The sequence below is a fragment of the Spinacia oleracea genome, chromosome 4, assembly GCF_020520425.1.
Source record: "Spinacia oleracea cultivar Varoflay chromosome 4, BTI_SOV_V1, whole genome shotgun sequence".
Classification (NCBI taxonomy): domain Eukaryota; kingdom Viridiplantae; phylum Streptophyta; class Magnoliopsida; order Caryophyllales; family Amaranthaceae; genus Spinacia; species Spinacia oleracea.
Genome location: NC_079490.1, coordinates 117,561,220 through 117,633,308, shown reverse-complemented (window position 1 = coordinate 117,633,308; position 72,089 = coordinate 117,561,220). Strand labels below are relative to the sequence as shown.

General features: G+C 38.6%; 5 protein-coding genes and 1 pseudogene across 9 annotated transcripts in view; 1 reads left to right on the top strand and 5 right to left on the bottom strand.

Annotated features, from left to right (window-relative positions):
* The window catches only part of LOC130459475 (cysteine-rich and transmembrane domain-containing protein YDL012C-like), an 11,768-nt gene extending 3,315 nt beyond the window's left edge, over window positions 1-8,453 (bottom strand). Inside the window, exons 1-2 of one of the 5 annotated variants that reach the window (XM_056826858.1) lie at window positions 8,035-8,453; window positions 7,526-7,647 (exon numbers count right to left, since the gene is read on the bottom strand). In XM_056826858.1, coding sequence (XP_056682836.1) covers window positions 7,526-7,599 — 74 coding nt within the window. In that variant the 5' untranslated portion in view covers window positions 7,600-7,647; window positions 8,035-8,453. Of the gene's footprint in view, window positions 1-7,525 lie in introns of all 5 variants that reach the window. The other 4 variants (XM_056826859.1, XM_056826857.1, XM_056826861.1 and 1 more) reach the window with 4 other exon arrangements.
* A 10,811-nt stretch (window positions 8,454-19,264) lies between these two features.
* Window positions 19,265-25,542, top strand: LOC110779131 (probable aminotransferase TAT2). Its single transcript, XM_021983658.2, has 7 exons — window positions 19,265-22,927; window positions 23,627-23,966; window positions 24,125-24,343; window positions 24,526-24,585; window positions 24,675-24,830; window positions 25,011-25,104; window positions 25,319-25,542. The coding sequence occupies exons 1-7, from the start codon at window positions 22,629-22,631 to the stop codon at window positions 25,444-25,446; spliced, it is 1,296 nt and encodes a 431-aa protein (XP_021839350.1). The 5' UTR covers window positions 19,265-22,628; the 3' UTR covers window positions 25,447-25,542.
* An 890-nt stretch (window positions 25,543-26,432) lies between these two features.
* Window positions 26,433-27,307, bottom strand: LOC110779130 (signaling peptide TAXIMIN 2). The gene is made up of 2 exons (XM_021983657.2): window positions 26,845-27,307; window positions 26,433-26,740 (listed from the first exon to the last, which is right to left on the bottom strand). Exons 1-2 carry the CDS (start codon window positions 27,027-27,029, stop codon window positions 26,617-26,619), a joined length of 309 nt encoding a protein of 102 aa, XP_021839349.1. The 5' UTR covers window positions 27,030-27,307; the 3' UTR covers window positions 26,433-26,616.
* Window positions 27,308-28,527: 1,220 nt separating this feature from the next.
* On the bottom strand, window positions 28,528-31,933 carry LOC110779132 (uncharacterized protein At4g28440). Its single transcript, XM_022004123.2, has 2 exons — window positions 31,494-31,933; window positions 28,528-29,016 (listed from the first exon to the last, which is right to left on the bottom strand). The coding sequence occupies exons 1-2, from the start codon at window positions 31,768-31,770 to the stop codon at window positions 28,820-28,822; spliced, it is 474 nt and encodes a 157-aa protein (XP_021859815.1). The 5' UTR covers window positions 31,771-31,933; the 3' UTR covers window positions 28,528-28,819.
* A 202-nt stretch (window positions 31,934-32,135) lies between these two features.
* LOC130459474 (protein ALP1-like) lies at window positions 32,136-33,085 on the bottom strand. The gene is made up of 2 exons (XM_056826856.1): window positions 32,823-33,085; window positions 32,136-32,737 (listed from the first exon to the last, which is right to left on the bottom strand). The coding sequence occupies exons 1-2, from the start codon at window positions 32,950-32,952 to the stop codon at window positions 32,283-32,285; spliced, it is 585 nt and encodes a 194-aa protein (XP_056682834.1). The 5' UTR covers window positions 32,953-33,085; the 3' UTR covers window positions 32,136-32,282.
* Window positions 33,086-37,958: 4,873 nt separating this feature from the next.
* On the bottom strand, window positions 37,959-38,058 carry LOC130460296 (uncharacterized; annotated as a pseudogene).
* Between the last annotated feature and the right edge of the window lie 34,031 nt (window positions 38,059-72,089).

Here is a 72,089-nt window from a genome sequence, read left to right as displayed (position 1 = left end):
ATTTTAATTTTGAATATTATAATTATAATAAATGTTATTTATTCTAATTATTTTACTAAAATTAAAATCATGAATTAATTTAAATACGACTGAAATTAAATTAAATTTTTGGATTCAATTATATGAGCTTTAAATTTTAATTAAATTTGTATGTTTCCGGTTGGACTAGAAATACATTTTTATGTTTAAAATTGGTAAAGCATATGAATTTATTGGTTTAAGTGGGAGCGCTTTTTAGTCATAAACTCTTGATTAGGTCTACAAATCCTTAAGGTTAAAACAACTTGATTAGAATTAATAAGGACTGAATAATTGGTAGATTATTGGTGCCCTTGATTAATTGCTGCAAATGTTTACGTGATGCATAATGTGTTTTACTAACCAGCTATGTGGGCCATTCATGATAATGAATGGGTGAATGGTATATATTGTATATGTACTGTTTTGCAGGTTATGAAGTGACTAGTATGGCCCAAATAGGATAGAAAATATGGTCTGCGTACCATTAATTTGAATGTAATTGGTCTAAAGTACCAAAGTTATTTTTCAATTCAAATATGGTCTGCGAACCATCAAATAGTTGTAATTAGTTATAGCTTATCCTATTTGAAGAAAATGGTGCCTCCCACGGAGATTTTCAAGACGGACTTTGAAGTCAAAGCTTCAAGATGAAGTCGGGCCATACTAGATCACAAATATCTTATGCATGTTTTAAGTTATTTATTGTTTTAAATATGTCTTAAAATGCATGAGATCAAAAGCTTGATTATGTTGCATGATTAAGGATTTTAGTTCACTTAAAATCTAACCAACATAGTAAGAGCCTTAAGTTCCAAACTTAAAAAAAAAAAATTGAGTTAAAAGGTGCCATGCCAAAATATACACTTGCTTGGATATCCTTTACATCAATCTAGTAATAGTTTTCGCTCAGCGAGGTGTTACTTATTGGTCCTAAAGGGGCAAGGTACACAAATAATTGTGAGTACATGTTAGTTTTGGTGAAACTCAACGATATAAGTAAGGAGTCCTTTTATGTCGTGGCAAATTCGATAGGTTTACCTAATAAGTTCTTAGACGTACCTATCAACCAAGAATAGTTTCTAGACTATTAGCAAAAGGCTTTTGCTTACCTAAGATGTTCTAGGATTAAGTCGACAAACTGTGCTTAGTTCTTCAATGATTTTAGGATCTTGGAATCATTTTATTCACACCTGCCGGAACACATAACTTGAATAAAATGCTTAATAAACATTGAATTATGCATGTATGCTAGAATTTAAGTTTATTAAGAGAAACTGTGAATGGTTATTTATTTGTTTATTCTTTTCAATTGTAGTTTTTAATATGGCAAACAACAATTCATTCAACATTCGATCAATTCTCGAAAAGGAGAAGTTGAACGGGAAAAACTTTCTTGACTGGCAAAGGAACTTGCAAATAGTTCTTATGCAGGAAGAAAAGGAGTATGTCCTAGATGAGGCGATGCCCGAAGCTGCAGGCGACGGGGTCACTCAGGCAGCCCTCAATCGTTGGATTGATGCCAACAAGGATGTGAAATGTCTAATGCTCGCCACCATGAGTGCGGATCTGCAGAAAACGTTCATCAACTCAGATGCTTTCACAATCATCAGTGAGTTGAAGAACATGTTCCAAGATCTGGCTCGAGTCGAAAGATTCGAGACTCATAGGCAAATTCTTGAGACCAAGCTTAAGAAAGGCGAGCCCGTAAGTCCACATGTTCTCAAAATGATTGGACTCATTGAGAATATGAGTCGGCTGGATCAGCAATTTTCTCAGGAAATGGCTATAGACACCATCCTCCATTCTCTTCATAGCGGGTATGATCAGTTCAAACTGAACTACAGTATGAATAGTCTGGACAAAACGCTCACTGAGCTTCACGGTATGCTGAAGACCGCTGAAAAGACGCTCAAAAGTGATAAGCAGAATGTGCTTATGGTGCGTGGGGGCAAGTTCAAGAAATCTGGAAAGAAGAGGAATGCTAAGAAAGGTGGCAACAAGGCCAGCCCAACTAAGCAAACTGGCGCCAAATCTGCAAAGAGGAAGGTCAGTCAACCCAGTTCTGAATCCGAATGCTTCTACTGCAAGAAGAAGGGGCATTGGAAGAGAGATTGCTTGAAGCTAAAGGAAGATCAGAAGAACGGAACAGTCGTTCCATCTTCAGGTATTTTCGTTATAGACTGTATACTTGCTAATTCAACTTCTTGGGTATTAGATACAGGTTGTGGCTCACACTTATGTTCCAATCCACAGGGACTAAGAAGAAGTAGAAAGTTAAGCAAGGGTGAAGTCGACCTACGAGTGGGAAATGGAGCACGGATTGCTGCATTAGCTGTAGGAACTTACTATTTGTCGTTGCCCTCCGGGCTAGTTTTGGAACTGGAAGAATGTTTCCATGTTCCAAGTCTTACTAAAAACATCATTTCAGTTTCTTGCTTAGATGCTAAGGGATTTTCCTTTATAATAAAAGACAATAGTTGTTCGTTTTATTTTAAAGAGATGTTTTATGGATCTGCTAGATTAGTCAATGGACTTTATTTATTAGATCACGACAAACAAGTATATAACATAAATACCAAAAAGGCCAAAAAGGATGATTCAGATCTCACCTATCTGTGGCATTGTCGATTAGGCCATATAAACTTGAAACGCTTAGAAAGACTTCAAAGGGAAGGAATTCTAGAACCATTTAACTTGGAGGATTATGGAAATGCGAATCATGTTTACTTGGCAAAATGACAAAGCAACCTTTCTCTAAAGTTGGAGAAAGAGCAAATGAACTATTGGGTTTAATCCATACAGATGTATGTGGACCAATGAGTACAAATGCTAGAGGTGGTTTCAGCTACTTTATCACTTTCACTGATGACTTCAGTAGGTATGGTTATGTCTACCTAATGAAGCATAAGTCTGAATCCTTTGACAAATTCAAGGAATTTCAGAGTGAAGTAGAGAATCAATTAGGCAAGAAGATTAAGGCACTGCGGTCTGATAGAGGCGGTGAATATCTGAGCTATGAATTTGATGACCATCTGAAAGAATGTGGAATTCTATCAGAATTGACTCCTCCTGGAACACCACAATGGAACGGTGTGTCAGAACGGAGGAACAGAACCTTGCTAGACATGGTCAGGTCAATGATGGGTCAAGCCGAACTTCCATTAGAATTTTGGGGACATGCACTAAATACAGCTGCACTCACTATAAATAGAGCTCCGTCTAAAGCTGTCGAAAAGACTCCATACGAATTATGGTTTGGAAAGCCTCCAAATGTGTCTTTTCTTAAGATTTGGGGATGTGAAGTATACGTCAAACGATTAATTTCAGACAAACTTCATCCAAAATCTGACAAATGTATCCTTGTGGGCTATCCAAAGGAAACAAAGGGGTATTACTTCTACAATACATCTGAGAACAAAGTGTTTGTTGCTCGAGATGGTGTCTTTTTGGAGAAGGATCACATTTCCAAAATGACAAGTGGGAGAAAAGTAGACCTCGAAGAAATTCGAGTCGAACAACAAACTCTAGAGAATGCTCAAGATGACATTCAGGATGAAACTCAGAGATCTTTAGAAGAATCTGGTGAGAATCATGGTCAATCTAGAAATGTTACCCCGCGTAGATCGCAAAGATATAGATCTCAACCGGAAAGGTACTTAGGTATTTTGACGAACGAGAGCTATGACGTTCTATTACTTGAAAGTGATGAACCTGCGACTTACAAGCAAGCTATGACGAGCCCTAGCTCCAAGCAATGGCAAGAAGCCATGCAATCTGAATTAGACTCCATGTCTGAAAACCAAGTATGGGATTTGGTCGATTTGCCAGATGGCTACCAAGCCATTGGAAGCAAATGGGTTTTCAAACTGAAAAAGGACAAGGATGGGAAACTTGAAGTTTTCAAAGCTAGATTGGTTGCAAAAGGTTACAGGCAAGTCCACGGTGTGGATTACGATGAAACCTTTTCACCAGTTGCAATGCTAAAGTCTATTCGAATAATGTTAGCAATCGCTGCATATTACGATTACGAAATATGGCAGATGGATGTCAAAACTGCTTTCTTAAACGGCGTTTTAACAGAAACTGTGTTTATGACACAACCTGAAGGTTTTGAGGATCCAAAGAATGCTAAAAAGGTATGCAAGCTAAAGAAGTCAATCTACGGATTAAAGCAGGCATCCAGGAGCTGGAATATACGTTTTGATGAAGCAGTCAGTGACTTTGGTTTCATCAAAAACGCGGACGAATCTTGTGTATACAAGAAGGTCAGTGGGAGAAAAATTGCTTTCCTAGTATTATATGTCGACGACATATTACTTATCGGAAATGACATTCCTATGTTGAACTCTGTCAAGATTTGGCTTGGGAAATGTTTTTCGATGAAGGATCTAGGAGAAGCACAGTACATATTGGGCATCAAGATTTACAGAGATAGATCTAAAAAGATGATTGGACTTAGTCAAAGCACTTATATCAATAAGGTGCTTGATAGGTTCAAGATGGCGGACTCCAAGCGAGGCTACCTACCCATGTCTCATGGAATGACTCTAAGCAAGACTCAGTGCCCAAAAACACTTGATGAGCGTAGACGAATGAATGGGATTCCATATGCATCATTGATTGGTTCAATAATGTATGCTATGATATGTACACGCCCGGATGTTGCGTACGCACTCAGTGCTACGAGCAGATACCAGTCAGACCCAGGAGAGGCGCATTGGACTGCTGCCAAGAATATTCTGAAGTACCTGAAAAGGCACAAAGATGACTTCCTGGTCTATGGTGGAGATGATGAATTAATTGTTAAAGGCTATACGGACGCAAGTTTCCAAACCGACAAAGATGATTTCAGATCACAGTCTGGGTTTGTCTTCTGCCTCAACGGAGGAGCAGTAAGCTGGAAAAGTGCTAAGCAAAGCACCATTGCGGATTCTACAACTGAAGCGGAGTACATTGCTGCACATGAAGCAGCAAAGGAAGCTATATGGCTAAGGAAGTTCATAGGAGAACTTGGTGTAGTCCCCTCCATTAAAGGACCAATAGCCCTATATTGTGATAATAACGGAGCTATTGCACAGGCAAAAGAGCCTAGACACCACCAGAGAGTCAAGCATGTACTTCGTAGATTTCACCTTCTACGAGAGTTCGTTGAAAGAAAAGAAGTCGAGATAAGCAAAATTGGAACTGATGACAACATATCAGATCCATTAACTAAACCTCTGCCGCAAGCGAAGCACAACTCGCACACTGCAGCTATGGGAATCAAGCATATTGGAGAATGGCTTTGATGTCTCTGTTTAATGTTTTAAAGTTTTAGAGTTTAAATCTTTGTAAAACATTATTGGTTAATCATTCACAATAAATGAAAGGAATTCATTTTTCCATTTAATTTGTGGTTTATTAAATGATGAGTCCCTTCAACTTGACGATATATTCAAGATAGACTGTCAGGACCAGTCCTGTGACTAAGAAATGTCTATCAAGTGAACTTGAATGTCAAAGGTTGAAAATGGTCCCTAATCGGAGTTTTCTATAAAATTGGACGCATAGAAAACGTTAGACGATTAGAATGCAAGATGACTAGTAGTTCTGTTTCTTGAACTATGTGGACATGGCAATGTCATAATCATTTGCATAGATACTTACTTTGGGAAGACTAGTATCGGACAAGACCTATGAAACTTTACTGTAAGAGATGAAAGTCTGTCATAAGTAAATTTCATTAAATTATTAGACACTAAATCCTCAATACCTGAGTGATTTGAGATTACTTGTTTGAGAACTGGTTGCTTTGACGTTGACCAACCGTCGCACCGTAAAAGGAGGCTATAAAGGCAACGCTCAGGTAATCACCTATCAAACGAAGTCTAATCTCAAGATCGCAAGATTGGGATTGTCCTCCCATAAATCGGGATGAGATGCTTAAAAGTTGTACAAGGCCACTCGGAGAGCTAGAAACTGTGAAATGCATGGCCGTGCTCGGATGAATCATAGGCTATGATTATCTGTTTATTTGATCAGTTGAACTCTGAAACCGAGGAACACCTCTGGACATAATAAGGATGACAACTCTTACCTTATGTTCAAGAGCAAGCATCGAGCGACAAAGGAATTAGGAAATGCACACTTGTCCCTAAGGACAAGTGGGAGACTGAAGGAAATAATGCCCTTGGTCCAAGTATGCATTCTATGTTAAGTCTAATAAATGCGGTTCAGTATTAATTGACAAGTTAATAATTCAGTGAGATCAAGTGAGCTGAATGCCTAGCTAGAGGCCGCTTCAGTTCAAGTGGAATTAATGATATTAATCCACAGCTTACTCTTGACTGAACCCGTAGGGTCACACAAATAGTACGTAAACGGATCAAGTATCTAATGGCATTAGATACTCTATCTATGAATATTCGGAACCGACGGATCTTGGTTTCAGTGGGAGCTAAGATCGTCACAGGCAAGAAATGAATACTCCGGAAACGATGATATTGCCGGAAACGGAAATATGGATCGTATCGGAAATATAAATATTATCCAAGTCGTAGATGTTGCCGGAAACGGAAACATGGTACGTATCGGAAAATATTATCGGAAATGGAAATATTGCCAGAATCGAAAATATTGCCGGAAACGGAAATATTGTCAGAATCGGAAATATTACCGGAATCGGAAAATAATTCCGGAAACGGAAATATTAAATATTTGTTCGAAACGGAAATTAATTCCGGAATCGGAAATATTAAATATTGTTCGTATCGGAAATGAATTCCGGAATCGGAAAATTTAATCGGAAGCGCATCGTACGAATAAGCATCGGACGAGGCCTGCCGGACGAGGCCCAGCACGAAGCCAGGCCATCGCCCAGCAAGCCAAGGCCAGGCCCAGCAGGCTGCGCGCAGCGCGCAGCGCGCGCGGGCGCTGAGTGGGCTGCTGCTCGCGCGCACGCATGAGGCCCATCGTGGCTGTCGTGCGTGTGTGTGCAAGTGTTTGTGTTCGTGCACGTTTCCTAAAACATGCAGAGTTCGGTTAATGATTAAATTCCTAATTCTAATTGATAAATTAATTAAATTAGAGTTCTTGTAGGATTCTAGGTTTGATTAATTTGTATCTGAATAGGATTTCGATTCCCTTTCCATACCGCTATAAATATGAGGCTAGGGCTCACAATTTATAACACAAGTTTCAAAGTATTCAAAGTGAGTTTTTGAGAGAAAATTCAAACACACATCTTGCTCAAATTGCCGAAATTTTCTAGTACCTTAAGGGCGATTCTAGTTGGTCAATCTTAAGGCGGATCCGGACGTGCTGTGGACTATCTACGGAGGGACGACACTTGGAGTCCTAAAGACTTGTTCTTGTTCGGTTCGGGCGCAGCTAGGGAAGGCACGCAACAAAGAGTATGCATCTATTCTATGCTAAATGATTATGTGTAAATAATATGTATTCCTGGGTTTATGGTTTTTTCCGCATGATTTATGAATTGTCATATGTATCATAACCTAACACATGTACAAAAGAGGCATCTCTCTGATCAGCATCCGAATGCCTCTGTTGGTGACAAAGTCTTACATGAGAACACAACATTTGACAAGAAGCATCACGCTACTGCCACCCCCTATAACCACCCTATGCCTGCAACGGTGGAAAAACTCCATCCTCAGCACAATAATATTGACTTATGTTTATTGTTCATTTGAATGCATTAATTATGTAGTTGTAATAGTAATTGAATTAAGGCTATAAATAGCCTTAATTGTAATCGGCAGAACACAAGCCTTTGTATGAGAAATATATCAAACACTTTGAGTGTTCTTTAGGTTGAGTATAATCTCCCTTCCCCTTGGTGGTGTTACTATATCCAAGGTTCCCTTCTCTACTACTTCCTAGTGGTGTTTCTATATCTAGAAATTAGAGAGTTGTATCGCCGGAGTAGCCGATTGGCGTGGTGATTTGGCTAATTCTATCCGACCCCTACCCAGTACGGTGTCAAATTGGTACCAGAGCCAAGGTCCCGCTTACCTTTCGAGGCACCCTCCACCCTCCATTGAAGCTGTCGCCTTGTAGAACCGACAACGCTTCAAATTCCCGTTACTGCAATATTCACTCTAGCGATCTAGCCCTCCACAAAAGAAACCACCATACACTAACCTTGCATATCCTTCACTGTATTCCTCCACAAATCTAGTCCCAATTAAACAAAAAAAAAATAAACAAAATACTTACCTCCACCGTGAACACTGACCTACCTCCACCACCTCACCGATCGCCACCATCAACTCAATCCAAAGTCAATCAGATTACTTTCGAGGTGCGCCATATCTATCTCGTGAGTAGCTCTCTAAATTCAGGTACTCTTTCTTGCTTTCTCTCTCATGGTTAATTGAGTTTGGTACTCTATTCTTGCTCTCTGTTTACACGGCACTTATGACTCCTTAGCTTCCAATTCTTTGACTTTTAGTTTAATAGGAGTATTTAACTATTGAGTTATTTATTTAAAAAGAATTATATTAAAAAAAATAGAAAAAGGAGAAATATTTTACTTGTGGGCAGATTGTACTTACACGTTTCTTCAAGTAACCCACTTGTAAACATTAAACATTAAGAATTAGTTAGTTGTCATTTTGTCATATTCTACTGTATATTTATGTTCTTTTTGGTCTAATTGTTAAGTATTTGTGGAAAAGGAAAAAAAATAAAAAAAAAATAAAAACAAATAAAAAAGAGAAAAACAAATGAAAAAGTGAAAAAAAAAAGAATTAAAATTAAATTTTTTTTTTAAAAAAAAGGGTTTTATTATTTGATTCACAAAATGCCGCCAAGAACACGCCGTGGTGGAAATCATCAACCACGACCTGTGTATGACACAATCATAGCTGACATGCAACGACAAATCAAAAGACTCCAACAACGTCTTACACGTTACGAAGCTGCTGCTGACCCATCCCGTCAGTCAGATGACGAACAGTCAGATGGTGAAGATGAAGAAGTCAATCCATTTCACCAACTAGATGGGGAATCATCAAGTGGAGAAACATCCAATACCAGGCGAACCCGTCATCCCCAACACCGAGAAAAAGATTTGGGAATAAAAGTTGATATTCCTGATTTTGAAGGAGGTGTTCATCCCGACGAGTTTATTGAATGGCTCCACACTGTTGACCGTGTCTTTGATTTCAAGGATATTCCAGATGATCGAAAGGTCAAGATAGTTGCAATCAAGTTCAAGAAGCATGCATCCATTTGGTGGGAGTATCTTAAGAGACAACGAGAACGAGAGGTTCGTAGTAAAATTCGCACATGGGACAAAATGAAGCGTGAACTCAAGCGCAAATTTTTGCCAAGTCATTATCGTCAAGATATATTTCTTAAGTTCCATCACCTGGAACAAGGAAGTAAATCTGTGGCAGAATACATGCTGAATTTGAAGATTTGTCAATGAAGTGCGACAATGCCGAGCCGTAGGAGCAGACCATTGCAAGATTCTTGAGAGGCCTGGACCCGAAGATCTCTAAAGTTGTACAACTCCAGCAATATTGGTCGTTCAACGATGTCACCAAGCTAGCCTTAAAAGTTGAAAGCCAACAAGCAAAAGAGAAGATTGGATTCAAAACTGTCACAAAGGAGACACCTTATCATGGTAACCCTTCAACAAGGTTTCCACCAAAAGCTAACTCCAGCACCACAATGAAAAAGGTCGAGAATCCAGCCGCAACCAGCAAGCCTTTCAAGCAAGTAAGTAATCCTACATCGAGGAGATGTTTTAAGTGTCAAGGATTTGGACACATTGCCTCAGAATGTCCAAATTCTAGGATAATCTCTTTTGTCGAAGAAGAAATATCGGAAGAAGATCGTGCCGATGAAAGCCAAGAAGATGAAGCTGATCAAGAGGTCCTACATGCAAACGAAGATGAATCACTAGTTATTCGACGTATCCTTAATGCAGCTCCTGTTGAAGAAGATAAATGGTTGCGCCACAACATCTTCCATACTCGGTGTACATCTCATGGGAAGATATGCAACGTCATCATCGATAGTGGCAGTTGTGAAAATGTTGTTGCCGCGACAATGGTCGAGAAATTGAAGTTGCCTACAAAGGATCACCCTTATCCTTACAAGCTCACATGGTTGAAGAAGGGAAATGATGTCAAGGTCACTAAACGATGCCTAATTGATTTCTCCATTGGTAAGAAATATCAAGATAAGGTATGGTGTGATGTCATTCCTATGGATGCTTGTCATTTACTTTTGGGTCGTCCATGGCAATATGATCGTCATGCAATTCATGATGGCTTTAAAAACACTTATTCCTTTGAAAAAGATGGTGTTAAAATTGTTTTAGCTCATTTTAAAAGGGATATATTAGCAAAGCCAAGCCAAGAGAAGAGCCTCACAGTGTCTGAATCAATGTTTACTATGGCGTTAGAAGAATCCAGAGTTGCTTGTGTCCTTGTCATGCTCGAAGAGAATAAAGAAGATCAAGGGATTCCAGACGAGATCAAGCCTCTACTTCGTGAATTCAATGACATTGTGCCTGAAGAAATCCCAGCTGGTCTACCTCCAATGCGTGATATTCAACATTGTATTGATTTTGTTCCTGGTGTAGTGATTCCAAACAAAGCTGCATATCGAATGAGTCCAAAAGAGCATAAAGAACTTTAGAGACAAGTCACCGAGCTTATGCAGAAAGGTTTGGTTCGTGAAAGTGTGAGTCCTTGCGCAGTTCCAGCACTCCTTGTGCCAAAGAAATACGAATCATGGTGTATGTGCATCGATAATCGTGCTGTCAATCGGATCACAATCAAACATCGATTTCCTATTCCTCGCCTCGATGATCTACTAGATCAATTGCATAATGCTTTTGTATTTTCCAAAATTGATCTACGAAGTGGGTACCATCAGATTCGAATGCGACCTGAATATGAGTGGAAGACTGCATTCAAGACCAGAGATGGATTATAAGGATGGATGGTCATGCCATTTGGTCTTTTAAATGCACCGAGCACTTTTATGCGATTGATGAATCAGGTATTCCGCCCTTTCATTGGAAAATTCGTGGTTGTTTATTTTGATGACATCCTTGTGTATTGTCGAAATTCTGAAGAATACTTAGAGAATTTGCGACAACTTTTTCAAGTTCTTCGTGAACAAAAGTTGTATGCCAATCTGAAGAAATGTCACTTCTTGACCGACAAAGTGGTATTTCTTGGGTACGTTGTATCAAGCAATGGGATTGAGATGGATCCTAGCAAAATTGAGGCAATTATTAGCTGGCCAATTCCTCAATCAATACATGATATTCGCAGTTTTCATGGCCTAGCATATTTCTATCGCCGCTTCATCAAAAATTTCAGCACTATTGTCGCCCCACTCACAGAAGTATTGAAGAAAGAGAAGTTTGAGTGGACCCGAGCTGCCCAACAAAGCTTTGAAGAACTCAAGGAAATGATCACAAGAGCACCAACTCTAGCCTTGCCGGATTTTGATAAGCTTTTTGAAGTAGATTGTGACGCTTCAGGAGTTGGTAGGTGCAGTTCTCAGTCAAGAGGGTCGACCAATTGCCTTCTTTAGTGAGAAACTCAATGAGTCAAGGCGTAAGTACTCAACATATGAGAAGGAATTTTATGCAATTGTACGAGCCTTATATCATTGGAGTCACTATTTACTAGCTAAGGAATTTGTGCTATATTCTGATCATGAGTCACTCAAGTATCTTCACAGCCAACAAAATCTCCAACGTCGTCATGCAAAATGGAGTGAGTTTTTATCTCCTTTTCACTTTGTCCTTAAGCACAAGTCAAGGACTCAAAATAAAGTTGCTGATGCTTTAAGTAGACGACATGCTTTGCTCTCCACTCTTCAAGTCAAAGTCATTGGTTTTAAAGTTCTCAAGGATTTGTATGAAGAAGATGAAGACCTTGGAGAATTCTGGAAGAAATGTGTTGAAGGCCCTCACCGCAAGTTTCATCGTCAAGATGATTACTTATTCAAGGGAAATCAGTTGTGCGTACCAAGATGTTCCTTGCGTGATATGATACTATATGAGTGTCATGCTGGTGGTCTTGCTAGACATTTTGGAAGAGATAAGACATTGAGCATTGTTGCAGAGAACTTCTATTGGCCACACATGGTTCGTGATATTGATCGATATGTCAAAACTTGTCGAGCATGTCATATTGCAAAAGCTCGTGGCCAAAACACAGGTCTTTACACTCCATTGCCTGTTCCTGATGCTCCTTGGGAAGATGTGAGCATGGATTTTGTTGTTGGGTTACCTCGTACCCAGCGCAACAAAGTTTCGATCATGGTTGTTGTTGATCGATTCTCGAAGATGGCACACTTCCTTCCATGCAACAAGCCTAATGATGCCACACAAGTTGCTGATCTTTATTTTCGAGAAATTGTGCGTCTACATGGAATTCCAAAAATGATCACTTCCGATCGAGATGTCAAATTCATGAGTCACTTTTGGCGTACTCTATGGCGCAAATTGGGAACACGATTGCAATTTAGCTCTGCGGCGCATCCTCAAACAGATGGTCAAACTGAAGTTGTCAACAGGACTCTTGGAAACATGTTGAGAAGTCTTGTGGACAAAAACCTTCGACAATGGGATTTGATGATAGCTCAAGCGGAATTTGCCTATAATTGTTCTCCAAGTCAAACTACTGGTGGAAGCCCGTTCAAGATCGTTTATGGTAAAAATCCGACCACACCGGTTGATCTTGCTCCACTACCTTCTCCTAACAACTTTAGTGGTGATGCTGATGAACGAGCTAGAGAAATCAAGAAGCTTCATGAGAAAGTCCGAGCTCAGATCACACGGAAAAATCAACGTTACCAAGAGAAGGCGAATAAATTTCGCAAACCGACCACTTTTCTAAAAGGAGATTTGGTTTGGATTCACTTAAGGAAAGAAAGGTTCCCACGAGGGACACATGGTAAGCTGAAGCCAAGGGCCGATGGACCTTTCAAAGTTCTAGAGAGGATTGGAGAAAATGCATACAACATTGAGCTTCCAGGGGAATACAATGTTTCTGTTACTTTCAATGTTGCTGATTTGTCCCCATATAATGAGGATGAGGAAGAGCAAAGACTCGAGGTCGAGTCTTCTCCAACAGGGGGAGTTTGACAAAGTCTTACATGAGAACACAATATTTGACAAGAAGCATCACTCTACTGCCACCCCCTATAACCACCCTATAGCCACCCTATGCCTGCAACGGTGGAAAAACTCCATCCTCAGCACAATAATATTGACTTATGTTTATTGTTCATTTGAATGCATTAATTATGTAGTTGTAATAGTAACTGAATCGGCAGAACACAAGCCTTTGTATGAGAAATATATCAAACACTTTGAGTGTTCTTTAGGTTGAGTATAATCTCCCTTCCCCTTGGTGGTGTTACTATATCCAAGGTTCCCTTCTCTACTACTTCCTAGTGGTGTTTCTGTATATAGGAATTAGAGAGCTGTATCGCCGGAGTAGCCGATCGGCATGGTGATTAGGCTAATTCTATCCGACCCCTACCCAGTACGGTGTCAGATGGGCACCAGCACCGGACCCCTGTCCCAGCTCCAAGCTCGGTCCCTCCTGCCTCAAGGACGTCTCCGCCTGGGGCTCCCTATCAACGGAACCTCTACGGTCTCGACGGCGCTCCTATACAAAATACAATTTCGAGATCAAGTAAAGCACCTCTCTGTCCCGGCCAGAAAGCTTCCGGGTCAGCTTGGCACAATGCCTCTTCCAGGAATCAATCAAGAGCATCCAGCGACGCACTCTCACCCGAGGCGCCTGCATACAAAATTCAATATCAATTCCCAAATACAAGATTACAATCAGTTTCAAGAAAATGCAACAGTACTTACAGCGGCATAATGCTCAGGTACAGCATCATACGATCTCCGGTGCGGAGGAGAAGCTACAAGAATGGTCACCTCCACCTGTTCCCCGTCCGAGTTCTCATAGCGGAGGATCCTATCAGCATGGGGAATGTCCTCAGGATCAACCTCCTCCTCCTACATACAATCATACAATCATCCAAGAATACAAGAATACAAGATACTAAGTTCAAAAGCTCGCCGGCAGTACGAAGCGTACTGGTGGAGCCAGCCTCCTCAGGAAGTCCTCATAGCTACCCTTCCTGTGTACAAAGTCCCTCCAAGAACGGCAAACAGCATCACCCCTAGCACTCACATAGAGCCGGGCAAGCTCTTCATCCGGCGCCAGCATGGACTCCGGTGGATCCTTGGGGACAAGCCTATTCCCCGAATTGTGCTGAAGGGACACTCGCTCCCCCAGGTACCACATGTGGCGATACACCCCTGGGAGCAAGACCCGCCGTCCAGACAAGAAATGAGCATGAGCAGCCGAGGCAGGTACAAGCGCGTTAGCAAAAGGACGCCACACCACCTGCAAAGCAAACAACTCAGGCAACTATACAAATACAAATACAAGAGAGCAAAACAGTACAAAAAGATTACCTCATCAGCAGGTAGAACTCTCCAAGCTCTGCGGGAGGCCGCCAGAGGCACCCTCCTGCGCACCGCTCCTATCCAAGAGGCAGCATACGGGTAAGCCGCATCTCCAGTACGATCCGGCGCCAAGGTCGGAAAGTGCTCATATATCCAAATCTTTCAAGAAGCAAGCAAAACATTAGTCAAGTTCAAGATACAAGCATACAAGTACAAGGAGTCTTCAATACCTCCAGCACACTCCACAGGGCAGCCATGCTCGGCTCACTCTCCGGCATAGTCCGGGAAGCCCACTTCATCTCGTACAAGAGGTGGCTATATGTCAAACCACCCCAGTTGTAGCTCGAAACAGCTCTCAAGTCCCGCAGAACGGACAAGAACCTAATGTGCACCCAACTATTCCTACTCGGGGCCACCACTCTGCTCACCAAAAGCTAGAAGGAAGAGCCTAACCCTCCGCTCTGCGGACACACCCACACCACAGATAGCATCCACAATCACCATCACGGAAGCATGGGTGTCGGCCTCTGACAAGTCAACAACAGGGCCGAGCAAGTCCCTGGCAGCGGCCGAGCGCCACGTCAGCTCCGAATCAAAGGTCACATTCCTCTCAGAAAAGGGAAGACCCGTAATCATAGCAAACTCAAAGGCGGTAATGGTGATCTCCCCCCAGGCCATGTGGAAGGTTTTGGTGGTATCCCACCACCGCTCCAACAAAGCCCACATCCGGGGTTTGATCCCCGTTCTCCTCGAAGTGCCTCCCATGGCACGGCAAAAATCAGCCAGGCCCGTCTGTGACCAGATCTCCATGGCCTCCTCATCAGCACGAAGGGCTTTAAAGGCCTTCTGAACCTCCGCCAAGGACCAGAAAGTACGAAACGGCTTTCCATCGGCCTACAGGTGAATGAGTCAGCTCAAAACCTATGAAAGTACAAAATACAAATTCAAAACATAAGTACAAGACTCACCAAGCCAGCGCGAGGCCGCTGAGACAAGTGAAACTCCGGTCGAAACACCAGGTCGGAAGGACTCCACCCAGTACCAACAAAAACAGGTGCTCCCCGGGGAACTATACCCCCATCCGGCATATTTATCGCAGCCGCGTCATCATCCGAAGCATCCTCCTCAGCAGCTCGAACCACCGAACATTCGGCGAGCTTCCTCCGAGTGTGACGAGGCATACTAAATCAAGTGGAATACAAAGTGTCAAAATTCTAAACTGGGGGTTATCCTATACTAGCCTATACAAAGTCAAAAATTCAAAAATCCCCTGTACTAATCCAGCCTGGGACCTCTAGTTCAAAATTCCAGTTCTACACCAACGCCTAGGCTATCCACGCCGAAGCAGGTATACAAATTCTACACCAACGCCTAGGCTATCCACGCCGAAGCAGGTATACAAGTTCTACATCAACGCCTAGGCTATCCACGCCGAAGCAGGTATACAAGTTCTACACCAACGCCTAGGCTATTCACGCCGAAGCAGGTATACAAGTCCTACACCAACGCCTAGGCTATCCACGCCGAAGCAGGTATACAACTTCAACACCAGCGCCTAGGCTACCCATGCCAAAGCCGGCATTTCCAAAACTTTACAAACAACATCTAGGCAACCTAGCCTATGCACTCTTGAGACCCCGTAAGGTCACCAGTGAGACTACTATCTACAAACACCAGGTACAACATTCAAGAAATTTTTCAAAAAAAAATTCAAATCTACAAGTTCCAACAGTTCAAGTTTAAGTGGCTATCAAACAATTTTCTACAAGATTCAAAAAGCCTACTATCATGCAATCATCATTTCTAAGTGCAAGAAAATCAAAACTACATGCAATCCTAGAGTTATTTCATAAGAAAAAACATGAAATACTTACATGGACAAGGCAAGAACAAGACCAAGGGAAGAGTTTAATCGACCTTTGAGAGAAAGAGCAAAAAATTTCAAGAGAATGTGCCTCAAAAATGGCACAGCAAGGGGTGCTGTTATAGCACAGCCCCGCGCCAGACGCCGAGGCCCGCGCTGGGCGCAGCCTGCTGCATGCGCAGAATCTGCCACGCGCGGTCTCCCGTGCTGGTTGCATGACCTTTACTGCTACGGTCTTCTGCACCAAGCATCAAGTGTCGCATCAGGGCATCTTTTGAAAATGCGGGTATACACCTGTATCTCCAAGTACAAACAGATGAAAATTTCAAGAATACAAAGTCCAAAAAATACAAAGACTCAGGCGCTCGACTCCCAACGGACCCAAGCTCCGGGAAAGTCAGCCAAAATTTCAAAATCTTTAGGGCCAGTAAAAAGCTCTTATCCCCAGCAAAGCACATTTCCATCGGATCAACTCTGGGTATTCAAAATTCAAAAATTCAAGGTACAAAAATTTAAAATTCAAGATTCAAAAATTCAAGATTCAAAATTTTCGATGCCAAGGTCCGTCCGAACCGATGGCGGAAGAACAGTACAAGTACAAACCGGAGTCGTCACAGCCGAACAGAGGTAGACCCTATCCTTTTTTTTTTCTAACGCCTGTTTTGTGCAGGTACCGGCGTACAAAGAATGGTCTTGATTGCAGAACATCTTGATCATTCTCCGTCCCTTTCGAAATACTTTGACTTGTGCTTTCCTAACCGAACGCTCAGTCAAAGTGGAGGCTTCTGTAGACACCTAAATCGTGTCTCCCCTCTGGGATGATGACGATACCATTATCCTTACTAGGCGGTTGGAGAAACTCCGTGCGGAAATCCCAATTGCTAAGAACATCTCCAAAATACAAGATCCAAAATCCAATCCCCGAGGTCGTTCCCCTTTCGGAACTCGGTACAAAATACAACTTTCAAAAACCAATTTCAAAATCCAAGTACAATCTCATCTAGTAGACCATTCCATTGGTTTTACTAGGCCTTTTCCACTCAAAATCATAAAAGGCAAGTCAAATTCGGGCGCCGACCCACAAAACCGAGCAAGCCGGGCCCTGTCCCATACAACCGGAATTCAAAACCCGAAACGGCTTCTTTTTTACGCAAAATCAAGTCTTAACCTCCAAGAAAACACTACGTGCCAAGCATCGTACTATTCGTACGAAGGTACGCCAATACAAGACAAATCAAGGACGGAGCCCGCGTCCTTGATTTTGGCAGCACTCATGCCACGTCACCAGCGCACAGCGCTGGTTTGGCGTGCTGCGCCTGGCAATGGCTGGCGGTTTCCAGCCATTTTTCCTATAAATACCCCCTAATTTCCAACATTTAGGAGGAGAGCTTCAATATACAACGTCGTAATACAAAAATTACGCCTCAAATTCAAGTCCAAAAATCCTTCAAAAACATATACAAACTTCAAGTTCTAAGCAATTGGGAGCTCTAAAAGGAATTCTTGCCTAAACCTAAATAGGTAATTTTGAATCCCATAATATTCAATCATGTTTCTTTGATTTTCCTATTTCAAAAATGATTAGCAAGTTGGCATTTTTACTACTAAAAATGTCACTTGCAACAATCATACATCTTTTTAAAATCCAAACTTTTCAAAATACAAAAATGCAAACTTTCAAGATTCAAGGATGTTCAAAGTTGTTTGCAATCACTTCTTTGAACTAGAATCACTTTCAAGTATGGAGTAATCAAAGATGACACCTTTTTAGGTTCTAAAGGTTTAATATTTTGAGATTCAAGACTCCATTTTTCAATATACAAGTTCAAGTTTTCAAATTTAAGATCCCACAATGTTTAGGGTTGCTCATGACTACTTCCCTAAACTAGGATCCTTTCAAAGTAAGAGCACATCAAAGATTTAACCTTTTCAACATTAAAAGGCCCGATCTTTGAGATTCAAGTCTCTTAAGTTTCAATATTTCAAGTACAAGTTCAATATTTCAAGTTCAAGTTCAATATTTCAAGTTCAAGTTCAATTATTTCAAGTTCAATATTTCAAGATTCAAACTTTCAAGTTCAAGTTCTACATGCAAAATCTAGGATACTTTGGGATGAGCAACTTCTCCCAAGTTGAGATTCTTGGCTTTGAATTCGTGTCGGGCGCACTTATTTTTAAGGAGCCGCTTGGCGTTCGAATCTCATGTGCCCAAGTACAAATTTCAATATCGCAATTTCGATTATGCACCTTTTAATATTGCAATTTCAATTATGCACCTTTCAATACCGCAATTTCAATATCGCACTTTCAATTGCGCAATTTCAATATCGCACTTTCAATTCCGCATCTTTACTTGCCTAGTCCTTCTAGGCAATGTGGACCTACTCCCTAATCCGTTTTTAGGGGGTCTTGTATTTACTAATTCCGCACTCATTTACAATTGTGATGTTCCTTTATTTGCTTTATTGCTTTCATCACCATACATGCTAAATACAACAAAATGCAAAGTTACATCACGCTTAACAAAGATAATTTCTTGGACAAACCGATCTTAGGTTCCCTTAAATTACCTTTAAAGCGAAGTGACCACCATACAATTAGAGATTCTATTTGCTCTAAAATTCAAACCCACATAGTCTAATCTAGGGTATATTTTCGAAAATGCTATGTCACGTACTCGAATAATTTTTAAAGCTCGCGGAATAAGCATCTCGTTCCCGTGCCCGGATCTCACCCATCCGTTTCAAGGATTCAAAGCCTTATCCAAAATAGAGTCACTTGCGGTCTTTCCAAACGAGACTTTAAATAAGGTTTGGTGGCGACTCCTTCGAGGTACAAAAATACAATGGTTTTCTAAAAAAAATTGCCTCCTTGTAGGGAAAGAGCATACTTGTGATGCGACCAAAAACACCCCCTACACATAGCAGCAGGACGAAATGATGTTGCACAAGATGGTTTTGATCGATATTTCAAAGAGTCTGTGTTGTTGGGAGTAGCGTATCCAGGATTTTGAAATAGGGTAGACACTTTTAAAAGAAACAAAAACTACAGTTTTTTTTAAAAAAAAAGATACAATGAAAATGAGAATTTGCGGAGTACTAATTACAATGTTTACATATAATTTATCAATTTCACCGTTCACCGTTATTTTATAAATTCTAAGAATTTAAAGATTATACAAGATAAATATGTATACGCAGTACTCCGTGTTATATAAGCAAATAACAACAAAACTTTAAAAATATACGAAGTAGAAATTAAAAATCAGATGAGAATATGACGTGCCACCCCGAAAAAGAAAGGAAAAAAAAACTGGAATTTTAAATACTTGGCAATCTAGTTAATCTGCAACAAACAAACATAAAGGTAAGATGCTAGAGTGGTCAGTGAGGAAAAAAAACTGGAATTTTAAATACTTGGCAATCTAGTTAATCTGCAACAAACAAACATAAAGGTAAGATGCTAGAGTGGTCAATGAGGAAATCAAGTTATGATTTTTCATGGGTTCGACTCCTACATTGAACAAATTCGTGTTTTTTTTTCTTTATTTAAATACCCAGCCTATTAAAATGATTTTTCAGTTAAAAAGTTGGGTAGACATTTGTCTACCCAATTTACACTATACATCCGCCACTGATTGTTGGATATAACTGGGGAATTATTAGGGGTGTTACTAGGTAATCGGCCCAAGGATAACGTGTGACAAGGCCATGAAACTACTTGGTGACTTTGAGTTAGCAATGACTAGCGTATTGACTTTATGCTTGAATTGGTTTCTGATAAACTTCCAGGTGATTATGGAGTACGGAGTGCTTTTCAACTTATAGGCATGTTGTAAATTTTATTAGTGGATGTCGAAGTGAATCATCGCTTCTTTTCTCTTCATTATCAATTAATTTGTTCTTAATTTTTTATTGAAAGCATTCTTTGTTTTATTTTATCAAAAATATTCGAAAATTGTGTCATAAAATTGTTATTTCCTTAAGTTCACAGATGGTTCTTCACATATTACTCAGATTATGTATTTTTCCCTTTCAAAATTCTTTTAAGACAAACAAAAGAATTATGAAACTTTTGTGTTATTTGTTAATATTGATGATTTGATCTTGATTTTACAGTATGTTTGCTTAAGGGTGTCAAACTTATTTTTTATATTTGCACGCATCGCGTGCATATAAGATTGTTAAAGAAAGAAAATAAGTGAGACTAATCAATACCTAGTATTTAAAAAGGAAAACCAGCTTCACTTTTAGGACATGTAAGCAACACCATTTTGAAGACACGTGTCAGACACAAAGTCATCACCACTAAGACACGTGGCCAATAATACATAATCTCATGTAATACATAATAAGTCACCTCAACATTTCATCCTTCCCTAGTATTTAAAAAGGAAAACCAGCTTCACTTTTAGGACATGTAAGCAACACCATTTTGAAGACACGTGTCAGACACAAAATCATCACCACTAAGACACGTGGCCAGTAATACATAATCAATTCTTCATGTAATACATAATAAGTCACCTCAACATTTCATCCTTCCCTTTTCAATTTTAGTTTAACCGTTTAGAACAATTTAATTAAAGACATTGATTAATACATTGGCGGTTATGGTGAATCAAGAATGACAAACATTTCAGATGGTTATAATTCTCGGGTTAATGAATATGACTGTTTATTAAACCTACATGTTTACAATTTTTTATAGACCGACATTCCTCCCTAAATTATTTTGCTAAATTTCTTCATTCTGAAGAATTTTACTATTTTCCTATAGTTGGGTGGAAGTAAAAATTATGTTATGAACTTTTAATTCATGCCCACCCCATTGTTTTCTGGAAAAATATTTCTTCTAATGAGGTTGGTATTAGTTAATGTTATCATTATATTCATTTTTTTAGCCTATTTAAATCAACGTTTTATCTTCTTCGCATCCCGTTGCCTGACTTGCCTCAATCATCATCATATTTCAAGTTCTTTTACAAACGACTTAAAAAACCGACAACATGGATGCATTTTTGTTTTGAAATATGTATGACACCTACTACTACTACACCCCTAACTATGTAAGCACAATTTCGAGCTTTATTAAAATGGTTTAGTCTTTGATGTTTTCCAGAATTTTGACATATCACGTCTGGTTAGCTTGATCAACAACTCTTAATTCTAGGTCATTTTCCTTTTTGGTAGTTTTCTTGATTGTGATGCAAAGGATAGGGTGCGAAATCTTATGTATACTTGGCAATTGAAACATAGTTTTTCAATCCAACAAACAACAATCGTGAATTTCTTAGCATATTGAAGATTTGTGGATTTCTTTGGTTTAATCCAAAGAATACATATGCTTAGCTTAGAATGTATTAGCATATTTCTCTTATTCTCACTTTTTTTAAAAATCCCTTGGATAAAAGCTATACTTCTAAACTAGAATGTATTTGTGGTCTTGTGGGAGCTCATAATATATTCCATAAAAGTAATCCTTCCACCCAATATATCTTCGAAATTTTAGTTTGTCCACGTGCTATAAAAATTATAGTGAAATATTATACGTTTATACATTTATCGTTTTGGTATGTCAATTTACCATTTTTTTCAATTGTGTTTTCTAAAATATAGCCCGTGCGTAAAACGGGCCAAAAGCTAGTTAATTAAATAAGGCTGGATGAGAAAATCAATGAGAATAAAGGTAGGATAGGGTAGAAAATTAAATTATAGAATGCGAGTAATTTGGAAAAAAAATTGCCAAAAAAGAAAAAAAAAAGTTTACAATGGGAAAAACCTTTAAGAAATGAAAGGAGAATGCAGTAACTTTAGAGTTTAGATAGAGAAATATTTGAATCAAATAATTTTAGAATATATGTACATGAACTAGACTATGACGTACACTCAATTAATTATGATCGACTAAATTTTGATAGGCAGAGAAAAAAAATAAAAAATGTATGAGAGATAGTACATCCACGAGTGGAAGTGTGTAACCACGGAAGCCATTTGTCCGTACTTGACTTTGTCTCCTGTTAAAAAAACTGAATGCATGCAATACAAGACAAATTAAAACATGTGGATACAGATCACAGATCACACATTCACACATTCACACATTCACACAATCGAAAGTACGCATTGAAATCTCCGGTTATTATCCAATCTCTTCGATCTTTCGTAATCTTCTAGTTCTCCAACTTAAATCTTTTACTCCGTAGAATTTAGTATTTACTCCTTCCGATCCGATATTAGTTGTTCCGTTACTCAAGTGGACATATTAAAAAAGGCGATGGTTCAAGTGAATTTGGCCCAAAAGAATAAGCAGCAAAACATGAAGGAGGTGAATAGTTTTGAAGATAAAACACAAAATATGATCACCATTAAAGGGATTATTGGGTTAATAATGTCTCAAATTGATGAGGATGATGTTCATAATAATAAGGAGGTTATTTCTCTTGGAATGGGGGATCCGACTGCTTATTCGTGTTTTACAACTACTCGTGTCGCTGAGGAGGCTGTCGTTGATGCATTGTCTTCTACTAAGTTCAATGGTTATGCTCCTACTCAAGGTCTTCCACAAACTCGAAAGTAATACTTTTTCCTTTTTTTTTTTTTTTTTTTAAGTGCCTATTTGTATGATTAAGGTTATGTTCTGCATTTTGAATTTCATTGTTCGCCTTCTTTTAGATGATAGGGGGACTCGGACCATTATATTCACTCACAGTAATCAATGGAGAAAATTAAATAAGCATTTCCATCTTAATAATATCATTTAATTAAGATAGTATTTGTTTTGATTGCAAACAAATATTATCAGCACTCTGACGGTGGTTGTGGGCCGGTGGTCACGGGAGGTACCACCTGTGGGGTTATGTTGTGCCGACTCTTTTTTTATATTATATATATATTTTTTTTGGTATGAATGAGTTACAAGGCAATACAAATTTACAAATTGGGGAAGTGAGATTCGAACCTGGAATTCATGAATTCAATTTTAACTACTCTGCCAAGACCTCACCTGGTGCCCCCAACGTGGTTGTTTTTACTTATTGGCAAAGTGGGAAAATGGCAAGCATGATTAACAAAAGGAAAAGGGTTTAAAAAACATGTAGATGTAATGTAGCATGTGTTTGATCTTATCTTAAGAGTATCAGTATGTTTCACTTGAAATGTTGGTAGAGTCGTCGTATCAATCTATCTTGGTGTTGGGCGAGAATCAAGTGAGAGTTCAATGGTAGTCTCGTGGAGTCGTGTTTATATATTTATTTTCTTTTTTCTGTTGGACAGGGCAATTGCTGATTATTTGTCGCGTGATTTACCATACAAATTAACTAAGGATGATGTTTTTGTGACATCTGGGTGCACAAATGCTATAGATATAGCACTGTCTATACTTGCTCGTCCAGGGGCCAATATATTGGTACCAATACCAGGCTTCCCAATCTATCAACTCTGTGCTTCCTTTAGGCAAATTGAGGTTAAGCACTTCAACCTTCTTCCCACCAAGGGTTGGGAAGTTGATCTTGACGCTGTTAAAACTCTAGCTGATGAAAACACCGTTGCAATTGTTGTCATCAACCCTGGAAATCCGTGTGGAAATGTCTACTCTTATCACCACTTGTCACAGGTTAGTCTTGTTCCTCAATGCACAATCTTACCGTCTCACGAGCTACTCTGTATTAGTTAAACAAATAACATTAAACGACAAGCAAAACACGTTTGGATAGCTTATGTTACTTGTCAGTTGTCAGTTGTCAGTTGTCAGTTAACTCTGTTGCAGTTCAGATTGCAGACATAGCAAAGAAGCTTGGAATTGTTGTAATTGCTGATGAAGTGTATGGGCATCTTGCATTTGGGAAAAACCCGTTTGTGCCAATGGGAACATTTGGATCAATTGCTCCTGTTCTGACTCTTGGATCATTATCGAAGAGATGGTTAGTCCCTGGTTGGAGACTCGGCTGGCTTGCTGTAACAGATCCTACTTCCATTTTCAAGCAGCCTAAGGTTTATATCACATTCATATGCTTATACATGCATACATACTCCTATTCTTCTTTAGAAATAATGTCATTTTAATCAGTATTTGACTTCTGGTTCTGAAGGACTATGTTTGTAACTTTGTATACTTCCATGCTCACAAAATAGGTAAAACTTAATGATATTCCTTTCTCTTGAATCATTCTTAGGTCATGGAGAGATTAAAAAAGTTCTTTGACATCTACGGAGGACCACCAACATTCATTCAGGTTTCTTTCTGTTATGCTTAATCAGCATTAGTGATTTTGAATTTTCGCCCTTGCTTATTGCCTACTAATAACTCATGTCCTGATATTAGGCAGCAGTGCCACAAATCCTAGAGGAAACAGACGATGTCTTTTTCAAGAAAAATATTAACCTTCTTAAGCAAACATCAGATTTCTGTTTTGATGGTATAAACAAGATCCCCTGCCTCAATTGTCCGCAGAAACCAGAGGGTTCAATGGCTGTAATGGTAAGTCATATACTCCTGCATGACATCCTCCTTTGAATATGTAGTTGCGCCACTGATTGCCAGCCAGTTTAGTTGATAAAGTCTTGATGGGTGGTAACCAAGGCCTTAATCGTGTACAAAAAATTTAAACTTGAAAACATGATTGAGATTAGACTGATAATTGTGCAATGATATATGCAGGTAAAATTGAATCTCTTGTTACTGAAAGATATCAGTGATGATATTGACTTCTGTTTTAAGTTGGCTAAAGAGGAATCTGTAGTCATTCTTCCAGGTAAGAAACGAAACAATCACTGACATGTATATCTAGTTCTTTCCATATTAGGACACCTAAGCTAGCCAAAAAAACACCATCCTTATTATTTTTGACCTGTGATGCTGATGCATCCCAAATCGGTTCATCCCAAATCTGTTGTAGAGGAACATTTCAATTGGATTGGATTGGATTGGATATCAAGAGCTAACAGAAACTTGGATTGATGTTGCAGGAGTTGCAGTCGGAATGAAAGATTGGCTTCGGATCACCTTTGCTGTTGAGCCTGCCTTTCTTGAAGAAGCGATACAAAGGATAAAATCTTTCTGTCAAAGGCATGCCTGTCAGCCAGATCGAAACTAATGAAGTATATATATATTTCCTACGTATTATTGTTAAAAACTGTGAATAGATGATTGTAAAGGAGCTAGAAATGAAATTTAGCATCATATACTAGTACCTGCCTCCTTGTCTGAGTTTTCAAAGGTCGTATAATTTGCAAAAGGTAAAATCTACGAATCAACGAACATTAACTTGTAAAGTGTTCCAGGGGCCATATATCACGTACTCTTTTTTTATTAGATAGATCAGTAGCCATTTTAATCAATCATACGAGGTAAATACCAAAACATTTCAAGGAGAAGAGAGGCCTTGACGATAGCATGCTTGTTTAAGCAGCATTAAACGCGGGGGCTGCTCCTTCATAGCTGCTATACTTGTTGTCCAAGACGATGCAGAGGCAGTCTTCTTTGGACTTTAAAGTATGCGTATGATTTTTGTAGCTTTTAAGTTTTGCTAGAAGAACTTGCAACAAAGTGGCCACATGCTTACCTACATCGCTATACTTTGTCACTCATTGTAAATATATATACTTCCTCCGTTTATAAATATTCGCAACGTTTGTTACTCTCACGTCTGTCAATACACACTTTGATTATTTATATCTTATATTCTCTTTATGCAAAAATTATAGAAAGTTGATATTTTGAATACACATTGAAACGAATCTAACAACATCCCAAATGACCATGTTTTATCTTATATATAGAACACTAACAATAGTCAAAGTTGATTATATGAATAGTGTAAAATGTCCAAATGTTGCGGCTATTAACAAACGAAGGAAGTACATAAATTAAACTAAAATATATACAGTGACGGATCCACCTTAAGACATCCTATATCTAATGTTCTAGGGCCCCTAGTTGTGTAAGCTAGCCCGAAATCACCGGTCTTGTTTTCTAGTCCATGTAATTTAGTTAGCATTCGACAAAAACAATAGATAAATTAGCTTAAATTCAATTGAATCATAATTTGAGGGTATATTTCAAGCAATAATAACATGGCAATACCCAAAATATCTGAAAATTTTATACAAGAAAACTTAGAAAAGATATTCTTAGCTTACAAGTTACAAGGCACATAGTTGAACACTTGAATGGTGGTTGCAACAAACTTGTTAATTTAGAAAATATACATAAAACATTTAAGTCAAACACTGGAAATCTGGAATCGAAAAGTATGAAATCAGATTCAGCAGGGAATTTTATCAACAAACCATATGAATACATCAATAGGAAGCCTTATAATGTCCATAGCTTTGTTTGCAAGATCTGAACAGCAGGTCAGACATGGGCACACGTAACTCAATAATGACCTGTACCAGAAAAAAATTAAACAAAGTTAGGAAACAGTAAATTAGTCAACAGATTCATGAAAATTAGCTTTAATTGTAAAGGGGAAGATGAAATGTGAACATACCCAAGAATCCAAACAATACCAGCAGCAAGAGATAGAAGGAAAGCAGAGACAGCAAAAGGGAATCCAAGTATGTATGCTATCGGCCGACAACCTCGCCTCCTTTCTTCTTCTTCTTCTTCCATCTCTTCGTCGTGGTGTTGATGTTGATGACGCTTAACTTCTGAATCTACTATCTTTCCTTTCATTGTAAAGGCGAAATTCTGTGTTGTGAAAATAGAGAGTTTGCTTTCTTATGTACGTAATCCAATGTTCCTATCTTCAAATGCTTCAAGATTGCTTTAATCTTTCCAGGGAGAAAGGGAAAAAAGGTTGATGCTAGACAGTTAAGAAAAAAGTTGAAAGAAGAAGTGGGAAAACTTTGAACAGTTTCATTTTTGTTATTCCTGATTAGTGATCTACTAGTGATGTACTTAATTCTATGCCTTCAACATCCAGGTAGGGTAATCCATGTATTATTCCCTCCTTTAATATATATAATATGTGGTGTGTGTGTGCGCGCGCATGAGTGTATCCATCTACATAAGAGTTATTATCAATAATTGATCTCTATGTGACTATGCTACAATTCATTACAATTACGGAGTAGCGAGTTACTTGTTTCGTTACCGATGTCACAGGAAAATGTAGCCACGCTTCAAGGTGTTATCTTGCAAATTTGAAATTTGTGAATATAGTACGGGCATGTTTAGATTGAGGGTAATGTATTAAAGGGATAATAAAATTCAAACTAAGGTAATTGAAGGTGATGATGAGGGGATGAAGTGGTGGCAAAGGGAACAAGCTAATGTTGGCAAGAAGAAAATAAAAGGGAAGGGGGAACAAATACCCTCATCATGGGAGAAATAGTTACCCACCATCCCACTAGGGTGATTAATACCCTCATTTTGGGGTAATTACTTCCCCCTTCCTCCCTTCTCCTCACAACACCACCACTACCACAACTTCATCACAATACCACCACACCACCCTCTTTGCAACCACCTCAATTCACCTTCATTGTCCTTTTATTATGGTGGTTTGACTTTAATTACTCCCATAATCCATTACATCCAATCCAAGCGTGCCCTTCATGGTAATTATTACCATGGTAATGGAACTCCATCTCCGTGTGTTTTTTTTCTTCATAAATTTCAATTACCACGTATAATGTGGTAACAGATGAGCAAAATTTATGAAGAAAATAAAGCACTTGAAGGACTAACATAGTAACATTACCCTGTATTTACACGAATACATGATATTTTCTTCATAAAAGCACTAATCACCCTTCATTATCCGCTACCAAAAAGGCTGTTATTGTTTTAACAATTCAGGCTAATCAAAAACCAAAAAAGGAATGATAAAATCTTAGGGAAAGGGCAATAATGTAAATCTTTCTCAATCATCAATTCGAATTCCTACTCATAATCCTCTTCCCTACTTGGCAATTGCCGAGTGCCGACATCAAGTCCATGACAAGTGTTCTTAGATCACAGCAATCTTGTTGAAACATCATAAATATTAAAAAAGTACTAAAGGACCTTGAATGTAAAAAAATACAGCTAAAAATCTTTTGTTGGGTAAACAACTACAGAGTAAGAAACCAAACATTTTAGAGGGAGGTATGCATTAACATTCAGCTACAAGTATTGGGCAACACCCAACAAGCATCAAACTCATATGCAGAATTGACGAAAACAGAAGTTCAAGTCAACAATAAGCAGATCATCATCCATTCATCATTATCATTAACACTTCGTTTCTTTACAACCCCATGTCCAGCAACAAGCCAAAGCACTAACCAGAACATCAATTACTAAATACCAAGTTCCGAAGTTCATGCCTCACTGCGGCTTTAGCATATATCTATACCAATTACTAATATTCCAACTAATCATTAAATTAAGAGAGAGCCCTTTACCAAATTACCAACCAGACAAGTTAGACTAACCCCAAAACTTTCTTCACACTTGGAAAATATTTACCAGCTTAAAGATCACTGTCCCTCATCTGCAACATTGACAAGTTCATACTCAATCAAGGAGAGATTGTTTTCCTCATTCACAGTGAAATCAGCAGGTTCAGTTGCCTCAATGCGGCCCCACTTGTTAACTGCAAGCCTCATTGTTCCCTTAAACATGTCAATCTTTGCATTTCGGATGATCACAGTTGTATCAGGCTTCATTATGTCAACTAAACAGCATAAAGACAGACACGTGTAAGCAAGAGAACAGTAAAAGCAACATCTCAGAACCACAAATGAGTACCAATATAAAGGGTAGTATAAACCAAGCAATCTACAAGATTTTACTCACATCCTCTCCAACATATACTCTCATTGATTTTTAAATTTCAATACTTTTTTCACTATTTTTTCAAAGAGGAGAGTGAGCAGGAGAGGGAAAATAAAATTCACCAACAAGTTCCAGGGTAAAGATAAGTACTCAAGTAACAATGTAGAGCATAGCACAAGACTGAAAGAAGGAAAAGAAACCAAAACATCAACAAACGGAAAATAGCATGTCCAAGACCTTGAGTATTTGCTGGACCATCCAGATTAGCACACTCACATTTACAACTAACCAGAGGCATATCTTACTCTTTTTAGATTGATGCTTAAGCTATCTCTGCCAAAACAAGGGCCCTATTCTTTAAAGTCACCAAAAAAATTAACATAATCACAATTATTCATCCAGCGGTGATCAGACAAATACTCGACAGTAGTTCACACTTCAGTGTTAAAAAAAATATCCCTCTTCACATGCCTATGCCTCACATGTCCCACATTCTGTAAGTAAGCAAACATCAAAGCCAAAACCCCCAATTACAGATCCATTTATTTTGACATTGAGGATGACTTCATAAGTTCAAATACTTAATATCCAAGAGCTTAAACACCACTACCAAAGAACAAAGTATAGTAGGTTATTTCATACACTAATTAGTTTTAATCTATTTCAGACACGCACTTCACTTTGTCACCTTTAACAATGCTTCAATGAAATGATAAGCTGTAGGAAGCCCAGAAACTTAAAACATGTAATCAAAGCGTCCCTACATCAGGAACCAAGAGTCTCAAACAAAATTCAAGTATCACCTTAATGCTTCCATAATAAAGAAAGCAACCATTTAATCATAACATCCACAACTATAATGATGCATGTAGGTACTTGACCAAGTTCACAGTAAACAATAACCGTGATAGATAAAACGAACCAAATTAACAAATTGTATTTACATAAAAGTACAGTAAAATATAACAACAGTTTTGATAGTACATAATCTTTAACTCAATAAGTTTCAAAATTTAAGAGAAGATTGTTTTGAATAACTTGAACTTCAGCACTAAAAACCTAATAATGTGATCTTGAGTTATCTATAAATATAAGACGATCTTGAGCATTGTACCAAAATCATCAGTAAAACATACTAGTCCAGTCTCATAAATCTCCATTCCAGATTCATAACAAACACAAATTACAAATCCAATTTCATCAGAATCACCAGCGACAAAATGAAACCAAGTAAAGGTACAAAGGGCCATAATGAATAATCATTTATCACGAACCACTGTTTTTTCAAATCTAAACCACAGCAAGCATATCTCATACGAAGTATTTTCCAAAATAAAGGGAAGGGTCACCAGTTCTTAACAGTCATATTAAACCAACCACTGAGATCTAAGTTCCATACGTATTCTATTTAGTCATTCATGTTCCCAACTTTCCCAATATTTCACACTTCTCCCCAACATTTCACACTTCTACTCCATCGAAGTTGTCACTAGGTCAAAGAGAATCCAAGAAGAACCTCTTACTGGTTTACAAATTTTATGTCAATATATTTTTGCAAAACTGAAAACTTACTAATTCCATTGGCCAATTCAAAAAATATCCTTACCATAACAGAAAATACAAATCTAAAAAAATCACACTGTTTGCAAGGCCTTTTATGTGCAATGATTTGTATGACTTTCTATAAGAGATTAACAGCATTTTCAACTAGTGGTTACACTCTTGCACAAAATCAAAAAAATCAAATTTTGTGAGTTGAATTGAGAACAAAAAGCTCTCCGGTATCAGCCAACTAATACCTTGAGGCCTGAGGTATGCACAATAAAGACAACCAACAGAGGATTGAACATTTCTATCCAGGAGTACATAACTAACAAAACCTTAATAATGTGCCAAAAATCTTTCTGCATACGACAAAAATTATAAGTGAGTAAAGCACTTAAACATGGACCATTTTTATCATATCAATAGTTACAGGTACCTGTTTCCCTTTTCAATTAAATGCCAGAAAATCCTGGCTAACCATCAAATCATAAAAAATTAAAAACCCTTGAAAAATTACCAAAATACTTCGTATCTATCAATACTTTTTGCTACGGAGTATTAACTTTGACTTTCCATGTGCATACGTAGGAGATACTTTAAATAATTCATGTGTATTCTGTATATAAACCTTCAAAACAACCAGAAATCCAAAACAAATGACGTAACCACGTGATATAAAATGCCATCACTCCAAATGACAATCCAACTCAAATAATCAAAACATGCCCAAATGTTGAAGCTAGGGTTCCAAAAAAGACATTTCCATCAAATAATTAAACAAATTAAACCCTAACTATAAAATCAAAAGAGTAAAAAAGAAAGGTAAATTACCTTGCTCGTTGCGAGCGGTGAAGATGATGGTGCCAGTTTCATCACCAATAACACACTCAGCAATTCGGGTGTTGCGAAGGTTCTGAGAAACCGCCTTTCCTTTCTTCAAGACGGTGTTAGAGCTTAGAACTTTGGCGATCAAAGTATGGCCGGAAGTGCCTGGTTTAAGTTGGTCGACCTTGACGAAAGTCGGCTTCCTCAGTGGCGGCTTCGACGGCGCATTTCCATCCTGCTGTGAAGAGGCGGTGGCGATTGTAGTGTTTCCGGAGGACATCATCGATTTTGGTTGCGTTGGGGAAGAATTTCAAAACCCTAACCCTAGAAATGTTAACGATCGTATGGGAAGTTTATTGGCTTTCTCTCTCTTCTCACTCTGTCTGGTGTGCTCGAGGGTTCTAAAAATGATGACTACGGTTCGCGGTTCATATATAATCCACGTTTTTTTAGGCGGCCTTTTGTTTTCGATCTTTTGTTGGGATTACTAGGGTCTGTTTGGCAACACTATTGAAATTAATCTGAAATTGATAAGGTAGTATCTGAAACTGATAAGGTAGCTGATTATGTTATCTGTTTGGTAGAACTAATTTTATAAGTACCTGAAATTTTTAATAGTTTAATTGACATTCTATATATTTCAACATCTATAATTATTTTAATTGATGTATTACTCCATAAAAGTTAGTAGTACGGAATAGCTATTATTCTTAAATATAAATACTTCATGCTATAAATCTAAAAATATTTTTAATACAAAAACTAATATCCTGATAAATTTTAAAAGAATAAAAATTATTCATTGCCCCATATTAAACTAGCAATGTTGTCACGGATCACTTGCATTTCTTTGGATGCTACTCTTGAATTTTCGGTGTTTCTAAAATCATTAACATCTGGAAGTTCTTCACATGGCATGTAATCTGGATTTTGATCGAGCATGTTAAACATTAAGTCATTTGGGGAATTTCTCCGAATGTAGTTGTGTAAGGCAAAAGTAGCCATTATGACATCAATTTGTGTTTTCTTACTAAATTGCGGCACTTGTCTTAATATCTTCCATCTTTTCTTCAAAACACCGAATGATCTCTCAATACAACTTCGAACGGATGAATGAGCACGGTTAAAGGCTTCTCTAGAATTTGTTGGTGGCACATTTTTATATTGATCCTTATGATACCTGATCTTTGGGTATGGTACCAAGTACCATTTCCTATCAGGATATCCTTTATCGACCAAGTAATATTTTTCTGTTGTAGAGTAATCACTTCGTGATTAAAAAAATCATAGATTAATTAGATTCTCAATTAATCATTGAAAACAACACAAATATACCTTCTGGAGGTTTGGGGAAGTTCATTTCCCTCGTGTGAAGTGCATGAAGAAAAACACGGGTGTCATGAGCGGAACCTTCCCACCCGGCAGAAATAAAAGTGAAACACATATCAAAATCACATGTAGCCATGACATTGAACGTCGGGACTCATTTCCTCCCTCTATAACGTAATTGTTCTGTTTCGGGAATACATGCATCTATGTGTGTGCCATCAATGCATCCATTAGCATCCTATCATTATGATATTGAATTCAAATTAAGCATAAATGTTAGAGAAAAATATGAGAAGTACAAAAAAATGAATTACCAAAATAATAGTATAATTAATTTGAGGATGTATACCTTAAAATAAGGCATGTATCTTGCATCATGTTTAATTTGAGGAGGTATGCCTTCAAAACTTGCATCCATTGGTATGATAATATCACGTGCAAGACCCATGTAAGCCTTAGATCTACCACAAATTGCTTCTAATACTTCATGAAATGATCTACTAATGGTCTCACCGGAACGTACGTTGAAATCGTTCTGCTACTTCTCTATTAGAAATACCCAATGAAAGAGTATAAACAAAGATTCCCACCTTTTCAATAGTAGACATTTTCTTACTCGGTTTTAATCCATATTTAACTTGTAGTTCTTCACAAAGTTGTCTGAAAACACTTGATTCCATTCGAAAAGCATTAATGGACCGTATATAGTGTCCATTCAAAACATCTCTCATCCACATTTCTCCTGTTTGAATTGAAGTCATACATGGCTCTTTATAAATATATTTATAAAAGTACGTTGCCATGACACTTGAACTACATGTTGTCATGATCCAGAATATTTTCTCTTTTCGACATCCATAATGTGTACCTATTTAACATTATGTATAACCAAAATATTTATAAGATCGATACATTAATAATAAACCAAACAAACAAAAAAAAATGAAACGTGCTCATACACACTTGTTCAATCTCAAAAAAAACATAAAACCCCCCAAAAAAAACTAACATCATAGTGAAATAGAGTATTTTCTACGTTAAATAAAGAATCCTAAATAAAAGTAACCTAACAACAGTACGTTGAGATACCACATAAGACATTATTATTCACTTGGTATGTTTAGTGTGCATATACTCCAACCATGCCGGCCATCATAGACTCATCGTCATCCATGTTTAAGAATATTTCTCTTTTTGCCGCGTCTTCTATTAAATGCATTAGAAAACACCACATCTCACTTTTTCTAACAAGACCACATCCACTATTGCACATGCGACTAACAAAAGTCATGGCAGCAACAATACTTGTGTCATTGGAAGAACCTTGTGTGCTTACACTAATAGAAGGATTATTGTCTGACTCTTTCAATTCTAATGCCCGATTACAATTTTTCACCATGGTTCCAATGTGACTAGATAGCATATACTGATCCACATGATTATCTTCCCTTACACTTCATTTGGATGGGCTTTGTACTATTTGTACCATACTTTTGAGGTTGTTTTCCATTTCTGGTATCACTACTCTCCTCTAGGTTGACTGGACCTTGATTTGGAACTTGAGTATTACAACCACCATCAAGGTCTATACCGGGTACAGTAACCCAATCACCTCTAAGAGAAAAATTAGGTACTTGAGAAGTAACATCACTTAGTAAAGTGGTATAAAAACCTTGTTCTTGACTTTCCAAATCATCCAATCTAGGATAGTAGTTAGGGTAAACCACATCATTTTCACTCTCATAATTTTCATTAATATTGTTATCGTTTCCTTCATCCTCCAAATTGACTACATTCACACTTGATGGGTGACATGGGTCAATGCTTGTTGACACAACATCTGCTTCTGTAGCATATCCATCTTTAAACAAGTTATTCCACAATTCTTTTATCTCGGGAAGTAATCCTTTATTTCGAAACTTTTTTGCTTCAGGCTTTTTCTACACAAGTAAAATTAATATTAAATTTTCTAACTTGTATAAAACACGTCAATAAATTAGGAGTAATATATTTTAACGATTATTTTACTAACCTTAATTTTCCTTTCCCACCATTCTTTTGGAGCTTGAATTTTTCCCGTCACGGCCGGGATCCCATCCAAGACCAGTTTCCCCTGAGTTCAAGAAATTCCAAACCCGCCATTCTCTCCTCATATGGTCAAATTTATTCATAAAATTTTTTATTGAGCATTTTGCATCAATTTTTTTCTCGAACTCCTTATGAAATAATGCCCACTTAACCCCTTGGCCACGCCCATTTTCATTAATGGAGTTTATCAGAATTTCACAGAACATGACCATTTCCTCATCTGACTATATTGTAGTTGGTTTTTTCGCACTACTCTTTTTTGTATTTCCCCTACGGGCTTTGAAGGATTTGAATTTGGAAGGAGCCGCCACGAAACAATTTTTAGGGTCCCATTTGGAAAGACCAAAAAATGACTCTATTGTGGATAAGGCATTGAATCTTAGAAACAGATGGGTGAGATCCGGCCAAGGGAACGAAGTACTTATTCCGCGAGCTTTAGAAATTGTATTCAAGTACACGGCAAGAAGCATTTTTGGGATACCCAAGTCATGACACTATGTTGGTTTGAACTTTGAATTTAGAACATAAAATTTCTATTTGTATCGTGATCACTTTGCTTTAAAGTTAATTGAAGGAACCTAAGGCCGTTTTGTCCAAAAATTATCTTTGTTAAGCGTGATGTAATTTTGCTTTTGCTGGATTTAGCATGTGAGGTGATGAAAGAAATAAACACATAAAGCGTCATCACAATAAGTAAAGGAATTATTGAAAGTGCGTACAAAACCACATCACCTTAAAGAAAGGTGAGTAAAGAGTACGGAATTGAAGTAGCAAGAATAAAGGTGCAATATTTAAATGCGGTATTGAAAGGTGCGATATTGAAATGCGTTATTGAAAGGTGCGATATTGAAATGAAGATATTGAAGTGCGGTATTGAAATTGCGATATTGAAATGACGATATTGAAATTGTACTATTGTATTTAAGATCCGAACGCCAAACGACTACTTAATAATAAGTGTGTCCGACACAGATTCAATTATAAAAATCTCAACTTTAGGATAAGTTGCTCATCCCAAAGTGTCTTAGATTTTTATTATTGATATTGAATATTGAACTTGAATATAAAACTTTAATATAGAACTTGAATATTTAAATTAGGAGTCTTGAATCTCAAAGATTAGACCTTTTAATGTTAAAAAGGCCTCACCTTTGGTGACATTGAGGCTATGGATGCTAAAACTGCTCATGCTCTGTAAGTTCTACAAGATGAGTTGCACTTAAAACCTGTTGATGCAGAGGTGGCCAATAAAGAGAAGCAAGCTCAACAAGGATACATGGTGGCACATAAAGCTATGTTAAGCTTCCTTGCTCACAAGGCTAAATCTCTCTGGTTGAAAGAAGGAGATGAGAACACTGCCATGTTCCACGGGTCCATCAGACAAAGACAAATACAGAACACAATCCTATCCATTAAAGACATGCATGGTAACTAGACTACTGATCCTAGTCAAGTTCCTGTTGTGTTTTTGGAATACTATGAATGGTTTCTAGGGACAAAGGGGAATGATAGAACTACAGTAAAGCAGACAGTGGTGAATAAAGGTCCTTTGGTGTCTGCTGAAATGTCCAGTATGCTTTGCCATAATTTCTCAAAGGAGGAGATTAAGGTGGTGATATGTGTGTTTTATATAGTGTTTTACCCCCGTCCCTTAGTACTTTTATGCGTCAAATGAGCTCTTAGGAGACGTTTTTAGTACTAATATGTGTTATTGAGTGTGCCTTGAGTTTCAGGTTTGATTATGAGAAATTGGTCTTTTTTAGACCCGTTTCATGGTGATTTAGGCCACTACACGAGCCCGAGGAAGTTCGGGACCTTTATCGTCGACTTTCGGGAGCCTTAGATGCTTATGGTTGAGCCCCGAGAGTTAGACTCGGTGATATGGGCGAAAGATATTGAAGATTGCAAATCGCCCTGTGAGCTGAGGGCGAAACGCGAGCATCGGGCAGAAAGACGAAGAATTGAAGTCATCTGTACGCGCCCGATCGGGCGCACTTTGCCCGGTCCGGATCGGGCGCCCATACTTAGGCGTATCCTGGGACTTCGCAGACTGCCCGATCGGGCGGAATTTGGCCCGATCGGGCCGACTATCGAGCACATCGCCTGTTCGGGCGACGCCAACCTCTGCAGCTTTTCGCGTGCTTTCTTTTCCGTTGTTTAGGCTTTATTTTGGCAAACTATATAAACAAGCCTTAGTTAATTTTAGAGGCACCTTATTATTTTCTAGTATTGAACACTTAGATTATTTACTTAGCCTAGTTTTCTCTCTAATTTATGCAAAAACACTTAGTTTAATTCTCAATAAAAATTCAAGCTTTCAATTTCCTTTGTTCTTCAAATAGGTATTATTTCTTATTTTAATTAATTGTGTTGTTCCAATAATGCTTTCAATTATGTTAATTGCTTTGGTTATTGTTAATATGCTTGAGTAATCTATTTTCTAGGGTTTGGGAATCCATGAATAATATGAAGGGATGATTGAATGATTGTGATTGTTGGCATTGTAATTGATTCATATTGATTGGTTTATATTACTATACGATTAGATTTGCGCAAGTTTCATTGCACAGTGTGGGAATTACTCTGATTCTGATCATAATATTGGCGATCTTTTTCCTTCAGATACAGATTCAGTTTCAGAGATAGAGATGGGTGACGAAACTCCACTACCGCCACCTACCCCACGGCTTACAGACTATTCTAAGCCAAGCCTGTCTGTGCTACCAAAGGCAATCATGCCTTCTATTGCAGCTGAGACCTTCAAGATTGAGCCTGCATTGATTAACATGATTGAGAGACGCCAGTACGGTGGGGAACCAGGTGAAGATCCGAATCTTCACATACAGTCCTTCACCCAATACTGTTCCACCATCAAGCAGAAGGGATTGACTCTGGAGCAGACTATGGAGATACTTTTCCCGTTCTCTCTGAGTGGGAAAGCTAAGTTGTGGATTAATGGGTTGAATCGGGCGGCTTTGAAAATCACTAATTGGGAGTCCTTGGCCCTTGCTTTCTATGTTAAATATTTTCCACCTGAGAAAACGGCTCGTCTGAGGGGTCAGATAATTTCTATTTCCCAGCAAGCAGATGAGAGTTTGTTCGAGGTCTGGGAGAGATTCAAGGACTTGCAGAGAGAGTGCCCGCACCATGGTTTGGATGATTGGTTCTTGATTCAGCAGTTTTATAATGGTCTAGGAAATGAGTCTAGATGTCTTTTGGATTCAGCTGCCAGTGGGAGATTCATGCAACTTGAGGTGCCTAGAGCTATGGAAGTGATTGAGGAGATAGCCATTCATAATGCCCAGTATGGGAATCATAGGATCTATCTAACAAGGGTGGTAAGCATGATTTGAATTCTATAGAACAATTAACTTCCCAATTGACTGCTTTACATTATAAGTTTGATAATATGCAAGCAGCAAATACTCAATCTGCCCAACCTGTTAGTGTAGCTGCAATGAGTGCCCAACCTGCTACTGTTTGTGAAAGTTGTGGAATGTCTGGACACTATGCACAGGAATGTAGGAGCTCTATTGAACAATGTAACGCATTTCAATCCTACAAACAAAATAACCCATTTTCCAACTCTTACAATGAGGGCTACAAAAACAACCCTCTACTATCCTACAGGAGCAACAATATCCAGAACCCTCACCAAGTCCAACATCCACCACCACAACCATACCAAACCCCACAACAACAATCCTACCAACCACGAAACAACTACAACCAACAGTCTAGTGGGCCACCTGGGTTCCCTAGACAACACACATCACCTCCACCACCACAACCTCAAGCCACACAACCCGACCCTATGCTAGTAGAGATGAGAAATATGATGCTACAAATGCAAAAATCTCTAAGTGCAAAGGATGCGAAGATCGATGCTCTTACTGCTCACAACAAGATCATTGATACACAGTTGGCACAGATGGCTACTACTATTGTAGGGCGGTCCCCTGGCCAACTCCCTTCACAGCCTGTAAATAGGGAGACTGCAAATGCTATTACATTGAGGAGTGGTAGGGGTTATGATGGTCCTTCTATGCCCGTTGAGGTTGATTCTGGGGTGTCTGCTAGTGGTCTGGTTAGTGAGGAAGTCCCAGAGATAGTCATGGATGGTAAGGAAGCCGAAAAGGTAGTCAATGAGAATGAGACTACAACTGAGGTTAAGAAGGGGATAGATATTCAAGTACCACCTATTGTACTCCCCTTCCCAAACCGGCAACTCAAGAATAAGCTAGACAAGCAGTTTGGCAGATTCTTGGAAGTGGTCAAAAACTTGCAGGTAACGGTTCCTTTTACTGAATTGATTTTACAGTGTTGTTCCTATGTTTCGGTTGATGACACACACATATTGCAAACTTCCTGATTATGGTTGCTAAATGACTTTGAACAGGCATATGCCCAAGTTTCTATTAGGATAGGAACTTGAATAAACTGGTGAAGTTCCTGAGGTACACTTGGAACAGTCAATGGAGTTTCAGAGATGGAAGTTGTATCTGTTCCAGTTTGAAGTCACAAGAGGAGCAACACAGTTACATATCAAGAGTTCCGAATATCCACAAGAACTATTACAGACTCATAGCCAAGAGTTCCTGTGTTAGCTAGAGAGGAACTCATCAATGTTCCTTGGCTGGAACGTCTGAAGCTTCTGAGTTGCAAGTTCCAGACAAAGGGAAGACATGAAGTCTAGGTAGTCCACTGTACTTAGAATTTTATGTAAATATTAATTATGCTAATGGTATATAGAGTACTCAGGGAACTTATGATTTAATTAGGCCATTTATTTTATTGGAAGCGATTTTTATGGAAAACATTTCATAAATAAAAACAAGTTTTGCATATTTAATATAAAATAGATTTACGTTTTATTTTATTTAAACAAAACTTATTTTCCTAAAAATACTCCTAAATTTTTGTAGATAAATAAAATCTGTTTTAAAGAAATGTTTTAGGGTTTGATTGAGTCAAATCACCAACTGCTTCATGGCTGAACGTGGGAAGTGGTCTTCCCCTTGTTCCTCAAGTCAAGGGACGTGGAGACCAAAGTGCTGGCAGTTAGCAGTTGAGGTTTTGAAGGGAACTAACCCTAAGGATAAACACTATAAAAGGGAAATCGTTTTTGGTTTAAAGTACACAAACATTCTGAGAGTTTTTGCTTTCCTAAAAACGTTTTGTCTAAGATTTTCTAAAACAGTTTGTGTCCTAGTTAATTCAAAGTTCCTAAGTTTCTTATATCCTCACAAAAGCATTATTAATATCTAGAGTTATCCAAACACAAATTATATTTTGTATTAGTAAGGATAGAGTTATCCTGTTTAGACTTAGAGTTTAAGTCTGAGAGAGAGAAGTTAAGGAGTTGTAATCGAAGTAGATTACTGTGAGGAACACGAGTTTGAGAGGAACTTGTGTTGGAGAGATTATTGTAATCGAGGCATTACCATAATAAAAGAATTCTCTTCTTGATTAGTATCAAGAAGTTTTCACAATTGCTGTTATTGTCTTCTCTATTCTCAGTTTCTTGATTGTTTCTTAAGTTCCGCAAGAAACTTTATCAAAGTTCTAATTACAATTCACCCCCCCCCCTCTTGTGCGTGTTCCTACTGGATTAACAGTTGGTATCAGAGCCAGTACTCACCAAAACACAGGAAACCCTGTTTGAGTCAAGTTCCTGAAAGTATGAACTCACAAGAGAAACTGGAAGAAGGTTACTCGACACAAAGGCCACCTATGTTCAATGGCAAGTTCTACTCATACTGGAAGAATAGAATGGAGATATTCATCAAAGCTGAAAATTACCAAGTTTGGCGTGTAATTGAAGTTGGAGACTTCGAGGTAACAAAGACCAATGCTGAAAATGAGGTAGTTCCTAAACCAATGTCTGAATTTTCTAAAGAAGACTTTGATAAATATGAGATGAATGCCATGGCTGTCAAAATCTTGCATTGCGGGCTTGGACCTCATGAACACAACAGAGTCATGGGGTGCAAGAACGCAAAACAGATTTGGGAACTACTTCAAGTAACCCACGAAGGAACTAATGAAGTTAAGCGTTCCAAAATTGACCTTTTGATGTCTAAATATGAAAGATTTGAGATGCTTCCAAAAGAAACTATTCAAGAAATGTTCACTAGATTTACTAACATAACCAATGAATTAGTTTCTCTTGGTAGAATCATTCCCACAGATGAACAGGTAAGAAAAATACTAAGAAGCATGCCACAAGATGATCGCTGGAGAACAAAGGTCACTGCACTGTTTGAGACCAAGGACTTCACCAAGTTCAACATTGAACAACTTGCTGGTTCCTTGATGACACACGAACTGCATCTTGGAGCTGCTGTTCCCGAGAGCTCAAGAAATCGAGGACTTGCTCTAAAGGCTGAGGAACTCGATGAATCTGAACCAGATGAAGAAGAGGCTGCCATGCTGGTCAGAAGAATGAGAAAGCTCTATAGGAACTTCAAACCAGGAAACCAGAAAGGAAGGAACTTTGCCAAGAAAATCACTAGTTCCAAAACTGAGCAAGGTTGCTTCAAATGTGGAGAAACTGATCACCAAATTCGTGAATGCCCTCTGTGGGAGAACGACAAGACCAGAGGAAAAGGGAAGGAACAGGTCAAAGATCGCTTTAACAAGTCTACCTTCAACAGACCAAACTTCAAAAAGGCCATGATAGCTGCATGGGGCGAAGCAACAGACTCAGAAGACGATGAGGAACAACCAAATGAAGAAACTGCAAATCTCTGCCTTATGGCTAGAACAGAAGGAACTGACCAAGTTCCATCAGAAGAAGTAAGTTCCTCCACTCTTCAGTGTCTCTCAAAGTCAAAACTAATTGAACTGTTGCTAGAAACTCTAGATGATTACAAAAAGCTAAGTATATTAAAAGCACAAAGTGATAGAGCCTTGGAACTCAGTAAAGACCACATAAATTATCTGAACAATATTAGATCTGATGTCCAAGGCAGGTTCTTTGAATTACTAGATAGAAATACCTCTATTAATGAGTCATTCGAAAAAATTAGAAATGAAAACATCCTTCTACAAGTTCAACTCAGTCAATATAAGATGTTTAATTTAAGTTTAGATCCTACAAAATCCTTGGAAATCAACATGGGAATTTTTAACATCGACTTAGAAAATTTAAACAAAGATCTGATCACCACCAAGGAACAAAAAGAGAAACTGGAAAGGGAACTATCCATGGCCAGGGCACAGAGACAACCACCTAAAGTTCCTCCCAAATGGATTGAGAATGCTCAATCTAAGAGAACAGAAGGATTGGGCTTTAACCATAAAAATAGTCATAAGAAGAAGTATGTGGATCTTCCTAGTGTAAAAGTATGCTTCTCATGTGGAAGTGGAAGTCACATAAGTACTGAGTGTTCCAAGATGAAGGAACAGGATCAAAGAAACATAAATTATGTAAAACAAAAATGGGTTAAGAAGTCTGAAGTTATAGTTGAAAAGGAACTCGAGGAAACCCGAGTTCCTGTAACTAACCTTTGATCTCTTTACAGATTCTAGTGAAGGGGAACAGCTCGTGGTATCTCGACAGCGGGTGTTCCAAACACATGACAGGAGACAAATCTAAATTCCTCTCACTAGAAGCTTACAATGGAGGAACTGTGACCTTTGGAGACAACATGAAAGGAGAAATTATTGGAATTGGAAAAGTTGGAAGGTCAAGTTCCTACGCCATTGAAAATGTATTTTTAGTCGAGGGTTTGATGCACAGTCTACTAAGCATCTCTCAATTCTGTGACAAAGGAAACTCTGTAAGTTTTACTTCTGAAAACTGTCAAATCATAAACAATAACACTGGGAAGGTTATTTTGGAAGGAACTCGTAAAGGGAACACATATTCTGTGGATCTCAATACGGTTCCCAGGAACAATCTAACCTGCCTCAGTGCCTTTGAAGAAAATTCCCTACTATGGCACAGGAGGTTTGGACATGCTAGTTTCTCGCTGCTTGACAAACTAAGATCAAAGGAACTGGTTCGAGGACTCCCCTCAATCAAGTTCCTAACTGATAAAGTGTGTGATGCATGTGCAAAAGGCAAGCATGTCCGAAGTTCCTTTAAATCTAAGAAATTGGTAAGCACCACAAAACCATTGGAACTCATCCATATGGACTTATGTGGACCAATGAGAATTCAAAGCAGAAGTGGGAAAAAATATGTATTAGTTATTGTTGATGATTACTCTCGCTTTACTTGGGTCATATTTCTAACAAGCAAGGATGAAACGTTTGATGAGTTTGTTACATTTTCAAAGAAAATCCAGAAAACCACAGGTCACCAACTGATCCATATAAGATCAGATCATGGAACAGAATTTGAAAACTACAAATTCGATGAATACTGCAAGGAACAAGGTATGGACCACAATTTCTCAGCTCCCAGAACTCCACAACAAAATGGAGTTGTTGAGAGGAAAAATAGAACCCTAGAGGACATGGCAAGAACCATGCTAATAGCCAGTTCCTTGCCTAGGAACTTCTGGGCTGAAGCAGTCAATACTGCTTGTTACATTATAAATAGAGTTATGATTCGAGCAATCCTAAACAAAACCCCCTATGAGCTACTAAAAGGTATAAAACCCAACATCTCTTACTTTAGAGCCTTTGGGAGCAAATGTTTTGTCCACAACAATGGAAAAAGGAACTTGGGGAAGTTTGATGAAAGAAGCGACGAGGCAGTGTTCCTAGGATATGCCCTAAATAGCAAGGCTTATAGAGTTTATAACAAAAGATCTATGTGTGTTGAGGAAAGTGTACATATAATATTTGATGAATCTAACAAAACTGACATAGTACAGGAACAAGAATTTTTCGAGATTGGTTTATCTCATGCTACAGAAAATGATGAGGAGTTCCAAATAAGCAAACACACAGCAAGAGGAACTGCTCAACAAAATCAAGAAGTTCCCGTACTAGAGGAACAAGCAGAAAACCAAGAAGATCCAGAAACAACACCAGAGGAACCCCAACAGGGAACTCAGGTCATAGAAGGAACTGACGAAAATGCAACAACACCAGTAGCTCAATTCCAACCTAAACCTTGGAAGCATCTAAAGTCCCACCCAATGGAACTCATTGTAAGTGACATCAGAAAAGGAACTCAGACAAGGTCACAACTAAGGAACTTTTGCGCATTCCACGCGTTCCTCTCCATATTTGAGCCAAGAAATCACACTGAGGCTCTGGAAGATGCTGACTGGATCATTGCCATGCAAGAAGAATTAAATGAATTCAAAAGAAACAAGGTATGGCACTTGGAACCCAAACCAAAGCACCAGAAGGTGATAGGGCTAAAATGGGTGTTCCGGAACAAGAAAGATGAACATGCAACAATCATAAGGAACAAAGCAAGGTTAGTGGTCAAAGGTTATAATCAACAGGAAGGCATTGACTTTGAAGAAACTTTTGCACCTGTTGCTAGATTAGAAGCCATTAGAATCTTAATTGCTTTTGCTGCTTTCATGGGTTTTAAACTTTATCAAATGGATGTTAAATGTGCTTTCTTAAACGGTTTCTTAGAGGAAGATGTTTATGTGGAACAGCCCCCTGGATTTGAAAATCCCGAATTTCCAAATCACATTTACAAATTAGATAAGGCTCTCTATGGACTAAAACAAGCCCCTAGATCTTGGTACGAGAGATTATCAAAGTTCCTCCTTCAAAATGATTTTAAAAGAGGTAGAATAGACAAAACCTTATTCTTAAAATCTAGAGGAACTGACTTGTTAGTAGTTCAAATTTATGTTGATGATATATTATTTGGAGCAACTAATGAAAATTTGTGCAAGGATTTTGCAAGCTTGATGAGCAGTGAATTTGAAATGAGTATGATGGGGGAACTCAACTTCTTCCTTGGTTTACAAATCAAGCAAACCGAGGAGGGAATCATGATACACCAACAAAAGTATGTGAAGGAACTCCTAAAGAAATATGAGCTAGAGTCAGCCAAAGTAAATCACACTCCCATGGGAACTGCTACCAGATTAGACACTGATCCAAATGGGAAAAGTGTGAATCAAACAAAATACAGAGTGAAAAGAATACTAAGATATCTCAAAGGAACTGATGACCTATGCCTTTACTATCCAAGAAGTGGATCCTTCGAGCTAAGAGGATATGCAGATGCTGATTATGCAGGTGACTTAGTGAATAGAAAAAGCACATCAGGTATGGTACAGTTCCTAGGTCCATGCATGGTTTCTTGGGGTTCCAAGAAACAGAATACTGTTGCTCTATCCACAGCTGAAGCTGAGTATGTAGCTGCTGCAGCTTGTTGCTCACAAATTCTATGGATAAAACAACAGTTAAGAGATTTTGGTATTATCTATGATTGTGTTCCTATCTATTGTGATAACACTAGTGCTATTTGTATTTCAAAAGATCCGGTTCATCATTCCCGAGTCAAACACATCCACATCAGACACCATTTCCTTAAAGATAATGTTGAGAAAGGTTTGATCAAATTAGACTTTTGCCAAACTGATCACCAAATTGCTGATATTTTAACTAAGCCTTTGAACAGAGAGAAACATGAGAAAATGAGAATGGAACTCGGAATGATCAAGCTAAGGTAATTGCCAAATTGGAGTTCCTCTAAGGCAAAAGCAAAAATCATGGTACATATAGACTATTACAAACACAAAATCTTGTGTGCAAACATAGTTGAAGCTTACCATCGTGGCAAATTCACTCACACTTCAAATGAGCAAGGTAAGCAGTTCCTTTCAAACTAGTTAAGTCAGAGATACGAAATTAAGCAAGTCAAAGTCAAACACAATTTTTTTTATTTTCCTTTTATTTTTATCTATTTTTTTTAATTAAAAACCGAATACCCATATTCAAAGAATGTTTGGAACGGTTCCATTGGCAATAAATAGGAGAAACTCTTCACTTTCCACAATCAATCCATGCAACCCCCTTTCTCTCTCTCTCACACGCCTTCTCCACTGACATCACCTCTCCTTCCACCTATAAAATAAAAAACCTCAACCATGGTTCTCACAAGCAACAACACTGATCTCACATCCCTCAAACGAAAGAGAAACCCTTCATCACCTGTTCCCATGGATACCTCACCCATTCAATCGCCAATTCCTCTTCGATCCCACAATCCAATGCTCGCAATCACTCAGGGGGAACAAACCAACACTGACATCGAAATGAAATCCCCAATCTCAAACCCTAGATCCTCCACAAGAAAATCCAAAAAACGACGAGTGGAAACTTCTGGTGAAAATATCGAGGAAACAGAGGAGATTGCTCAAACTCAGGGGGAAGTAAAAGGGTCCAAGAAACTCACTGCAAAGGAAAACAATCTGGTCGAGGGGTTCGCAATCAACTCCACATGGTGTGAAGCCACGAAATTTAAAGAGTTGATGGAAATCCTTGAACAACAAAAGTGGGTAAGTCTGTTGAGTACCTATGCCAAATCCCCCTTAATTCCTGAAGCTATGAAAGAATTTTGCAAGAACTTTGCATGTGTTGATAATGTATGCTCAAGTAAAGTGAATGGAACTCGCATCGAATTTGATGCCTCTTATCTGGAACAGCTGTTTGGTACACCCAATAGGGGTTTTGATATGTGGCTCAAAGGTCAAATCACAGTGACCATAGATAATGTAGATGAGAAAGATATAGTTGGTTCCATTGGAGGAGATTCTAAAGTATCCACCTCCACCTCACACAACTGCTTTTCACCTCTTCAAAAATTACTGTTTAATATTGTGTGGAGAGGTGTAGTTCCTCGAACTCAGAAAAGGAACATAGCAAGTCTGTTTGATGCATGTCTCATGTATTGTCTTGAAAGGAAAATTCCCATAAACTTTCCTGCAATCATGATCAAACACTTATCCACCTGTATCCCCAAATTCAAAATTCCATACTCCTCCCTTCTCACAGAAATCTTCAAAAGCTTCTCAGTTGACCTTAGCCCATACTTTGTGATTCCCTTAAAATCCACCCAAATCCTTCAACTTGAAATGCTCCATCTGTTAAATCTTAAAGTGGTTCAGGGTAAAGTCATTAGGGCTGGAAAGGAAGAGAAACAAGATGAGGAAGATCAGGAAGGAATTGCAGTTAAAGAAGAAGTGGAGGAGGAGGAGGAACTCGAACAAATAGAGGTCCCTTTACCTCGAGGGAACAGGAAGAGTGTAGGAAAAAGAAAGAGCATGAGGGTAGCAATGAAGGAGAACAAGAAAAGAGGGCCTGTCTTCATGGAAATAAATGAGGAAGGAGATGTCAAGGAGATGCCCATAGAGGAGGATGCTGTTCCCCTGAATCAAGAGGAACTGCCTGAAACTGTTAGGCCAAGAAAAAGGACACCCAGATCCTCCAAAAAGTCCAAAGCTCGTTGTGTTCCATCTGAACAGGAACATGTTCAAGATCATGGGGGTGCCTGGAACACAAAGGATGATCAGATATTGGAGCTAAAGGCAACAGTTGCTCGTCTGGTGGAACTACAGGAGGGAACAGATCACAGGATTAGCTCAATGCAGGCCCACATAGGTGCATTGGTTACAAGTGTCAAGACTCTCCAAAACGATCTTCACCACTACTCAGAACAAGCCAATGCAACTCGTGCCACAATCCTCACCAAGATCAACAATCTGGAATCTTTTGAGGAGACTGTGATAGAAGAAACTGCTGGTTCTGGTTCCCCATCCCAAGCCTAAATCACCCTATCCCATGTTTCTTTTATCTTTTGCCATGGAACAATTTTTTTTTGCTTTCGGTTTGTATAATTTTTAAACTTGGGTATTTGTTCCATCTTATTTTGACTTGCTTGGTTACACATATCTATGCTTTCTAGTCTTGATCATTACTGCTTGCTTTCAATTTATTGTATGAGTTAGTTTAATACTTTGAGGCTAGCTTAACTTGCCAAACGTTGATCGTGGGGCACTGTGTTTGGAATGGCTATATTTCGTGCTATGCTTTTTGTTGATGTCAACAGGGGGAAGTCATGGGTGCAAACTTCCAAGGCACACTCAATCCAGTTCCTGAATCAATCTCTCTGAATCTCTCTGTAAGCCAAGGGTGCTCCTCTTTCTTCTCTCTAATCTTTCTCTTCTGTTTTTCAATTTTTATGTTCCGTTTCACAATAGTCTGTATAAGTTCTTGTTTGTTTGTACTTACTCTCTTTGTAAAAAGTTTGCAAGTGTTGTCATCACCAAAAAGGGGGAATATTGTTGTTCCTATGTTTCGGTTGATGACACACACATATTGCAAACTTCCTGATTATGGTTGCTAAATGACTTTGAACAGGCATATGCCCAAGTTTCTATTAGGATAGGAACTTGAATAAACTGGTGAAGTTCCTGAGGTACACTTGGAACAGTCAATGGAGTTTCAGAGATGGAAGTTGTATCTGTTCCAGTTTGAAGTCACAAGAGGAGCAACACAGTTACATATCAAGAGTTCCGAATATCCACAAGAACTATTACAGACTCATAGCCAAGAGTTCCTGTGTTAGCTAGAGAGGAACTCATCAATGTTCCTTGGCTGGAACGTCTGAAGCTTCTGAGTTGCAAGTTCCAGACAAAGGGAAGACATGAAGTCTAGGTAGTCCACTGTACTTAGAATTTTATGTAAATATTAATTATGCTAATGGTATATAGAGTACTCAGGGAACTTATGATTTAATTAGGCCATTTATTTTATTGGAAGCGATTTTTATGGAAAACATTTCATAAATAAAAACAAGTTTTGCATATTTAATATAAAATAGATTTACGTTTTATTTTATTTAAACAAAACTTATTTTCCTAAAAATACTCCTAAATTTTTGTAGATAAATAAAATCTGTTTTAAAGAAATGTTTTAGGGTTTGATTGAGTCAAATCACCAACTGCTTCATGGCTGAACGTGGGAAGTGGTCTTCCCCTTGTTCCTCAAGTCAAGGGACGTGGAGACCAAAGTGCTGGCAGTTAGCAGTTGAGGTTTTGAAGGGAACTAACCCTAAGGATAAACACTATAAAAGGGAAATCGTTTTTGGTTTAAAGTACACAAACATTCTGAGAGTTTTTGCTTTCCTAAAAACGTTTTGTCTAAGATTTTCTAAAACAGTTTGTGTCCTAGTTAATTCAAAGTTCCTAAGTTTCTTATATCCTCACAAAAGCATTATTAATATCTAGAGTTATCCAAACACAAATTATATTTTGTATTAGTAAGGATAGAGTTATCCTGTTTAGACTTAGAGTTTAAGTCTGAGAGAGAGAAGTTAAGGAGTTGTAATCGAAGTAGATTACTGTGAGGAACACGAGTTTGAGAGGAACTTGTGTTGGAGAGATTATTGTAATCGAGGCATTACCATAATAAAAGAATTCTCTTCTTGATTAGTATCAAGAAGTTTTCACAATTGCTGTTATTGTCTTCTCTATTCTCAGTTTCTTGATTGTTTCTTAAGTTCCGCAAGAAACTTTATCAAAGTTCTAATTACAATTCACCCCCCCCCCTCTTGTGCGTGTTCCTACTGGATTAACATACAGGTTCCTGCATATGCTAAATTCATGAAAGATATTTTGACCAGGAAACGTGCTTTTTGTGAGGTAGGGACTGTAGCTTTTACTGAGGAATGTAGTGCCTATTTGCAAAATAAGTCTCCACCTAAACTTAAAGACCCCGGGAGTTTTTCCATCCCATGTAACATTGGCACTGTGTTTATTGATAAAGCTTTATGTGATTTAGGTGCTAGTGTGTCTGTTATGCCTTTGTCTGTCTGTACTAAACTGAATATGGGTGAGCTTAAGGTTACTAATATCACTCTGCAAATGGCCGACCTTTCTGTCAAATACCCCTTAGGTGTTTTAGAGGACGTCCCTGTTAGAGTAGGTAAATTCTATATACTTGTAGACTTTGTAGTACTAGACATGCAAGAGGATTCTCAAATTCCCATTATCTTAGGTAGACCCTTCCTTCACACGGCGGGGGCGGTCATTGATGTTAAAAGTGGAAAATTGATTTTGTCTGTTGGGGATGATAAGGTGACTTTTAATCTGAATAGTGCCTTAAAAAGTCCCATGCTAGAGGAAGAACAATGCTATCGAATTGATGTGGTTGATCTTGTTACGCGTGATAACGTCTCCCAAGTTCTCGAAAGAGATCCTTTGGAGGCAGTGCTTTGTTGTGAGTCTTCTGCAGGTGATAGCAGTTCTTGGAGTGCTGAAGTGGATGCTCTAGAGTTGGCTCTTGATGGTGAAGGGTCTGAACCAGAGAGAACCAAATTGAAGAGGTTAGTTCGGCCGGTTGGTCCTGTTAAAGAGGTAAAGAAACCCGAACTTAAGCCTCTTCATGCTAACCTTAAATATGCGTTTTTGGATGATGAACAACTTTTCCCTGTAATCGTCAGTACTGCACTTGATGCAGACCAGTTGTCCCAACTTCTTACTGTGTTGAAAAAGCACAAAAAGGCCATTGGGTACAGTATTGATGATTTAAAGGGTATTAGCCATGACTTTTTCATGCATAGGATACATCTAGATGAAAATCATAAACCATGCATAAAAACCCCAGCGTCGTCTGAACCCTGTCATGCAAGATGTTGTAAAAGCTGAAGTTATGAAATTGCTTGATGCGGGTATTGTCTATGCTGTGTCTGATTCTAAGTGGGTGAGTCCTGTTCAGGTAGTTCCTAAGAAAGGGGGGACAACTGTGGTTAGAAATGAGAAAAATGAGTTGATACCAACTAGGGTAGTCACAGGTTGGCGCATGTGCATTGATTATAGGCGTCTGAATGTTGCTACTAAAAAGGACCACTTTCCCCTTCCCTTTATTGATCAAATGTTAGAAAGGCTAGCCCGTCACAAGTTTTTCTGTTATCTGGATGGTTATTCTGGTTTCTTTCAAATTCCCATACATCCGGACGACCAGGAAAAGACCACCTTCACCTGTCCCTACGGTACCTTTGCATATCGTAGGATACCCTTTGGTCTGTGTAATGCACCTGCTACTTTCCAATGTTGCATGATGAGCATCTTTTCTGAGTTTATTGAGTCTCTCATGGAAGTGTTTATGGATGATTTTAGTGTCTATGGTACTTCTTTTGATTCTTGCTTGCTAAATCTGACTAAAGTATTGAAAAGATGTGAAGAGTGTAATTTAGTCCTAAACTGGGAAAAGTGTCATTTCATGGTTACTTAAGGGGTGGTCTTGGTGCATTTAATGTTTGATAAGGGCATTCAGGTGGATCGAGCTAAGGTCCAAGTGATTGAACAATTGCCCCCTCCAGTTAATGTGAAGGGTGTTAGAAGTTTTCTTGGTCATGCGGGGCTTTATCGCCGCTTTATCATGGACTTTTCTAAAATTGTTAAACCACTGACCCAGCTCCTCCTCAAGGATGCCCCGTTTGTGTTTACTGATGCTTGTCTCGAGGCTTTTGACAGGATTAAACAGGCACTGATTTCGGCTCCTATCATTCGTTCTCCCGAATGGGATCTTCCATTCGAGATAATGTGTGATGCAAGTGATTATGCAGTTGGGGCAGTTTTGGGTCAGAGAAAGGAAAAGGTTTTACATGCCATCTACTATGCAAGTAAGACCTTAGATGAAGCTCAAGTTAATTATGCTACTACTGAGAAAGAGCTTCTAGCCATAGTCTATGCCTTGGACAAATTTCGTACTTATCTGATAGGGTCCAAGGTGATAGTCTACACTGACCATGCGACTCTTAAGTATCTGCTCTCAAAGAAAGAAGCCAAGCCCAGGCTTATTCGATGGATACTACTGCTACAAGAGTTTGATCTGGAGATTCGCGATAAGAAAGGGGCTGAGAATGTGGTTGCAGATCACCTGTCTAGATTGAGGTATGATGATGGTAAAGTGTCTACACCGATCAATGATTCATTTCTGGATGATCACTTACTTGCACTTGCCAGTCAGTCACCATGGTTCGCAGATTTTGCTAACTACATTGTAGGGGGTATTCTTCCGGCCGATCTTACATATCAACAGAAGAAGAAGTTCCTACATGATGTTCGGTTCTACTTCTGGGATGACCCTTATTTGTTTCGTGAGACTGTTGAAGAGCTGTACAAGCGTTGTGTTCTAGAATGGGAAGTCCAAGGTATTATCAGTAGGTGTCATTCTTCGCCTTATGGTGGTCACCATGGACCGTCAAAGGCCAATGCTAAGTTGTCACAATGTGGTTTTTACTGGCCTACTATGTATAAGGATGCACAGGCTTTCATTATGGCTTGTGATGCGTGCCAGAGGGCCGGCACTATTTCGAGGAGGTATGAGATGCCACAGAACGGAATTCTTGAGGTTGAGGTTTTCGATGTATGGGGAATTGACTACATGGGACCATTTCCATCGTCCAAGGGTAACTTGTATATCCTTTTTTCTGTAGATTATGTGTCGAAGTGGGTGGAAGCCGTTGCCTCACCTACTAATGATGCTAAGACGGTCATTCCTCTGTTAAAAAAATTCATTTTTCCTAGATTCGGGGTTCCGCGAGCTTTGATTAGTGATGGAGGGTCGCACTTCCATGAGAAGCATCTGGATGCGCTCCTGCACAAATATGGAGTTTATCACCGCATTGGGCTAGCCTATCACCCTCAGACGAGTGGGCAAGTTGAGGTCTCCAACCGGGAGATCAAATATCCTTGAGAAAGTGGTGGCGAAGTCTAGGAAGGACTGGAACGATAAGCTTAACGATACTTTATGGGCATACAGAACCGCCTTTAAGACACCTATTGGTACCTCCCCGTATCGGTTGGTGTATGGCAAGGCGTGTCATTTACCAGTAGAAATGGAGTACAAGGCTTATTGGGCAATCAAACAGCTCAACATGGATGCAAAGTTAGCCGGTGAGAAGCGGCTACTTCAATTGGGTGAGCTAGATGAATTCCAACTACAAGCTTATGATAGTGCCCGGATTTATAAGGAAAAGACTAAGCGGTGGCACGACAATCATATCCTGCATAGAGAGTTCGCGGTGGGCGATAAGGTTCTGCTATTTAACTATAGGCTTAAGTTGTTTCTTGGAAAAATTAAGTCTAGGTGGTCTGGGCCGTTCACCGTGACTATGGTCAACAAGTTTGGGTCAGTTGAGGTAGATAACACCAGTGGTGAGCGCTTTAAAGTGAATGGGCAACGTCTGAAGTTGTACCACGAAGGGGCTACTGTAGGAGTGGTTGAGGTTCAACACCTCAATCCTTCCGCCCTATGAGTCGCATATTCGAGGTAATGAGGTCGAGCGGGACCTAGAAATAAACCAGCGCTTTGCGGGAGGCAACCTGTATTTTATTGCTTTGGTAGTATAATATTTCAATTTTCGTTTTTCTTTTGTGTGTTTTGTTAGTGTTTTCCCCTACCTAAGTGTATCTCGGTATAGTTTTTGGTGTTAGAGAGGTGAGAAGAGGGAATTACGCTGTTTGGGTGTTTAATAGTGTGCAGGCCTGAAGCTCCAAGTTCGAAAGAGTAAAGTTATAGCTGAAACGGAGCATCCTACAATCCGCCTGACCCGGATCAGGCGAGGGCGAGGTGCGCCCGATCGGGCGCGTGTCGACTGAAGGAAATATGTCCTTCACCCAAGGTGCATTAATTCTAATACCAAGGTTCAGATTAATTGCGAACAATTAATTCAGTGAGATCAAGTGATCGGAACAGCTAGCTGGAGCAATGCTTCCGATCAGTGAGTTCTAATGGATATTGAACTCACAGCTTACTCTTGACTGAACCTACAAGGTCACACCAATGACACGTAATAGATCACCGGATTAAATGAATTCGGAAATTCATTTAATAGCTTTTCGGGAATTAGTTGGAAAACGTATTATACGATACGACCTTGCATCGGAATCGTATATCGTATCGCGAATATTCGTAAGCTGGGCGACACGAATAAATCGTATCGTACGACGGTGATTCTTCGTATACGAAACGATAAATAATATATCGGAAATATATTAAATCGCGAATATGAAGGGCATCGGAGTTGCCGGCCCGTCGAGCCAAGCACGTAAGCGTGCAAGGCCCAACGAGCCAGCAAGCTCGCGAGCAAAGGCGAGCAAGGCCAGCCTATTGGGCACGAGCACGCAACAACACGCAACAGCAGCAACGCAGCGACAAGCGAGCAGGCCCATGTCCCAGCTGCTCGGCGCGCGCGCGCTGTCGGCTTCGGCCTGCAGTGCGTGTTGCTGGGCGGCGGGCTGTGTGGTCCGTGTGCTCGTATGTGGCCGGTCAAGGCTCTTTAGTCTTGGCCGGTTACATCATTAATACAATAGGCAAATTGTATTATTCCAACACATACAATTCATTACTCAAACCCTAGACACAGAGAACCCTAATTCTCTCTGTGCCTCCAAAGTGAGTTCTTCCCAAAAGCACAAACTCTTGATCGATTGTCTAAGCTACGATAATCAAGAAGGTTCTGATCGTGTCGGTGAACCAAGTAGAGGAACGACAAGAGGAGTTCTAAGTTCGTGTTCGTTGAGAATTTGTGGAAAACACGCTTCAAACGTAAGTCTGCTTAAATCTGTGCTTTATACATGCTTCCTGGCTTTGGGGTTTGTTTCCGCACATGTTATTATGTTTAACTGTATTCCTCAACAGTGGTATCATGAGCCTTATGTATTCAAAGCATGTTTTAGCATGATTTATTTGTTTTTGCATCTGTCGAAAATTTTAAATTTTTTGTTGAATTTTCGGAGTTTTTACCAATTATTGGATGAATTGCGTAATAATCAGGTCTGAAATAAAAAATATTCGTTTTTTCGAGTTTCAAACCCCTAATCTGATTGAAAAGGATTTTCTAAGATCATCTAATGAGAACGGAATTGCAAAAACAGGCCTCGAAGTGTCGTATTTTGGGCGTTTTTGTTAATTTTTCATTAAAAATTAAAAGTGTCGGACAGTAATTCAATTAAAAGGTCGACCTAAACTACTCAGAATTGCTTGAAATTTTGACGAAATGTTTCTGGGTATATTCTTGATCTATGGTAAAAATTTCAGATTTTTCCGATAAGTATAAACCCTAATTTTGCCTTTCCCCAATTCGTAAAATTTGAAACCCTAATTGAATTTTAATTAATTTTGGTTTAATAATTCGGTTAATTGGGAAAGGGGATATAATTTCATGGGTCAGTGGATAATTTTAAAAATTATAGGATTAAAATTTTGAATGGTTTCGTTAATTTTAATCGCACTTAAACCAAATTATTAAAAATCTGAAATTTAAATGTTAATGAACGATTTAAAGCTTCGGATTTTATTAATTAAAAGTTCAAATTTTTATTGTTGATTCATTCGTTCTTAAAAGTTTGAATAATGTTAGTCTTGATTTAATAATTTTACGAAATTGGATTGTCGTTAAAGTTTATTAAATCGTTAAAAATCGTTGTTTTTCGAAAATAAAAATCGTAACTTTATGAAAAATAATATTAATGCAAGTTCGTGAAATTAAATTTATTTTAATTGAGTTGGTCCGTATCACGAACCAAAGGCACGAACACGATGTGTGGTGGACGTATGGCTCGACGAGCCATACGGGCTTCTATGCAATGGCCGAGCCGCAGCGACACGGGCAGCAGCAAGCGTGCTGCGTGCCTCGTGCGCGCTGGGCGAGGAAAGGGGCAGGCGTATGCTTGCAAAGGGGGCTGCGAAGAAGCAGGGCACAAGGCCCTGCGACGTCCAGCGCAGCGATGCACAGCGATGGCTGCGGGCACGCGCGCGCGCGAAGGTTGCTGGGTGTGCGAGCTTGCTCGTCGCCTCATAGGCCAACGCAAGGGCATTGGGCTGGGCGCAAGCCTAGCCCAACTACGTAATTGAACGTTTTCATTGAAAATTGTTTATTTCGTTGGGCTTCGCATATTTGCATTAATTTGGGCAAACGGGATATTTAATTTAATATTTTATTTGCTTGGGCCGGGCCGCGAGTTTTAATTTAATATTTCATAATTAATTATCCGGATAATTATTGGTTTGAGTGGGAGCCACTAAATGAAATTAAAATGAAATAATTATTTTTAATTATTTTCGTAGGTCGCCTTATTTTAATTAAATTCAATTTTAATTAGAATAAAGTCTAAGGATTAATAATTTGGAAATTGATTAATCTTTTAGGACGCGTTTATGTGAACGTGAATTTTAATTAATTCACGTAAATACTTGCATATTTACATGGGCCATTCGATTTAGCACACGAATGGGTGAATGCATAGAATATATATTTTATGCAATGCAGGTACTCCAAACTGACTAGTATGGCCATTTAGGATAGTTAAATACGGTCTGCGTACCGTTCTATCTTTGAATGTAAAGTTTTAAATATGGTCTGCGTACCATGGAAATTTTGATGTAATTTTATTATTTTCAAGTATTTCTAAGTTTAGAACTTTAAGTTAGCATTTGAACGAAGATTCAAGACGATGCCAAGCTAACAAGGAGGTGATGAAGATTGGATGCTTCAAGACAAGATGTTTTGGGCCATACTAGACCACCATTTATTTATGCACATTAATATATATATATATATATATATATATATATATATATATATATATATATATATATATATATATATATATATATATATATATATATATTATGCGTGAATGTATGAATGTATGTATGCTTTGCATGAATAGGTTGTTTCATATGACTCGATTACATTAAGTTCACTTAATAACCGAACCAACATAGAAACAACTAGGTGTGAGGGGGTCGAAAAAGCACGAGGCTAATGCATGACCTCGTCCCTCGTGGGCGTGACGTCGTCAGATCAAGTGTAGTTAGATTTCCTGTGAGTTTACACCCAATCGACTAGTAATATAGGAGTCGCCATTCAGTTTTTAATGATAATGAGAAAAACTGACAAAACCCGGTTATCGTGACATAAAGGGAGTGCAATTATGTTCGACCACGACGGCCATAGGTTCCCTTGTGATCCCTGGTTTGGGGATCGCTCAACGTACACCCGCAGGGCAGAGATTGAGAGTTCGGGGGACTGTAACTACCGAGAGGAGTGCTCATCGATAACTCCAGAGGCAGGTTATCCTTACTAGCTCAGCATAAATAATTGAAGGGACATGCGTTAACTATTAAACTATTCTGAATTGATTTTAGCAATATGCAACACATAATACTAAATCGATCGTGATTATCTTGTTTAGATTGATTTAAGGTACCTAGCATGATAGTTCAATTGTCCAAGGTATTATCTTTATTAGGCGTGATAGATCAATCAAATTAATAGTTTGCCAATTTTATAAAAGGGTGATGAAAGCGATTAAATCATGCGAAGGGATACATTACGACGCACCCTTGAGAGGTGCGTCACGGTTCTCAGAAAACTAACCACTTGGCTTTGCTATTTCTCCTTTTATTTAACGAATCTCGGGTTTCTGAGCAATGTTCCAGTATTTAGGCTTAATTCATCAGCTACAAGGGACAAGATACGTTCTGTTCGACTTTTGAGTCGATTGCGACAGAACGCGAGATCAATTTCGCAGCGTGAGGATTAGGCTTAGGGTTGGAGTCAATACTCAGATTATAAATTGTGTGTTCTTTTTTCGTCGATTATGAGGCTGTATTTATAGGGAAAGAGTTGGTGGAAAGATAGATCTTTAGAATCCGAACCCAAAGAGAATTCGGAGACAACACGTCCCAGGTACTTTCAGCGCCCAGGGTAGGGCGTCGAAGATTTCGGCGCCCAGACCCAGGCGTTGAAAATAGGGTCTCAGCCGAGCCTTTTGTCAGATTTGGACTCTTAATCACGGAGCTTTTGAGACTTATTCGAGTTTCTTAGTGTGTATCAACTTATGACGGAATGCGTCTGGGCCCGTTACGAACTCTGGGTTCGTCAGGAATTTAATTAATACGTAACTCTTATTTTCGAATTATAACAGGAATATAATTCCTTTGCCAATTCTATCTCTTTTAGGACTTTATGTTGGAGTGCAACACCTAATTCTGACAGATTTCTCTCTTTTATGTCTTGCCACTTTTAACAACTACTTCTTACGGCAGTTACCATTTTTAGCAGGTTTCTATAAATAGCAGTTTTGGCTGAAATGAAAAGGGTGATCGAGATTCGTTATTTTATAGGAGATGCGTTGCCAAGTGGAGATTTATGTTCTCATCATCGAACCTTCCCTTTCGGGAATGGGGACAAAAGTAGGTGTCTACAGTTAGCCCCCACTTTGACTGAGTCTTGGAGTAAGACGATGGTCAAAGTATTAGACGGAGTGCGTCATACAAGCCATAGTGTATGTGACCTGTTTTGCGAGGGTCTCACGAGCCCTCGAGTGATAACATTTGACTTAAGGGTCATCACTTGAAGTGTTAACATATTCCTCACGTGTCATTGGATTTTGTTAAGTATAGGAACTCCCTCATTTTGTCATTGGAAGTACCTACAGATGTATAGAAACTCCCTCACTTTGTCATTGGAATTGAAGTATCTACAGTCGTTTTCGAAATCAAAGCTATAAAGTGTAACCAGGCTTGGCCAAGCCCGATCACGAGGTAAAAAAAAAATGTTTTTAAAGATTCTCATTTTCAGTGTTAGCTAAACGAGAAAACCCCCTTTGTTTTTATAAGACGTAAAACGAAGGAAAATCCAGCACATCGCTCTTTTTTGGAAAAGCGAAAAACCAATCCTTTAATTTTTGGAAAAGGGAAACCATCTTTTGATTTTTGGAAAAAGATAAACCATCTTTTGATTTTTGGAAAAAGATAAAGCACCTTTTGATTTTTGGAAAAAGATAAACCACCTTTTGAATTTTGGAAAAAGATAAACCATCCATTGATTTTTGGAAAAAGATAAACCATCCTTTGATTTTTGGAAAAGGATAAACCGAGAAAAGTTATTGCTGCGACAAGTAAGGGCCTGCGCGGTTAGTGGCACAGACCCCGCCCGCTAAAGGTGGGCGAGCCTGTTTTTGTCTTTTTTTTTTTGAATTTTTTTTTTAAAAACTGAGGACCTGCGCGTTTTAGTGACACAGACCCCGCCCGCTGAAGGTGGGCGAACCTGAATTTGTTGTTGTTGTTTTTAGGGATGGCAATGGGCCGGATCTGGACCGGGTGTAGCAAGACCCAGACCCAGACCCGGTTTTCAGGTGGTGGATCCAGATCCGACCCAGATCCACTGGGTCTAAAAAAGTTAGACCCAAATCCAGATCCACTGGATCTAACGGGTCTAGGGTCGGATCTGGGTCCTAAACGGGTCTAAGCTAAATATTTTAACCGCTTAAATTTTGCTTGTTATATTACTTATATATAACCCTGTGTTTTTTAAACGTTCGAATATAGGATAGAATACATTGCAATTGTCTTAAAAAATGTACTACTCCAATACATCCTTCATCTTGATGTGGGTACTTGGAATGCCATGAGTTTGTGTAAGATCGTCATCATCTACCAAGCTTACAAATCCTTCATCTTGATCAATGTCATGAACAATAGGCTCACTAGGCTGATTTTGAGATTGTTCCTCATCCATTGCCTACACACAATTATAAAAGATTATAGATTAAAAAATCTATAAAAAAAGACAGCCCATATATAAGTCATAGTACTGCAAATACAATTAACAAAATAAAAATATGATACATGAGGAAATGTAGCTAAGCAATACTCCAGAATTCATAAAGTTAATTACCATCTTCTAGAATTCGTAAAGCCACTAAAAAGAGGAATGCAACTAAAAACAACAAGCTCATAAAGTTACTGTGTCATCTTACTAATCTACTTAATTATAAATCTATAACAAATTTCTAATAGGAAGAATCCCCAAATACGAGTTGAGCACCTGATACAAGAGCACTACCTAAGTTATCCAATTACAAATTAATTAATTTGTTAATTCGTATCTTTTTCTATCAATTAGAAAACATTTTTCTCAACAATTTTATCGGTTGGAATTTGAAAATATTGGCATAATACACTCATCTCCTATTATCATTGCTAACTTTCCTTGAAAAATGAACAGGCTAATTATAGTTTTATAGAAATTGATTACAAGTTTTTATACCATATAAGAGAATAACATTAACTGTAAATCCTTAGACCGTAGTATTAACAAAACTCAAAGGTCAAAAACTCAGATTGTTCAAGATTGGGAGTTCCAGGAGTATGGGACTATGCAAGTAGAGAAATTATGATACCTGGGGCATAGAAATGTAGCAGATCCTCTCTTTCGTAGTGTGGACGGTGTTAATGTCGAGTTAGCCGGTCATTATTTCGGTGACGACATCGAAGTTTAGATGAGTGAAGGGAACAAAATCGTGCTCTACCCTCTTCAGCGGCGTTTGAGTGAAAGACTAACTTTTGTTTTTTAGGTTTAAGATTAGGTTAAAAGGCAAGAATACAGTAAAACTTTTTTTTTTAATTTAATATATACTTTCGGGTCTCGGGTCGGATTTGGGTCGGATCTTGGTCTGAGACTTTTAGACCCAGATCCAGACCCGACCCATTGATTACAGATCCAGATCCGACCCAGATCCAATGGGTCTAATTTTTTTGGACCCAGACCCTAAAAAATGGATAGGATCTAATCGGATTTGGGTCGGGTCTTGGACCCATTGCCATCCCTACTTGTTTTTTTTGATTTGGGACTCGCATGGTTCTGACGCGATCCTGCCTGATCGAGGTGGACCAGAACCTACTTCATTTCTTTTTGGGATTTCTTTTGAGAATTTTTTTTATTCTTGTAAGAGCGAGTTCTCTCGAGAAATGCTCGGGTTTAGTTGTAACCTGAATGTGGGTTGGCAACGTGTCTAAATGAACCATCGTTTAATGGCCGTTTGCCTTTCATGGTTTCGAACAGGTCTTTACGGCCCATAGGATGTATGTCACCGTTGAGAACTGGCCTAGTTATGCAACTACTTAGGTCCTTGCGAAATGACTGGTGGGACCATATGCGAATGTTAGCGGAGACCTTTGCTTTGAGGTCGGGTCCGTCTTTGATTTTGTCCAAGCACGGGACGCGGCCTGGAAGCGTTGTTTCAACTTGCATCGTGTATTTCCTTTCTTTCAAGCCCCCAAGCATTCGTACTTGATGGTTGCTCTTTACCAAGAAGAGTGCGTATTTTATAACGTCCTTGATCGTGTTTGGGGTCGTGCTCGTAAGTGTGAGCGACCTTGGTAGTGGTATGCTACTTTGATGAAATCGTGGAGTGCGACTTCATTTTTCGGGCGACAAAGTTTGCTTTATTTTTCAATGATTAGTACATCGAGCTTACTTCGGCCCGGAGTGATCTTTTTGGCAAATGAACGCTTTTAATTTGAGAAACCAACGACATAATGATTTTTTTTTGTTCCGAAGAATGACCTTGATTATTATATGTTTTTTTTCTTTATTGCTTTGAAAAATGTACACATATTTTTGGAGACGAGTCTAATTTTCGACACTTGCTTTCACTATTTGGGCTCTAAAAGTGCTTTGGGCTTGATCTTGATTACAACAGGTCCCCGTGTCTAATAACACGGTCTTGGGCGTTTTCCTGGTTCGCGTTTTGGAAGAGTTGGGCCTTGGGCCGCATTTTCAACGCCCCATGTCAGGCGTTAGATATTTCAGCGCCCAACCTCGGGCGCTGAAAATGCTGCCTTAGCAGCCCTTTTTTATTTTTCGAGATTTCTCAACGCGTTTCCGAATGGGATCAGGATGATTTCGTGTATATATAGGGGGTTAAGTACGTTTTTCTTTTTCACCATTACCAACTTCTTTTCTCTACAATTATCTAGCTTTATTTTTTTTTTTACTCTTGCCATGTTGATTCCTTCTTTCTCCCTCCAACGAGTTGTTAGGCGCTGGCTTAGAGCCCTTAATCCCACAGAAAAGGTTTTGTTGAAAGGATACCACTTAGAGGCACTTTTAGGCTTACAACAAATTAACATTGATTATAACTTTCTGTATGCCGCCCTAACCTTTTGGGATTCTGATCACCATGTTTTTGTTTTTCGGGGCAATGAGGTATGCCCTTTGCCAGATGAATTTGCCGCAATCCTGGGTTATCCTACCAATGCTACTCCTGCTACCCCTGGCACTGTTGAAGAGGGTAAAACAACTATGGGGGCTTTCCTAGGACTAGATGACGACACGCTTGCTGAGATCATTATGGGTGATAAGGTTAATTTGGCGAAACTTGCCAAACATCACTTTGAAGGAAATAATGCCCTTGGTCCAAGTATGCATTCAATGTTAAGTCTAATAAATGCGGTTCAGTATTAATTAACAAGTTAATAATTCAGTGAGATCAAGTGAGCTGAATGCCTAGCTAGAGGCCGCTTCAGTTCAAGTGGAATTAATGATATTAATCCACAGCTTACTCTTGACTGAACCCGTAGGGTCACACAAATAGTACGTAAACGGATCAAGTATTTAATGACATTAAATACTCCATCTATGGATATTCGGAATCGACGGATCTTGGTTTCAGTGGGAGCTGAGATCGTCACAGGCAAGAAATGAATACTCCGGAAACGATGATATTACCGGAAACGGAAATATGGATCGTATCGGAAATGTAAATATTATCCAAGTCGTAGATGTTGCCGGAAACGGAAACATGGTACGTATCGGAAAATATTATCGGAAATGGAAATATTGCCGGAATCGGAAATATTGCCGGAAACGAAATATTGTCAGAATCGGAAATATTATCGGAATCGGAATATAATTCCGGAAACGGAAATATTAAATATTTGTTCGAAACGGAAATTAATTCCGGAATCGGAAATATTAAATATTGTTCGTATCGGAAATAAATTCCGGAATCGGGAATTTAATCGGAAGTGCGTCGTACGAATTAGCATCGGACGAGACTTGCTAGACGAAGGCCCAGCACGAAGCCAGGCCTACGCTCAGCAAGCCCAAGCGCCCAAAAACACGCTGCCAAGCCACGCCCGGTCCAGCGCAAGGCCAGGCCCAGCAATGGCCTTGGCGCGCGCGCGGGGCTGCGACAAGTGGGCTGGCGCTGTGCGTGGGCCGCAAGGCCTGCGTGCGGTGCTAGCGTATCACTCGAAGTGTGTTACTCGAATCCTAAGGCTACCGGGATTTGTCATATGATTAAATCTAATCCTAAAAGATTTAGTTTGTTTAATTAGAGTCCTAGTAGGATTATAATTAAATAAATTAGTATCCTAATAGGATTCCAAATCCTTTTCCATAACTCTATAAATAGGTGCCTAGGGTCACATATTTACACAGAGCATTCAAGTATTCAAAGTGATTTTTGAGAGCAAAAAATTCAGTCATACAATTGCCTAATAAGTGCCGAAAATTCTAAGTACCTTAAGGGCGATCCTAGTTGGTCAAGCTTAAGGCGGATCCGGACGTGCTGTGGACTATCTACGGAGGGACGACACTTGGAGTCCTAAAGACTTGTTCTTGTTCGGTTCGGGCGCAGCTAGGGAAGACACGCAACAAAGAGTATGCATCTAAACTATGCTAAATGATTATGTGTAAATAATATGCTTTCCTGGCTTTATGGTTTTTCCGCATGATTTATGAATTGTCATATGTATCATAACCTAACACACTTTAGGCCTAGTAAAAATAGGACTGAACAGAAATTGAATATCCGGGCACTTGTATTCTGCTTGTTGAACCACTATTTACTGTCGAATAACAACAGTGAGTTTGGCGACATAAGGTTGATTCCCCTGATCAGTCAGATGGAAAGTTGCTATTCTATTATTCCGTTGATTGTTGCTGAGACCTTGTTGGGTGCGGATGAGTTAAAGAAGGATGCCAAGTCCGAAAATTTTAAGGGGAGCCCCCTATTGCTGCAAGTAATTGATCGTTTATTTGCGCGCATATGATTGTTTTTTTTTTTCTTTGTTTGCCTCTGCCTGGAGCTGATTTTCAGCGCCCAAGGCTGGGCGTCGGTATTTCTGGCGCCTGGTCCTGGGCGTTGAAAATGCGTCCCAGGCCTTATTATTTTTCTGATCGCACCCGTTTTTTGCAGACTTGGCTCATGGAACGACTTAGGCTTCTAGAAGCTCCTGCCGATCCTAAACATTATCGCCCAATAGCTTTAGGCAACCGAAAGTATTTGCACCAAGGCTAGGACGAGGCCGAATGGGCCTCCTATTTTGCTCATGGCATATGTTCTATTAAGTGGGTGGTACCGTGGTGGGGCTTGACTAATATGATGGGGGGTTCCGAGACGGTAGTTCATGTTTCTTTGTTGGGGTTATCTCGGCCTGTTTACATTTTTTCCTTACCGAGTCATGCGACAATACGGCTTAAGGCAGACTATCCCATTTGCTGATACGGTACCACCTATAGTAGCGGTTTTTTCACGAGCACGGGTTCAAGCGTGGGCTAAGTGAAGGAAATAATGCCCTTGGTCCAAGTATGCATTCTATGTTAAGTCTAATAAATGCGGTTCAGTATTAATTAACAAGTTAATAATTCAGTGAGATCAAGTGAGCTGAATGCCTAGCTAGAGGCCGCTTCAGTTCAAGTGGAATTAATGATATTAATCCACAACTTACTCTTGACTGAACCCGTAGGGTCACACAAATAGTACGTAAACGGATCAAGTATTTAATGGCATTAGATACTCCATCTATGGATATTCGGAATCGACGGATCTTGGTTTCAGTGGGAGCTGAGATCGTCACAGGCAAGAAATGAATACTCCGGAAACGATGATATTGCCGGAAACGGAAATATGGATCGTATCGGAAATATAAATATTATCCAAGTCGTAGATGTTGCCGGAAACGGAAACATGGTACGTATCGGAAAATATTATCGGAAATGGAAATATTGCCAGAATCGGAAATATTGCCGGAAACGGAAATATTGTCAGAATCGGAAATATTATCGGAATCGGAAAATAATTCCGGAAACGGAAATATTAAATATTTGTTCGAAACGGAAATTGATTCCGGAATCGGAAATATTAAATATTGTTCGTATCGGAAATGAATTCCGGAACCGGGAATTTAATCGGAAGCGCATCGTACGAATTAGCATCGGACGAGGCTTGCCAGACGAAGGCCCAGCACGAATTCGGGCCATCGCCCAGCAAGCCAAGGCAGCGCCCAGCCAAGGCAGCGCCCAGGCCCACCGCAAGGCAGGCCCAGCGCGCGCCAAGGCCATGGCCTCGCTGCGTGGGCTGCTGCTCGCACGCACACGCATGGGCGGCCCTCGTGGCTGCCGTGTGTGTGTGACTTTGTGTTCATGCATGATTCCTAAAACTATTAGAATTAGTATATGATTAAATTCCTATTCCTAAAAGGATAAATTAATTAATTAGAGTTCTTGTAGGATTCTAAGTTTAATTAATTCGTATCCTACTAGGATTCCAATTCCCTTTCCATAACTCTATAAATACGTGCCTAGGGTCACATATTTTAACAGATTAATTCAAGTATTCAAAGTGAGTTTTGAGAAAAAATTCAGTCATATTTCTTACCTAAGAGTGCCGAAAATTCTAGTACCTTAAGGGCGATTCTAGTTGGTCAATCTTAAGGCGGATCCGGACGTGCTGTGGACTATCTACGGAGGGACGACACTTGGAGTCCTAAAGACTTGTTCTTGTTCGGTTCGGGCGCAGCTAGGGAAGGCACGCAACAAAGAGTATGCATCTAAACTATGCTATATGATTATGTGTAAATAATATGTATTCCTGGCTAAATGGTTTTTCCGCATGATTTATGAATTGTCATATGTATCATAACCTAACAGTGGTATCACGAGCCTCTTATTATTTTCATAATCTAAATTGCATGAACATGGTTAAATATTACAAATTTGCAAGAATTAAAAGGGGTGATTAATTTTCGTAATTGTTAATTAATTGCAAATTGCGTTTATTTAATTATACGTACGCAGTTTTTTGGCAGTTTCTTCGTTACTCATCCAAATCGAGTGATTTTTGTGTCAATTCCGCATGTAAAAGGCATTCTAAAATTTTGACAAAAAATAATATTTTTCTGCCGAACCCAGAATTCTCAAATTCGAAGCCTAACTATGACTTTTCGAAGGTTTTAGTTTTTCGAATGCAAAATTTCGTAAATTTAAGATGTTAAATTAAATATTTGCGATTCTTGTTGATAAATCTTGAATTTTTGATTGACCTACTGTATATGTTTAACAAGTTTGAATGCCTAGCCTTGTTAATTATGCAATCTAATTTGTAATTATGATTAATTTGTTAAAAATTAGAATAATTTAGAATTAATTTGATTTTCATAATTAATTATAATTTAATTAGAAACCTATGATTAAAAACCACCATAAAAATTGTAAATTTATGATAAATTTTAAATTTTTATGACCTAGGCTTGAATCCATGATAATCGGAAATCAATTGAATAATAAATTTTCGATTTTTCGCCCTAAAATTATGAAATTAATATTAATTTATTAATTTGTCATTAATTTTAAATATAAATTTTAAATTTTTATGCGATTCGTTCATATAACTTGCACGCACAAAGCAATGGACGCTTCGTGTTACCCTTAAGGGGTGTTGTATAGTGCGGGCATGCGACGACGAGCAAGGGAGCTCGTCGCCCGTGCGGCACGAATGCAATGAGCAAGGGCATGGTGCACGAGCACAAGGCAGCAGCCCTGCCTTGTGTCGTGGGCCACGAGCTATGGACGAATGGGCATGGGCGAAGGCAAGGCACGACAGTCGCGTGTGGGCAGCAAGCGAGCTGCGCCACAACGCGCACTGCCTCGCGCAAGCGCGCGCAGCCTCGCACGCAGCGAGCGCAAGCTCGCGTGCCACGAGCGCTGCGCCCAGCGTTGATCGCGCGCAGCGAGCAATTGCTCGCGCACAGCGAGCGATGGCTCGCGCACAGCGAGCGATGGCTCGCGTGCAGCGAGCGATGGCTCGCGTGCATCGAGCGCTGGAGCGCGCGCAGCAAGCGCTGGCGAGCGCGCACAGCGAGCGATGGCTCGCGTGCATCGAGCGCTGGTGCGCGCGCAGCGAGCACCAACTTGTGCAATGGCTTGCGATGGAAGATGCAGCAGCTATGCGACGAGCGCATGGGCTGCGCGCACATGGCCAGCGATGGCTGTGTGCGTGCGGCCCATGGGCGTGCAATGCGTAGGGTGTTTGCGTTGCGATTAGATCGTTTTGAATGTTTAATTTGAAATTTTTCAGTTTACGTAATTTTAATTAATTTTAAAATTAGTAATTTAAATTATTTTCTTGGATTTTAATTTTGAATATTGTAATTATAATAAATTTTATTTATTCTAATTATTTTACTAAAATTAAAATCATGAATTAATTTAAATACGACTGAAATTAAATTAAAATTTTTGGATTCAATTATAAATTTATATGAGCTTTAAATTTTAATTAAATTTGTATGTTTCCGGTTAGACTTGAAATACATTTTTATGTTTAAAATTAGTAAAGCATATGAATTTATTGGTTTAAGTGGGAGCCCTTTTAGTCATAAAACTCTTGATTAGGTCTACAAATCCTTAAGGTTAAAACAACTTGATTAGAATTAATAAGGACTGAATAATTGGTAGATTATTGGTGCCCTTGATTAATTGCTGCAAATGTTTACGTGATGCATAATATGTTTTACTAACCAGCTATGTGGGCCATTCATGATAATGAATGGGTGAATGGTATATATTGTATATGTACTGTTTTGCAGGTTATGAAGTGACTAGTATGGCCCAAATAGGATAGAAAATATGGTCTGCGTACCATTAATTTGAATGTAATTGGTCTAAAGTACCAAAGTTATTTTTCAATTCAAATATGGTCTGCGTACCATCAAATAGTTGTAATTAGTTATAGCTTATCCTATTTGAAGAAAATGGTGCCTCCCACGGAGATTTTCAAGACGGACTTTGAAGTCAAAGTTTCAAGATGAAGTCGGGCCATACTAGATCACATTTATCTTATGCATGTTTTAAGTTATTTATTGCTTTTAAATATGTCTTAAAATGCATGAGATCAAAAGCTTGATTATGTTGCATGATTAAGGATTTTAGTTCACTTAAAATCTAACCAACATAGTAAGAGCCTTAAGTTCCAAACTTAAAAATTGAGTTAAAAGGTGCCATGCCAAAATATACACTTGCTTGGATATCCTTTACATCAATCTAGTAATAGTTTTCGCTCAGCGAGGTGTTACTTATTGGTCCTAAAGGGGCAAGGTACACAAATAATTGTGAGTACATGTTAGTTTTGGTGAAACTCAACGATATAAGTAAGGAGTCCTTTTATGTCGTGGCAAAATCGATAGGTTTACCTAATAAGTTCTTAGACGTACCTATCAACCAAGAATAGTTTCTAGACTATTAGCAAAAGGCTTTTGCTTACCTAAGATGTTTTAGGATTAAGTCGACAAACTGTGCTTAGTTCTTCAATGATTTTAGGATCTTGGAATCATTTTATTCACACCTGCCGGAACAATAAATTCGAATAAAATGCTAATAACTTGTTAAAATTGCATGATTGCTTTAATTTTCAAGTTATTATTCATGATAAATGTTTAGACTTTGCATGCTTCAATGTATGTTTTAATTATTGTTTATAATTAAATATCTTGCACTGCAGTAAATCCTTTTAGAAAGGTAACAGTAAATTTCCTCGATTGGTAGTGAATCCAAGAACGATTCACGGAAATGAGAGAAAGTGAGCAATTTAAAATGTACGTTTCTTATATCGACTTTTATGGTTGTTTTCGAGTATCAAAGTCGAATGGCAAACCGATTGGTGCTTGTGAATTCAAAATACAATGTAGTTTTGAGATCATAAAGCATTGAGTCTAATACGCTCAGCTTTACCAATGGTTAACAACCTAATATCTTTGTCCATTTAATTCTCGAATGAGTCTAGTCCCTAGACATTCGAATAGATCGATGCTTAGAGAACTTTAGAAGCTTCTGGTAAGATCATCTAGTTGAAACTTAATATTCAACATAAATTAAATGGTAAGAACCTTGTTGGACATGTCTAACAAAGTATAAAAGTCAACACTAAAGAATTCAATTCTTAAGACTATAAGAAAGGGTACAAGAAATAGGAAAACGAGGAACAAATGAAAGGAATTTACGATTCCGTTTCTACCTATAAGTTTATGTTTAAAGAGAAGTGACCTAGCAATCAAACTTCCTTGGTATCATATACCGCTTGAGGTTCTTACTTCGGTAATAACTCAAACAATGGAAGCTAGGATACACTAATGACCTACAAGTGGGAAATGAAGCATGGCAATGCTACATTAGTTGTAGGGTCATCTAGTTTGTTTAAGTCCTTTCAAAGGCTGGAACTTAATGGCTATTTTGTTCCATAATCAATATACCTAAATTTCTGTTTTCAAACACAGAAAGACTCACATTCAAGAAAAACAAAAACAATGTTTGTTTGTTTATTTGAATGAAATGGTCAATTACAGGTTGAGTCAATATGCTTGATTAAAACAAACAACTCTTTAAAGAACTTTACTAGGTTCAAATCAACCCCTTGATTTGAGTTCCACTAATCTTTGGCATTGTTGCTTAGACCATATCAACAAATTAACATTCAAAAGCTCTATTTTGATGGACTTTTGAAAGTTCATTGATTTCTAGATCAATTTAAGACGACTAGTCTTACTTGTTGAAAGTAACAAAAGATATGAACTATTGTTAGAACGCCTAGACAATAGAGTTCAAAGCTAAAGAAAGATTTTATGACTTTATTATTTCACATGGATTTGAGTGAATATAGGTTTATTTACTCAAATGTAATATAAGTTGAATCTGTTTGGCTAGTTCAAAGATTCAGAAGTATAAAATCCACTTGGCAAGAAATCATAAAGATCTAGGTTAGATCATGTTGATGATTACTTGAGACCAAATATGATCATCAATGATTGTGTGTTGTAATTTCACAATCTAGGTCCATAAGATATGGCATATCTTAGTTGGAATAATCAAAGTCAATTGGTACTTGATTCGATTAATGATGAATCATAAAAACTTTTCCTATAATTTCTAAAACAAAATGCTCAACTACCACCAAACTAAACCAAATTCGTCAAAGCTATTGAAAAGTAATTTCAGGATATCTTTTCAATTATATATATCTAAAGAGTTGCTAAACTCAGTGGGAGCTTAGTGTTTGTTATTCAACAAACTAAGGCCCAAGTCTAGATATATGTTTCATTATGATTTATTCAAATGAGACACAAGGGTATTGTTTCTACCACGAATTTTTGAGAACATAATGTTTGTTTGCTCGAAATAATGTCCTTTTGGAGATTCGTTTCCAAAATGACAAGTGGGAGAAAATAGACCTCGAAAGTCTTCGAGGCGAACAACAAACATAAACGGACATTCCGGAGGCTTTTCGAAGTGCTTCCGAAAATCCGAACTTATCCTTTAAAGACTTTAGAAGTGGTTTTAAAGAATAGACATCTCTTAGAAGACTTTACAAGTGCTTCAAGGAGAACAGAATATTCAAAGGACTTTCAAGTGGCTATTGATATTCTATTGTTTGATGTTCTATACCCAAGTAGGCATAGAGTTCAAGTCACTGAAACTATGAGATTCTTCTATTAAATAGTGAAGAATCATGGAGTTCAGGTCACTGAAGCTATGCGATTCTTCTATTAGATAGTGAAGAAACCTACAACTTGCAGTCAAACTATTATCATGAAGATTAATGAGTTTGTGACTTGTAAGAAAGCTATGACGAAACCCAGATTCCCTAAAATGGTTAGAGGCCATATATAGAATCAAATGTTTTAAATGGTTAGAGGCCATAAAACGTACTCAATGTTTTGATGACAAAATTGAAATTTTGTTGATTTGCAAGAATAGTTTCACACCTATTGGTTGCAAGTTTGTTTTAAGGATAAAAACCATCAAACATGGAATTGTGTTCACACACAAATCTAGATTAGTTGCTAAAGGTTACAAGAAAATTCATGGAATGGATTGTGTTGAAACCTCATGCATAATCGTGATGCTCAAGTCTATAAATCAAGCAATGATTGCATATTGGTACATATGACAATTGGATGACAAAACGTATTCCTCAATCAAATGTTGGAAGAAAACTATGTACATGGCATGTCATAGGATTTGTGGATCCAAATAAATGCTTGAAAAGAAATGCTAACTTATGAAATCTAAGTACAGATTTAAGCAAGCAATTGGGAATTGGAACTGTATTTTAAGTGAAGCTAATAAGAATTTTAGTTTCATAAAATATACTTGATTCTTATAGATGTATAAGAAGTTTAGTGGGAGTACTTAAAACTTAATTGGTCCTATGTGTATTACACACATATCTCTCTATTGTGAAATAACATTCAAATGCTAATGACTTAGATTTGAAATTATTCATCAATGATGGACCATGGCGAAACTTAGTACATACTGGGTATTAAGATCTATTTAAAAAGATCTTATGATATTGTTTTGGATTAAGTAATGGGATTTACTAAATCAAACACGAAAGTCTCCATTGGAGATATTCGACCCATGTGAATAAATCTAAGTAAAGGATGTTTGAACTATGTATAAGCATTTACTAAGTTAAACATCAAAGAGTCTAAATGAGATTCTTAACCTATATTATATGTCAAAGAATTTAGCTGAATTTAGTATCTACTGAAACTAGACAAGCTAAAGTTACATGAATAGAATTCAATTGGGAATTATTCTGCAAAAGAATTTATCATGTATGATATAATATGAGGATCGCCAAAAACGTATCGTATGACTTTAGGCATGACGAACATATACCAATCTCTATTGATCTTAGTAAAGATCAACTAGATTGAGATCAAGAAAAACTTATGGTACTTAAAAAGGTACATAGGAATAGTTCTTGATTCAAGGAAATAAAGATATGCTAAATATTGATGCTACACGCATAAACACTGGCAAAGGATCAAGCAAGATTCCCTTGGAGTTAACCATTGATAAGGACGAGCTATAGAGCATCGTGTTTTGAAAATGGCAACATGGGTTGGAGACCATGAGTTGTTGCGTGGGAAATTAAAATAATAATTTCTATGTTCTAAGATATAGTTGGAGAGTCTTCCACATACCTATGAACTGCTTGGATAGGTAAATCCAAACAAAGCATCACTAGCAACCTATACAGTTGAAGTAAAAGTAATTATTGCCTAAGAAGCAATAAAACAGGGTTGTTTAAAGTTCTTCACTGAACTTGGGTAGATCACCTATCTGCTGGCTTGATGGTTCTTCATTGAAAAATGCGTAGAACC

Bases quoted from the DNA above. Each gene is read 5' to 3' on its own strand.
- LOC110779132 (XM_022004123.2), bottom strand. From the start codon at position 31,770: ATGATGTCCTCCGGAAACACTACAATCGCCACCGCCTCTTCACAGCAG. The intron at 29,017-31,493 runs GTAATTTACCTT...TATGCTGTTTAG, and splicing joins CACCGCTCGCAACGAGCAAG to TTGACATAATGAAGCCTGAT.
- LOC110779131 (XM_021983658.2), top strand. From the start codon at position 22,629: ATGGTTCAAGTGAATTTGGCCCAAAAGAATAAGCAGCAAAACATGAAG. The intron at 22,928-23,626 runs GTAATACTTTTT...TCTGTTGGACAG, and splicing joins GGTCTTCCACAAACTCGAAA to GGCAATTGCTGATTATTTGT. The intron at 24,586-24,674 runs GTTTCTTTCTGT...TCCTGATATTAG, and splicing joins GACCACCAACATTCATTCAG to GCAGCAGTGCCACAAATCCT.
- LOC110779130 (XM_021983657.2), bottom strand. From the start codon at position 27,029: ATGAAAGGAAAGATAGTAGATTCAGAAGTTAAGCGTCATCAACATCAA. The intron at 26,741-26,844 runs GTATGTTCACAT...TTTCTGGTACAG, and splicing joins GGTATTGTTTGGATTCTTGG to GTCATTATTGAGTTACGTGT.
- LOC130459474 (XM_056826856.1), bottom strand. From the start codon at position 32,952: ATGGCTACATGTGATTTTGATATGTGTTTCACTTTTATTTCTGCCGGG. The intron at 32,738-32,822 runs GTATATTTGTGT...ACTCTACAACAG, and splicing joins CTTCCCCAAACCTCCAGAAG to AAAAATATTACTTGGTCGAT.